Raw genomic sequence first — 53,705 nt, 5'->3', positions numbered from 1 at the left:
TGTCGGGCTGGGGGCTGCGCCCTGGCCGCCTCGGGCGCGGGTGGAAGTTGGAGCCGCTCCCCGGGCCTCGACCCCCTCAGCACTCCGCTGGTCCGGCCCATGCCCGCAGGGCCCCGCGGGCTGGAGGGTGCGGTGCCACTGGGAGGCGTTCGGTCGGCCGCCGCGGCCTCCCCTCGCCGGGCCTCCTGGGGTCGTCCGCCTCCCCGCGAGGCTTCCGGGGCTTCCCGGCTGGTCCCGGGCCTGGTGCTGTGCGCCGGCGCTGACGGCGCGCGCCGACTGGGTCTGCCCCAGGAACGGATGTGCGGACCTCGGAGAGGCCCCTCCATCGCCGGAGATCCTGGGTGCAGCCCTGGAAAGGGAGTGCGCTGGGCTCGGAGGCAGCTGGCTGCCCCTGGTGCCTTTGGTTCGTCTGTGGGGTGCAGGGGCCACGCCCCTTGAAAGAAAAAGAGGGGGGGACGTGGCCGAGCTGTGTCCCCTCAGCTCAGTTCCTGCCTGCCTAAGGTGTTCTTGCTGCCCTACCTCTCTGCCCTGAGCCTGGGTCTCCCTCTGTGTCCTGTGGGCGCAGCTTCTGTTCCCTTGGCCCTCGGGACCACCCCCAGGTCCCCTCCTGTTCTCCTGTTTGGGGTGTGCAGGGAGGACGGTGCCACGCCAGCTCTACCCAGCCCTGCTGGAGTGCCCAGCCGGTGCCCTAGGCAGAGGTGTGAGCTAGGCAGCGGGGAGGGGCCAAGGAGCAGAGGGTCAGCCGCAGGGACATCCTGGGTGGAGGCCTGGCTCTGTGAATCCAGCTAGCCAGTCCTTATGACAGCAGGGTGCACTCTGGGGAGGGAGCGGAGGTGGTCATGGACAAAGCACACAGCTGTTGGCTGGGCTGCTGGGGTCCCAGGTGGCTACCTGGGTGTTTGGACCCCCAGGAAAGTCCCTGTGCTCTGAGCAGCTGGCCAGGGAGAGGGCGGCTTAGAGAAGAGGAGAGTGAGACTCTAGGGCCCCCAGGTACCTGGTCCCAAAGGGCTGGTGGAGAACAGGGCCACTTGGGACCATCTCCTGTGACCTCCAACAGCCAAGGGAGAGCAGCAAGAGAAGCCTCTCCCGCGGGTGCTGATAGGAGCCACTGGGCAGAATGGCAGCATCTTCCCCATCCCCCATGCCTAACCTGCCTGAGTCCCAGGAGGACCCGGAGTGGGAGGCCATGGCCAGCGGGCTCTTTTCTTTGTAGAGGGCTCAGGCCTTTGTTTCTCAGGGTGAGTAGCCATGGTGGCGTCCAGGGCCGGGAGAGGAGCATGCACGCTCCAACAGCCAGACCGTCCTGTCTGTGCAGGAGCGAAGTTGCCCCTCCCCCTCGTGCCTGGCCCCACCTAAGAGTTTGGCCTTACTCCCACCCCTGGCTGCCCCTGTGGGGCACCTCCATACCAGCTTTGCCCTTCTGGTCTGGCTCCAATTCTCAGACCACTGCCCCAGCTGCAGCACCATGCACTGCCCCAGGTACCTCTGACAGGTTCCTACCAAACCCCAGCCCCCTACCCCCACCATCGAGCGCCCAGTGTGCCTGGTCCTTCCAGAACAGGTGGAAGCGCCCCACCAGCCCTGCCCCTGCCCATAGCAGCCAGTGCTTCTCCCTAGAGCCCTGGGTCTGTTGATGCACCCTTCTCCTGCCTGGCAGGCCCAGCACCCAGCCAGACCTTGGAGGAGTGTGTTATTCCTTGGTAGGCCATGGGTCTGGTGGAGGTGAGCCCAGCAGGTTGCCTGGCTGTCCCATGTCCCTGCCTTGCCAGGACTGGCCAGGTGACCTTGGCAGTGCCTGAGCTTGAGTCCTGTACTCTCAGGCAGAGGAAGTGGCCCAGGCATGTTCCCTGGCCTTTGTTCCATAGTGAGCACAGGGGAAAAGCCGTAGCTTGGGATCCCCCTCTCCAGGCCAGCAGCGTGTACCCTGGGCCGGTCCTTTCCTGGCAGCCGCTGCTGGGCAGGCGAGGGAGTGGGCCCAGGGCTGGGCTGGAGTTTGGATGGTGGCTTCTTCAGCCGGGTCCCTCCCGTTTAATATGAAAAGTAGGGCCCATAATTGCATTAAGACGTGTGTAATTATCCCGGAGGAGGGGAGCGCCCAGCCCCTGGTAATTGCAGGCCTGCTTTGAACTGATAAACGCTGAGTGATTCATGTTTTCTTTGGAGTTCACATGTACTCTGCTCGAAGCCAGGCCCGCTGCCTGTGCAGGGAACCTGTTCTCTGGCTCCCTGGTCTGCTGTGGGCTGCCCCCGAGGCAGGTGGCAGAGGGTGGGGACTCTGGTCCTGGCGCCCTGTGGGGGCCCCTGCTGGCCACTGTTTGGGGCGGTGTCTGCCCTGGAAAGGTGGCTGACAGCCTGTGGGGAGGAGCCCTGCAGGGTGGCACAGCCTTGCTTCCCTTGCTCTGGGGCCCTGTCTTAGTTTACTGCTTAGTTTACTTAGGCGCTGCACCGTGCATACTCCCAGGGCACACGCTGGACAGGGTGTGTGGAGAGGAAGGGCTGGGGGGGGACGGTGCTGCCCTGCCCAGGCCCGGTGGTCCCTTTCGTTCACTTGTTCAGAGTGATCCAGGCTTCAGAGGTAATCCAGGCTTCCTGGGTCCTGGGCTGGGCTCTGGGGCACCGAGCAAACCACACAGAGCTGCAGCCGGGGAGAGTGGGGACATAAGGGACAGAACTCACTCGGGAACTGTGTGCTGCAAGTTGAAACAGGTGACAAGGAGCAGGTCCGGGAGATGCCATCTCTGCTGACAGACACCCCAGTGGGTGTGGGTGGTGGCCCCTTGCCAGTGAGGGCAGGCGGCATGGGGCAGCCCCACTCTGGCCAGCTCCTCATCCAACTTGGCAGAGGCTTCTGTCTTCCAGCCTCAGCCTCCCCACCTGTGAGATGGGCTACCAGGCCCTGGGGAGAGTGCTGTCTGGCAGCCACACTTGGGGCACCTGGGCAGGCCCTGCAGGGCACTACTGGCACTGAGAGGGTGGCAGTTCCTCCAGCACTTTGGAGGCAGGCTGTGCCATCCCTCTTTCAGCCCTAAGAGAAGAGCTGTGGTCATTGCCCTGTGACAGGGAGACTGAGGCCTGGAAAGGGCCGTACAGCTGTAGAATGACACCGTTTGGATTTGTCTATGCCTGCTGGGGGAAGGTGAGCTTTTCCGGAGGCTGTGGGAGGCGCAGGTCAGAGGCATAGCCTGAGCGGCTGCATCCTAACATCTCACCCTGCTCAGGTGACGTGTGGAAGGTGCCAAGCACCACGTTGTCCAGGGGCGGGCAGGCAGTTGGGGGGCTGTGATGGGTGGAGCTGTGTGGAGGACAGTCCCACGGAGATGCCCAGGCCCGGTGTGGCTTGGGCAGTGCTGAGTGGTGAGGTCCTGGGCCACGCTGTACAGGGCTGGTCTCACATGGACATGGACACTTAGGGGGTGCTCAGGGGGCAAGAGGGGCCCATAGATCCTGCTGCCGCCCTCCTCTCTGCTGCTGCTCCTCTTGGCCTAGTGTTGGTGTGTGGCTGAGGGCCAGGGTCTAAGTCCATCCCGCAGGGGATGTGGTGTGGGTGGGAGGTGCACACGGTCTTGGCGGGTACAGTGAGCGTGCCCAGGGTGGGGCCCAGCCTGCTCCCAGCCATGCGCCGAGAACTGCCCACATGGCTGTGGGCCCGTGGGGTTCTCATGGGGCCCTTGCGAGTGTGTCGGGGAGCACTCTGTGTTAGAGTGCTCAGTGGGGATCGGCACAGGATGTCAGCCACAGCCCCTGCCGGGCACCGCAGGGACCTGGGGTGTAGCCGGGGTCGGGATTGCCAGGACCAGGGCCACCTCAGCCCTGTGTGTCCCGTGCGCACAGCTTGGGCCTGTCCTGCCCCTTGCCCAGGCCAGCCCCAGGTCGCAGCCCCAAGAGCCAGGGTGGGGTCACCACGGCTTAGTCCCACTGATGGTGTGGAGTGGTGTGGAGGTGGCACTGAGTGGCAGTGCCCATCTCTGTGTCCTCCATGGGTGACAGGAGTCTCGTGTCACCCAATAGCTTCAGCCGGCGTATCTCCTGGCCGAAGGCCTTGGGGGTCTTATTTTCTAGGCCACGGGTAGGCTCCCCATCATGGAGTGCTGTTCCCCAAATTAGAGTTCAGCTGGCTCCACGTCGAGACCCCAGACCCTTGTCTCCTGCTCTAGCACTCCGCTTGCATCTCAGCAGAGGCAGGGCGCAGGCGTGTCCCATTGCCAGCCAGGCGTCTGTGCTGCTTTTGGTGGCTTCAGCTTGGTCTCAGTGACTTCTGGCTCACTGCTCACCACCCGCAGGACAGTGGGCCAGGGTGGCGCCCTCTCTGTCTCCGTTTCCTCGTGGGGGCTCAGGGCCCCTCCCAGGCATAGCGCCGTGCCCACGCAGCGCGGGCATTTGCGGGCGATGGGGTGTGTGTCTGGGTGTGTGGGTTGTATGCACACACGCTCATGTCCTCTCTTGCCTGTTCTCCCCAGGGCTGAGTTTCCCGACCCCGTGATGCCCGGCCCCGCAGGACCTGAGCTCCAAGGCGCCAGGTCCCGGACCGCCATGCCGCTGCCACCTCTGAGCCTGCGCGTATTCGCCATGCTGCTGCTCCTGCTCCTGGGTGGTGCTCAGGCTGCCGTGGGCTCGCCCAGGGCAGGCCGGGGCCTTCAGCCCGCCTTCCGCACCTTTACAGCCAGCGACTGGGGCCTCACCCACTTGGTGGTCCATGAGCAGACTGGCGAGGTGTACGTGGGCGCCGTGAACCGCATCTACAAGCTGTCGGGGAACCTGACACTGCTGCGGGCCCACGTGACGGGCCCTGTGGAGGACAATGAAAAGTGCTACCCACCCCCCAGCGTGCAGTCGTGCCCACATGGCCTGGGCAGCACAGACAATGTCAACAAGCTACTACTCCTGGACTACGCTGCCAACCGCCTGCTGGCCTGCGGCAGCGCCTCCCAGGGCATCTGCCAGTTCCTGCGGCTTGACGACCTCTTCAAGCTGGGCGAGCCGCACCATCGCAAGGAGCACTACCTGTCGAGTGTGCGCGAAGCTGGCAGCATGGCGGGCGTGCTCATCGCTGGGCCGCCAGGCCAGGGCCAGGCCAAGCTCTTCGTGGGCACGCCCATCGATGGCAAATCTGAGTACTTCCCCACGCTCTCCAGCCGCCGGCTCATGGCCAACGAGGAGGATGCGGACATGTTTGGCTTTGTGTACCAGGACGAGTTCGTGTCCTCACAGCTGAAGATCCCGTCAGACACACTGTCCAAGTTTCCAGCCTTCGACATCTACTACGTATACAGCTTCCGCAGTGAGCAGTTTGTCTACTACCTCACCCTGCAGCTGGACACACAGCTGACCTCGCCCGATGCTGCGGGCGAGCACTTCTTCACCTCCAAGATTGTGCGGCTGTGCGTGGACGACCCCAAGTTCTACTCGTACGTGGAGTTCCCCATTGGCTGTGAGCAGGCTGGTGTGGAGTATCGCCTGGTGCAGGATGCCTACCTGAGCCGGCCCGGCCAAACCCTGGCCCGCCAGCTGGGCCTGGCGGAGGATGAGGATGTGTTGTTCACCGTGTTCGCCCAGGGCCAGAAGAACCGCGTGAAGCCGCCCAAGGAGTCGGCGCTGTGCTTGTTCACGCTCAGAGCCATCAAGGAGAAGATCAAGGAGCGCATCCAGTCCTGCTACCGCGGCGAGGGCAAGCTCTCGCTGCCCTGGCTGCTCAACAAGGAGCTGGGCTGTATCAACTCGGTGAGTAGTGTGGGTGGGATGGGTACTTACCACCTGGCAGGGTACGTCCCTCCCCGGCCACCTGCGCTATGGGTCCTCCTGTGTGCTGGGTCTGTTGCTGCCGCCACCCGAGCCCTGTGAGGCTGGAAAGTGGGTCTGCACCCAGAGTGCTAGCCCCAAAGCCTGCTTCTGGACTTGACCGCATCCTGGGCTCACAAGCCCCTGGGCTGTGACATGTGCCTCACACTGTACTCAGAGCCCTGACCATGTGCCAGATCGTGGCCTGCTCCATTTTGTCCCCATTTTGCAGATGAGGTGACTGGGGCTTAGAGAGGTGGGTTGACTTCCCTGAAGTCACACAGCCACCAAAAGGCAGAGCCAGGGACAGACCTACGCTGGGCAGGAAGTGTGTCTCTACCCCATGGTCCTGGCCACCTGTGTACCTGTCTCTTTAGCCTCTACTTCACCCCACAGGGGGAACTAAGGCCACCCCAAGCTGGGTGCTGTGCAGCCACTGGCCTGGCCTCTGATAGCCGCTTTCCCCGGAGCATTATTGGCCAGAGCCTCCCGGACTCAGAGGCTCCAGGACTGGTTAACGTCAGAAGCTGGGCCGTCACCCAGATCTGCCCTGCCCTCGGGCCCTCTGCTCCTGGGACTCCCTCGGCCCGGAGAAGCCTCCTGCCCTGGCTGCGGTTCTCTGAGTCCCAGCCAGGCCAGCCTGGGTGGACGGGAGTGTCCCTCCGCTCTTCTCAGGCTTCAGTGTGTAGGGGCAGCACGCGCTTCTGGGCTTCCGGAGGAGGCATGTAGCAAAGCTGAGGCTTGCAAGGCAGTGCGTCCCGAGACCCTGCTGTGTGCTCCGTATCCCGGGCCTGCGTCTTCCTCCATGGGGGCGCTGGCGGGCGCGCCCCCCGGCACCCCCCCCGCCTGGCCCAGCCTCCCCTGCTCTGTCCGGTTGGAGCCTCTCCCCAAAGCATCTCAGGCCCCCAGAGGGGACTGGCATCTCTTCCCTGTCCTCCTCTCTGGGTGCCCTGCCCTCTCCTCCTCGGCCTCCCAGCTGGGCAGCGCGCACATGTCCGGATCCCACTGCTGCTTGCTACCTGCAGCCCAGTGGGCCCCTCCAGTTACCCCGGATGTCCGCACGCTCCTTTGGTGGCCACTTCTCTGCAGCAAGGGACTGCGCCCTCCGGCATCCCTCTCTGGCGGACCACTCGTGGTGGACACCCGTTCCTCATGGTGGCCCTGGGGACCCTGGGTGCCATGGGGCCACACCTGGTGGACTGAGGGCACTGGTCCTGTTCCCAGGGTAGGGTGTAGGGCCAGGCTGGTGGGGTACAGAGGTGTGACCACTGGGTGTGCTTGCTTGGGCTGGAATCCTCATCAAGCCTGTTCCTCTGTGGGCTGGGATCATGGGAGCTGTGTGTGGGGCTGTGTCCTCTCGTGGCTGGGTGGGTGCTGGCCTCTCGGGACCCTCTGCAGGTCTGTGCCTCCACCCTGCCCCTGGTAGGGAGAAGACGCCCTCGACCCAGTTCTCATCCCACCCTTCCCTGCAGCCCCTGCAGATCGATGATGACTTCTGTGGACAGGACTTCAACCAGCCGCTGGGGGGCACGGTCACCATCGAGGGCACACCCCTATTTGTGGACAAGGACGACGGCCTGACTGCCGTGGCTGCCTACGACTACCGGGGCCGCACTGTGGTGTTCGCCGGCACGCGCAGTGGCCGCATCCGCAAGGTCAGGCCTAGGTGGGGTGGGGCTGGGGTGGATGGGAGGGCAGCTCTGTGGCAGGGCGGACCAAGTCAGGTGGGGGCAGGGTGGGCTGTCGGCCGCCTCCCTGCTGCCCTGCTTCGGGCCTGGGAGATCTGGTGTCTGCTGAGACAGCGCTCTGCCTGCTCCCACCGACCTGCCCTGTGCTGGGGCCAAGGGCGAGGCAAGGACACGCCCCTCAGCCTGCCAGAGCTAGTGTGGAGGGGCTGGGTGACTGGAGGGACCCCTGTGGTGAGGGTGGCACCATGCAGCAGCTCCTCTGGTTTCTGAGTCCCCCCCATCTCAAGTGCCAGACAGGACGGAACTGGGTGCCAATAGGGCAGGGGAGGCTCCTGGAGGCTGCATGGGGAGGGGCGCTGTGTGGGTGGGTGGGCGGGCAGTGGCAGAGTGGGTACAGGGGTTGGAGGAAAAACCCTGAGGCTGGAGGGGGCGGTTGCTCGCGCATCCCCAGGCCTGGTGAGCAGGGGTGTGAAATAACAGCCCCAGGTTCTGTGCTAACGCACGTCCCCACCTGCCCACCTGTCCTGTCCCCGTGGGTGGAGCTGGGCTTGTGGCCCGTGAGGTCCTGGAGCCTGCCCCTGCGCTCGCTGGCTCTGACTGGGGAGCCCCCAGTCTCAGCTGCTTCTCCACGAAGTGAGCCTGAAAGCCTGTGTGGTGGTGTTGGGACAGTGGGGGCTGGGCTGCCGACGCAGGGGCCCTGGGCTGGGCCGTCCTGTATTGTGCTCACTGCACTGGAGGGAGGGGCAGGTGCAGGCCTGCTCAGCCGTGCGCTCCCCTCAGTGTGGCCTCACCTTCCTGGACCTGCTGTGGGTGTATGAGGAGGCCGGTGGCTCCTGGTGAAGGCTGTGCAAGTGTGGCAGTGGCCACAGTGGGGTCTGCCCTCTGCCCCCCGCCCCTGCAGTGAGTGTTGGGCAGCTGCAGGACAGTCCAGTGGAGGAGGTGGCACCCAGAGCCCGTGGGCCTAGTGTTGGGAGTGTGCATGGGTGACCCTGGTGGGCCCTGCTGTCAGAGCCCAGGGTCCTCAGAGGCACAGGACCTACTCCTGGGCACCTGTTCTTCCCACCCCAGGGACGCCAGGCTGGGTGCAGGGGTGAGTGGCGTGGCGTGGCCTGCTGATGTGAGAGCCTTGGAGACAGGGAATTGGCTCCCTGATCTGTTGAGGCTCTGCGGCGGAGTTGGGTTCCCTCGGAGACACAGATATGGAACTTGATCCGTCGTCCACATGCATCGCAGTGATGGTCTTTTCTACCCCAGGTGTGCATGCAGCTGAGCTGTGTGACTTCCAGCCAGCTGCCCAGCCTTTCTGAGCCTGACTTCCCACTTCTGCCCCAGAGTGGACACACCCTCATGGGGGGCCTTGTAGCAGTCCCACCGTCTGTTTGACACATCAGGAAACTGAGGCATAGAGCAGTTGTAGCCTGCGCCCAGGGTTGGTTCTCCCCGTTTCTGTGGGTCCTTGGAGAAGGGAGCCTGGGTCTGCCCCTCTCTCCGCCTATTGCTGCCCTGGGCAGCTGGCCTTGGGGTCCTCCCACAGCCCAGGATGTGCTAGGGCCCTGCCAGCCCTGGGACTGGCCTGTGCTCTGTTTGGCTGCTGTGGTAGCATTGAGGACGGGGCAGCTCTGTGCCCTAGTTCCTGGATTGCCCTTGGGCCCCATGTCCACCATGGGCGTACATGTTGCTCAGTGTGGGTTGGGTCCCCCTCTGCCCGCCTGGCCCCTGTCACCTTCCGCAGGGCCCAGCACTGCACCTCTGACCTCTGCAAGAGATACCTGTCCCTGATGGCACAGGCCCTCCTGGGCCTAGCCTTGGGGCAGCAGCACTCCTGCCCCTCTCGTGAGTGGGGGAGGATATGGCTGTGAGCTGGGCGAGCAGTGCTGCCAGCCGCCGTGCTGGGCCTTGGGGAGGGCTAGCCCTTGGGTTCACAGTGAGGCTCCTCTTGCCCCCATGGCTGTCTGAGTACCATGGGTCCCCACCTGTCCTTTCCCTGTGCCGCAGGCTGGAGCTGGGCGCTGGGGACTCCAGCCCACCTTTCGACCCAGGGCAAGTCTGTGGTGGTGCTGGCCGCTCCCTGCTTTCCCAGGCCTGTTTCTTTCCTGGCTCTAAAAGCGTCTGGGGAGCTCTGGGGATTTGGTTGGCTGGCCCTGGGCCAGGCCCTGCCGAATGTGTTGTTGTGTAAAATTGTAGCCGATTAATTTAAGACCTGCCAACTTCAGCTGCTCAGGGCCGGCTGGGGGTGCTCTGCCTCCCCACCTTCCCGAGAGCCCTCCCACTTGGGGCTGTGCGCCCTCTGCTTTTGGTGCAGCCCTCCTAGCACTGGGGGGCTGTGGCCCTGTCTGTGATCCCCATGGCTTCCCAGGAGCCCAGACTCCAGCAGAGCCTCCAATCTGGGCAGCCCTGCTGGGATTCTAAGGGGCCAGCCTGTGCCCTGTTGGGGGCAGAGGCAAAGGCAGGGAAAGTGCTGCCTGAGGACAGGGTGGGGGCACCTCAGGAAGTACCCACACCGTCCCAGGCTGGTTTGCAGGGGCAAGGGCCTGGGCGCCACTCCAGGGCCAGCCTGGCCTTCTGGTGGTCACGTTAGGCGAATGTTGGCCTCTCTGCCCTGGCCTCGGTTTTCTAGGGGACTGTGTTCTGTTTGAGAGCTCCAGTTGTTCAGCGCAGGCATTGAGTCTGCTGTGAGAACGCGACAGGGCCGACTCTGACATGTCTTCGGCCACCAGCTTGTGGCCAGGGACCTGTGTCACAGCGCTGTGCCGCCCCGGAAAGGGTGGGCCCTGAGGGTAGCTCCCACCTGACATAGCCAAGTCCTACCCTCCTAGGCCTCAGTTTCCCACCTGGAGTTGGGGAGGCTTGGGGCAGGTTCCCTGGTGTGTGCCACCCAGCATGCCCTCTCCTTGTGTGGATCGAAGCCCAAGGCGATGGCCGTAGAGCTCCGCTCCTGGTGTGGCCTGGCTGGGCTGCAGCCTTGCACACACAGCCTCGGACACAGCTGGCTCCCCAGCCAAGCCAGGGTCTTGCTAGCATCCCTAAGGCACCAGGGAGCAGCTGGGTCTCTGGAGGGTGCAGCGGGCTCTGAGGGCTCCCTCTGCCCGGCGCTTGTGGCTCCCCGCTGAGTGCCTGTTGTGTGCTGCTCTGGGCCTGCGCTGCTCGCACCAGCTGTCCCACCTGCGGCTTGGAAGCCCTGGGTCTCTGGAAGCTTCCCTATGCCTTGGTGGCTCTGTGTACTCCCAGCCCTGCCGCAGTCTGCCTGTGACACAAGCATGCACTGCCAACCAGGGAGGGTGTCACTCAAGGACACCTATGGTCCCAGCGTCCCGCCCAGGCCCCGCCCATCTTGCTGACCTCCTCTTGGAACCTCTGGGCTGAGTCACGCGCAGCGTGTTTTCTTTGTCCTCCTTCACTCAGCCTTGCCGGAGGTTCCCCTTCCTGAGTGTGTCCCCCGTGGTCCACCCTGTCTGTGTGTTCTGGTTCTGTGCAGGTCTGCGAGCAGCACAGCTCTGTGTCCCTGGCATTTTGTGCTTGGGTTCTGGCCAGCATGGGGACGAACTCTGGCTGGCTTCTACCCAGGAGCTCAGTGTCCTGGTCCTCTTTTCCTCTGATCTCCAGGCTCATCTTTTTCTTGCTGTTGCGAGGACTAGGTGGGGGACTTGTACCTATTCATGCTCTGTCCTGCTGGTGGTCATCAGAGGGGTATAAAGAGGCCATGCTGCCTGCTTCCTGTGTGTGGCAGCTGCCCCTACCCGCCCAGCACAGTGGTCCCAGGACCTGTGGAGGAGTCTCTGTGCATGGTGCACACTCTGGTTCTCCTTGGTATGGTCCACCGCTAGGGGCTGATTCAGGACATGGAAGACCGTGCACTCACCCGTGAGTGCACCTGGTGCTGTCCTGGCTGCTCATCGCAAAGCCAGTGGCCTGTGCCACTGTGGGCCTTGCTTCTTCCCCGTTGCTGGCAGGGTCTCTACCACGCATGTGAGGAGGGCCCTGCAGCGGGCACTCAGTACCTTGGTGAGAAGACACACCCAGCCCAGGCCCACAGCAGCCTCCTGTCTGTCCTGACCGTGCCCAGTGGGGGCGGCCTTCTCAGCACCCCACCATGGGCGGCTCCCACCCATGGACAGACAGGGCCTCTGTGTGGTTTGCTGGGAGGGTGTTCTAGGGAAGGGACAGCAGGGCCAAAGCTTGGCGGTACCTGGTGTGTGCTGAGCACAGAGCTGAGTGGTGGGGAGGCCTCAGCTGCTGGGGTCGCTGTCCTGGCCTACCCAGCTGGTCCACAGGGAGCCCTGTGGTGTATACCGTGGTGGCGCAGGAAGTGTCTGCGGGATGTGGGGCAGCTGTGAGGGCCCTGAGAAAATGCTGGGGTCCATGGGCCCCGGCTGTGTGTGGAGCAGAGCACTCTTCAGGGTGTGAGCAGCGGAGTTGTGGAAGGTGGGCAGGGGGGAAGCCAGGGACAGTCGCTTGTGGGTCTGGGTCAGAGACCCTGGGCCAGGCAGACCCTGCCTCCTCTGCAGTGCACCTGTGGGATCTGGTACTGATCCTAGGTTGGGTGGTCAGTGGTGTGATTGAAGCCCTGCGGTGATTGGGGCTGTCCTGCGGTCTGACCGGCACCCGTAGCAGGTTTTGGATTTGGGGGCCGTCTCCAGGCGGGCTGTAGGATGCCCTGCCCCCTTGAACCTGTGAGCTCCTGCATTCTCATGCAGTCCGAAGAGAGATGGATGTCAGCAGATGAGGAGCCCAAGGGTCAGGGAGGCCCTGCTATAGAGAGGTCACAGCTGGGGTAGGCTGGAGCCAGCTGGACACAGCCCTGCTGTCCCCCACCTGCTGAGGCCCTGACCCCGGTTCCCCGCTGTCCCCCATGTGGTAGAGATTGGGGGTGGGAAGGACAAGATTCCTGGGGACCCCCCCCACCAGGTGTATCTGGCCCAATTACAACCATCAGCCCTCCTGCAAATCATGTTTTAATTACCCAATTACTGCCAGGAGGAAATCACTAATTGCTTTTCCAGTATCAAATTCCTCCTGGCCTTTGAGAATGGAGGGGACCCAGGAAGGGGGCTGGAGCGTGTTTCCAGCTGGGGGTGGGGAAATGCCTGGTGAAGGGTCAGGAGAGGTCATCCAAGGACAGGAGAGTAGGCTCTGCACCCGAGGGCTTCTGGAGGGCGAGGGTGGCAGGGACCCCAACCCTCACACAGCCCCTCTCAGGAGAACTCCGGCCAGGGACAGGCTTGGTGACCACGTCTGCAGAAGGCCGTGACACCCTCACTGACTTCTACCTGTCCCTGTCCCATTTTGTTCTTCCCAGTCCTGGGGGCCAGGAACAAGCTCAGCAGGTGCCCCCTTCGCAGGCAGGGAGGTGAGGGTGGAGTTGCTGACACACAGTGGGCAGAGCAGGGCAAGCCTTCCCTCCCCGGGTCAGAGCCGCGCAGGGCAGCCCCCTGCCTCCGGGCAGCTAGGGCGCGTGCCGGCCTTGGCACGCAGCCTGGATGGCTCAGACATCCTCCTCGGCCCCCGCCTGCCCTCAGCCCGGAGAATAGGCCCTTTGTTGGCTTGGGGTTGGATGGACAGCTGACCTGACCGGGCCATCAGCTGCCCGCCGCCTGCAGCAGTCGGGCACAGCTTTGGTGTGATGGGTCCGGGCAGCCGGCTGGGCAGCCCAGGGCTCAGCCCCCACCAAGCTGCCTCCCGGGACTGTGGTGGGGCCTCAGGGAAAGGATCAGGGGTGCCGGCAGGGACGCCCTGACAGGGCTGGCACCACCTGTTGCCACCAGGGAAAGGATCTGAGACTCCCTGGCAGGTCCTGTTGGAGCCTCTGTTTTCTTCCTGTTTGAAGTCCAGGTCGGGGAGGGCAGAGCCTCTCCTTCTTGGTCTTCAGAGGCTACTGGGACCTGACCTAGCCCCCTTGTCAGGAGAATCCAGGGACAGAGGGCCTTGAGTCTGTGGAGGCCCAAGCAGAGGCTGGTGAGGTGACCTGCGTTCCCTGAGCTGGGGTGGGTGGGTGCTAGGGCCTGGTGCAGCCTGGGGCCGTTCCAGGGGAGTCCAGTGACCCCTGAAGCCCTGTGGGGCAAATGTGGGAGAGGTAGCACACCGGAGGCCTCCTGGGATTTGTGGGTAGGTGGACGGGGGCTGGGGAAGGCCCTGGTGGTCTTTGGGCAGAGGTTTGCAGAGCAAGGAGACCACGGCAGGAGGTTGGGGTTCTGGGGATGCTCTGGCCCAGCTGCCTCCGGGTAGGTGGCCTGGGTGGACAGCTGTGGGCTGAGGCTGAGGACATAGGCATGTGGGCCCTGCTGTTGTGCCAGTTGCCCTGGCCCAGTGTCTGCCCCGCTGCCTATGCCCCTGCCCTCTTGGGGTGCTGTCTCGGCCAGGTGCCAGCTCCCTCCTGCTCTGGTATAGACTTTGTTTCCCCAGGCAAAGCTCGGGATCCAGGGCTCTGGACCCCCTGGCAGGTCCTATGCGAACCTCCGTCCGCCTTCTCTTTAAGGGGCAGGGAAGCTGGCGGGGCCACAGGACCTGCCAGCCTGAAAGCATGTCTCAGGAGTTGTCATTCCATGCCTCATGCCCATTACTTGTATGTGCCCAGGCTCTGTCATACCCAGGCCTGTGCCCCCGCTCTGGCTGGTGGCTGCTTTTCCCAGTCCCCATTTCTGGGACCTGCCTGTGCGTGAAGGGGTTGGGTGGCCTCTTGCTGGGCAGGTGGATGGACAGCTGGACTCGCGTGCCCCCAGCTGCAGCTGTCAGCACCACCTGTCCCAGGCGGCTGAGTCGGCATGCTGCTGCCGCGTGAGGGGGGCAGGGCCTCTACTGTGGAGCTGGCACAGCAGGCTGGGCAGGCCGGGCCAACTCCCCAGAATCACCTGGCTACCTGCCAGGGGTCCCAGTCAGATGCCATGAGAGCGCCCCCTGCAGGCCGGGTGGGGCTCAGTCAGGGTTGCACACAGGCAGCCCAACCTTCCAGGTGTCTGTGTTTGTCAGAGGGTGGGATGAGGGGTGACCTGAGCCGCCTTCCAGGGTCCTGTGTAGGCTGTGAGCACAGGTGAGGGCCAGGGCTTGGGACAGGTCTAGCGTTGCACTTGGGGGTCTTTGGATTGGAGGCTGTGGGTCTGGGGTTTGAGTCCCCCTGCCCAGACCTCGCCTGAGCTTTGTCCTCTTTCCTGGCCTCCCTGGCAGCTGTCTTGGGCTGGCCTTCCTGGGCCTCCAGTGTGTTTGTACCAGAAAGGGGATGGATATCTGTCCTTCAGGGAAAGTGAAGCAAGGAGCTTCAGCGCACACTGGGACGCGTCCCAGCTGGGTGTGGACCCAGGCTGTGCGGGTGCCTGCCGAGACTGGCTCTTGGCCTGTGTCTCACTAGGGCCTAACTGGTGTGAACTGATCCAGCTCCGCAAGCAGAACCTGTGCTTGGACGCCAGCCGGGCAGGCAGCCTCTGGCCTTTGTGGTCAGTGATTTCTGCCTGGGCTGCGCCCCTTCTCTGGCCGCACACTTGGCAGGCCTGGGCAGGCGTGGGTGGGCGAGCTGGGTGCAGGGAGGGCCACATCCGCCGTGCTCAGAGGGGTGCCGGGCTGCTGGGGCCCCACAGCGTCCCTCTGCCATCCCCTTGCCCTGCATGCGCCCTTTTTCCATAGGCCTGGGCCAAAGTTTGGGCAACTGTGAGCCCCGACCCTGAAAGTGTCCCAGCAGGGCCTGCCCGGGGCGCCTCCTCCCCTGCTCAGCTCTTCCGGGTCTGGTTCGACTTAAGCCCAAGCCGGCTTGGTGGGGAGGCAGCTGAGCGGATGTGGGGGGTGGCCAGCAGCGCTCAGGAATGCAGCCCTCCCCCTCTCCCATAGCCAGCAGCCGCTTTGGCCCGGGGACACAGCGCCCCACCCTGGTTGGCCGCCCTCAGCTGGCCCTGCCCTGTTACTGTGGAGGCACAAAGAGGGGGTCCTGTGCTGCCAGGCCTGGCCCCCTCAAGGTGGAGGTGGAGAGGCGAGAAGCCCTAGGGGTTGAGGCCAGAGGCCAGGGTGCCCAGACAAGCCGGTCGTGCCGTGGGCGGGTGCACCCCACGAGTCCCAGCTCCAGAAAACCCCCTGGGTCTCTCTGTTAATTAAATACATTTGTTTGGTAAAAGCAACTAAAAATACTTGCAGCGTCTCGGAGAAGAGCTGGCTAATTAACGCCCGGTTTGTTTGGGATCTGGAATACATTTCCATGCCGATGAGACACCTCCCCTCCACGGGTACCTTCTGGCTGGAGGTGTCTCTCACCCCTGGGACACCAGGCCCAACCTTGGCCTCTCTACCCCGGAGGCTCCTGGCTTCTCCTTGTTCCCTGCAGTTTGGGGAAGTAGAGGGCGGCCCCTGCCAAAGGTGAAGATGACCTTGTTGTTGCAGGGTCTTAGGGAGTGCAGGGAGGAGGGGACGGACTGGAACCCCCTGCCTGGGAGTGAGGTGGGGTAGAAAGGTGTGAGCGTAGCCCTGCTCAGGGCCGTTCTCTGCCGCAGATCCTGGTGGACCTTGCCAGCCCTGGTGGCCGCATGGCCCTGCCGTATGAAAGTGTGGTAGCCCAAGAGGGCAGCCCCATCCTGCGTGACCTGGTCCTCAGCCCCAACCGCCAGTACCTCTATGCCATGACGGAGAAGCAGGTGGGTGCTGGAGTGTGTGGTAGGCATGTGTGCTGGGGGGTGGAGTCTCCTGGCTGGGGCGGGATGCCGCCCTCCTGCGTGCTGCGAAACCGCAGAGGCAGCTACTGCCGAAGAGCAGTCCTGGAGCCCCTCTGTGTGTGGGGTGCATGGGCTGCATCCGGAGCCCCTGGGCCTGGAGCTGGGACTCTTGAGGCCATGGCCTGACCCAGCCCTGGCCTTCCTGGCCTGGGATGGGCCTGACCCTGTTCCTCCGTGGCGTGGAGCCTCATCTTGCCTTCTGCACAAGCTCACAACTCTGGCAGGTGGAGGGCAAAGCAGGACTGGGCTGTCCTTGCTCTCCTCCTCTGTACCCCCAAGCATGGTGGGCTCCGGTGCCCTTGGGCAGTCTGCAGAGCCTCGTGGGGCCTACCCACCCCTGTCCTTTACTCCTAAGCCCCTCGGTCCTCAGGAAGCCCAGGGCCAGGACAGAGTCTGCAGGGGGGGAGATGACACCTGTCCTAAACCATAGGTCTTCTGCTAGGTGTCACCTAGGTGGACACTGGCTCCCAGCTGCTGCTAGTCCACATGATCTCCAGGGCTGTGGCAGAGCCACTAGGACTGGCACCAGGGGAGGCCTGAGCCAGGGCTTCCCCTGTGTGGGAGTCCAGGGTAGGGCCGCAGGGGCTGACACTTTGGCCCCCCAGGTGACGCGGGTGCCGGTGGAGAGCTGCGTGCAGTATACGTCATGCGAGCTGTGCCTCGGGTCCCGGGACCCCCATTGTGGCTGGTGTGTCCTGCATAGCATGTGAGTCTGGCGGCAGTGAGTGGGTACCCTGGGTGGAGTCTTAGCACCTTTTGGGGCCTCAGACAGCCTGAGCTCCCCTGGGCTCTTCTGTGTCCCCTGGCCCTGCTAACTTGGGGTGGGAATGTCACCTCTGAGGGCTGGGAGTGCAGTAGGCCCCCTGCCCAGCCTGAGTGCCTCTGGACTGCAGCTGTTCGAGGCAGGATGCATGTGAGCGGGCGGACGAGCCCCAGCGCTTTGCCTCCGACCTGCTGCAGTGCGTACAGCTGACCGTACAGCCGCACAACGTGTCGGTCACCATGTCCCAAGTGCCGGTGAGTGTGGCCATCTGGAGGGTGCCGGTGGGTAGAGCGGGTGGCAGGGCAAGTTGGCCACAAGCGCCTGCTCACCTGCCTCTGCCTGCCGTCCCAGCTCGTGCTGCAGGCCTGGAACGTGCCTGACCTCTCTGCTGGCGTCAACTGCTCCTTTGAGGATTTCACGGAGTCTGAGGGCGTCCTGGAGGATGGCCGCATCCACTGCCGCTCGCCCTCCTCGTGGGAGGTGGCGCCCATCACGCGGGGCCAGGGTGAGTGCCCTCCTCTGCCCCTTGTGCCCGAGAGGCTGGCAGTGGGTGTCAGGGTCCTCAAGGTCCCTTCCGAGGGCTGGTTCATGACGACTGTGTCGCTTGCGTCAGGGTTCTCCCCAGCTGCTCCTCTTGGGGTAGAGGAAATGCAGGCGCAGGGCCAGACAGTCACAGGGGATGGCAGGCAGGGTCCATAGCCCAGAGGGTGGTAAGGGCAAAGGCCTTCGACTTCTCCGGGACCCACAGAGCTGGGGGGCAGCTGTGTGGTCAGAGGCTGGGGGTGGGTTGTGGGGAGGCATTCTGCCCCGCTGTGGCACCTGGAGGGGTGTGGCACCGGGCCCTCTACTGTGACCCATAGCAAGCCCTCTGCAGACTTCCCACCTGGGCCCGGCAGGCAGAGGCTGTGCCATTCCTGCTCCTTTGCTGCCCAGCCCAGTAAGAGGGTGGGCTGTCCCCTGTGTGTGGTCCTGGCGACTCTGCTGATGTACCTGTGCTGCTCTGCAGGGGACCAGCGGGTGGTGAAGTTGTACCTGAAGTCCAAGGAGACCGGGAAGAAGTTTGCATCTGTGGACTTTGTCTTCTACAATTGCAGCGTCCACCAGTCGTGAGTGTCCCTGCCTGCCGTGGGCCCCTGCGCTTTCCCGGCTCTGGGTCCTGGTCACCTCTGCCCTGACCTGCTGGTGTTGGGAGGGAGATGAGGCCATGTGAGGGCAGTCAGCCAGGTGGTGGGGCAGCAGGGCAGGGCTGTGAGGGGGAGGCTGAGGTGCATGGGTTCTTTGTGAGCTGGGGGCCATGGACCAAGATGGGAGCCCTCAGCTCTATCCCTGTGGTACAGCAGGGGCGTTGTGGTGGTGAGGAGGCCCCTAACGGGCAGCAGAGCTTGGCCTTAGAAAGCAGAGTTGCACGGTATTTCAGTTGTGCTTTTGTTTGTTGACTTACCTCAGATGGACCTGTAGCTCTTCATGGAGCCCTGCTGTGTGGCAGGCAGTGTTTCCGTTCTGGGGGGCACATTATCTTGTCCTGGGGTGGGGGAGTGTCTGGGACAGGGACTGTATGGTCAGGCCTTCGGGAACTCAGTGTCTCTGGAGAAGCAGGATGGCCGGCCGGAGGGAAGACAAGGGGAGACACGGGGAGGAGGCAGAGGCTGCCGGCCTGGTGTGTGGCTGCACCGGCAGCGCCTGTGATGGCCAGCTTGTCATGGGCCCAGACATGTAAGATTAAAGGGACAGCAGCTTGCCTGGGAGGGGCCTGGGCCTGGTCCCTGTGCCTGAGCCGATATGGACCCAGCCCTGCCAAGTGCAGTGGGAGCTGCCTGCGGCCTACATTTAGGTCTAGTTGGTGAAAGCGGGGTTCCGGTGGTCATGGCAGCTCTGGAGAGGAAGGCCGCGCAGGGTGGGGGATCCCACAGCAGGCAGAGGGGGCTGCGCCCTCAGGTCGGGGGACCTTTCAGCCCAGAGCAGCCTCGGCCCCAGGGGAGGAGCCAGGCCCTACTCGTCCCCAGCCTCATCAGCCCGCCTTGCCCACAGCTGCCTGTCCTGTGTCAACGGCTCCTTCCCCTGCCACTGGTGCAAGTACCGCCACGTGTGCACGCACAACGCTGCCGACTGCGCCTTTCTGGAGGGCCGTGTCAACGTGTCCGAGGTAAGGCCAGTGCCCTGCCCCACCTACATGTCACCAGGGCTCTGGCCAAGAGCACCTAGGGGTAGCTGGGCTGTGGGAGTTCGGCCACATGCCACGTGGGTGTGACCAGGCTCGGGCTGTGGGGCTTGGCTACAAGGTCTGTGAGGCTGGGGATGCCCTGAGGCCAGTCCGGTGAGTTTGGGTGATGGGGAGGACCCTGGGCTGCAGAGACATTTGCTGGCCTTGCCCTGGTGTCCCAGGAGCCTGGGGCGTGCAGGGCCAGGCAGAATGCAAGGCCTGGTGCCTCCCTCTTCTGAGTTCGCACCTCCCCGTGGCCTCCCTGTCACCCCACTGTCACCCTCTGCACTCAGCTTTTCTGTCCCTGGTGCGACAATGTCATCAGCAGACAGGATGGCAGTGGGGAGGGGCAGGCAGCTCCGGGGGTGCTGGGCAGCTGGGCCAAGGCATCCAGGACAGGCGGGAACCATGAGCCAGGTCCCAGGGCCCTTGTAGGCTGGCGAGAGGGTGCAGAGGTCCCTGCAGCTGTGGCTGCCTGGAGCAGCAGTGGTCATGGCTATGGTGGGTGGCCCTGGAGGCCGAGGCAGCTTAGTGCTCTGTGGTGTGTTCATCTCTGACCCCGCCCTCTGTCAAGCTGTCAGCTCCAGTGCAGCCTCATCCTGGGAGGGCTGTCGGCATGTTGGCCAGGGCAGGTAGCACAGGAAATGTAGACCTCTCCTGAGTTTGTCCACGCAGCGCTGGGGTCCAGTGAGGGTCGTCTGGGGAGGTGAATTCCTCCCACAGTGCAGCAATGTCGAGCTGTATCCCGGTGTGAACGGGGATGTTCCCTAGGAATACAGCGAACAAAACCTTTTGGAAGGACTGGCATGCATGATGACAATCACCAGGTTCCCCTTCGTCCTGTCTGGTTCCGGGGATCCCATGGACACCAGCCTCATGCAGGAGCTCCTTGATTTCCCAGCCCAGGACCCCTTTCTCCAGCCTGGAGTCTGGCTTACCTTCCACCCTGCTGTAATCCGAAAGAACCTCTGAGGACCCACCGTAATCCGAAGGAACCTCTGAGGACTCCCTTTCTGGCTGCTCCTTGAGGAAGGATGTTAAGGCTGAGGGTGTCCAGGAAGTGGTCCTGTGTGGTGGGGCAGGAGGGTCCCTCATGGGCCTACCAAAGCAGAGCTCTCACCCAGCCTAGTGCCCCTGAGAGGTTGAGGATTTTCTTTAGTGATGCTTTTTCCAGGCCTTTCTGTGCAAGTGGGCAGTGTGGCTGGAGTTTCTTGGGACAGGAGCTTGGTGAGGAGGTACTTTCCCCAGGTAGCCTTGTTGCCCTGCTGTGGCCTGTTCTCTTGAGCATGATCCTGTGGTTTCTGTAGACAGGAGGCTGGTGGTCTGCTGAATCCTGGCTCACTCTGTATAAGGAGGCCCAGCTGGGCCACAGGTCTCACCTGGGTCACGAAGGCCGTCAGCCTCTCAGTCTGTTCCCACATGGAATCCAGTGCAGGACCCAGCGCGCTGATCAGGAGGGACTCCAGGGCCCTTGAGGAGGGACTCGGGCCATCATGTGTGCTGCTGATCTTTCTCCCAGCCTTCCCCGGGACCTGTGGCCTTTTCCTGGGTGAACTGTGCTGGGAGACGGTCTCCATCAGGCCTGGCAAGCCGCCAGAGCTGACTCTGAGTTGACACCAGCAGACCCAAGCAGTCACCCTGACTGTCCGTGAGAGCAGGGCCTGTGGAGCAGGGGGCTGGAGAAGGGTTAGCACAGGCCTGAGTCCATGTGCCCAGTGGGTGTGCGGCCTCTCCCGCCTGTGGCTGCTCCTCAGTTCTGCAGTGTGTAATGGGGGGACGCAGCAGCTGGATGTTAAGGAGATGACGGGCAAGCAGGAGCTGGGTGGAGCGGCACTGGGGCCCAGGCCGGGCTGAGGCCCAGAGATCCCCCATGGCTCCTCACTTGGGGTGTTCACTGGTGGCGGGGGGAGTGGCCTAGTGTAACCTTAGCCTGCTCCAGGGGGCTCATACTTGGGACCTTCTAGGAATCTAAAAGCCAGGTATGGTGGCGCACGCCTGTAATGCTAGCACTCAGGCGGCTGAGGCAGGAGGCTCACTGTGAGTTGGAGGCCCGCCAGAACTATGTAGTGAGCTCAAGGCCAGCCTGAACGACATAGTGAGACCCTGTTTCAGAAAACTAAAAAGGAATCTCAGAGACTGAGTCTTGGGGTATAGAGGCATGAGTGCCCCTCTAATGGCCTGAGGAGTGCCGGGTAGATACGGCTTGCTGTGTGCCAGTGCCTCCCTGCATGGGCTTCAGCCTGACTCAGAGCCCGTGGCTGGTGGGCACAGGGTGTTCCTCAGGTCCTGTGGAGCGGGAACAGCTTGCCCAGCAGGGCCCTCCAGGTCTGCTCAGAGTTCAGCCCCTCCCGGGCCCTGGAAATCCCTGTAGGGCAGTGGGACCTGCGCCCACAGTGGGAGCTGTTGGGGCATAGGGACCGCAGTCTGTTTTCAGCATTCCTATTTAAAGCCAGCTCCTGGCCTCCCTCAGCTCGGCTCCTGGGGCGGCCGCCAGCCTAGCTGCAAGGGCACCGGGCCGTTGCATCAGTTATTGTTGCTGAAACACCAGCCTCTAGGGCCCTGGCTGTTTTTCTGCTGGGCTCCTGCTATTTTTGCCTGCTCCCCAGGCCCCAGCGGAGAGCTGGCAGCCCCAGGACCCCACTCCGGCTTCTCTGCCCCAAGGGCCTGCGCAGCTGTAGGCCAGATGGGGTCCTGCGGTGTGGGGGCTGCCTCGGTGCTCACCCCAAGCCTGTCCCCGACAGGACTGCCCCCAGATCCTGCCCTCCACCCAGATCTACGTGCCAGTGGGCGTGGTGAAGCCCATCGCCCTGGCTGCCCGGAACCTGCCGCAGCCGCAGTCGGGCCAGCGTGGGTACGAGTGCCTTTTCCACATCCCAGGCAGCCCTGCCCGCGTCACTGCCCTGCGCTTCAACAGCTCCAGCCTGCAGTGCCAGAACTCCTCGGTGAGCGGTGGGCGGGGACCAGTCGGACGGGCTGACCCCCCTGCCACCCATGCGTGTCCCTCAGGTGTGCCCGGGCCCTGCAGGTCAGTGGGCACCAGGGCCCCCAACTGTGCTCTTGCCCTGTGGTCAAATGTGGACACTGCTGGTGCCCATCTGCAGCCAAGAAGCCACTTCCAGCTTCCCTCTCACATGGTGACGCCCTGAAAGCACTCCCGAGTGTGGTGCTGGGGGTCTTGCCAGAAACTCCCTCTGGTGGGTTGCTGCGGGGTACATGTCAGAGGCCCAGGCTCAGGTCCCACCTTCTCCTCTGGCCCACTGATGCTGGCTGGCCTGTTTTCCCATCTGTTCAGGAGGGCTGCGGGGAGAGGAGCCCTGGATTGGAATGGGCTCAGACCCTGGGTGTGCATCAGGCATAGCTGATGGCAGGGCTCCGGTTGCCCGCAGCACGGGGTCCCAGAGAGGGGCCATGCTGGGGTCAGAGGCCCAGGAGGCCTCTGCTCAACGGCTCCCCTTCCCTCGCGCGCCTGCCCCCGACCTGTGCCCGCCATGACTGTTGCCCTGTCCTCACTCTTCACTCTGTCTCTGCCTCTCCGCATCCTGTCTCCCTTCCCCCTTTCCCAGCCCTGCATCCCTCTTGCCTCCACATTTCAGGGAAGAGGGAGTATCAGGAGTTTGATAGGAAACCAATGAAATTCCTGCAAAGTAACAGTGAATTGCCATTGCACCCCTTGGAGACACAGGCCTCCTGCTTCCACCCTGAGCACGGGACTGGGTTGAAGTCATTGGCAGCAGGAAGTGGGGCACAAGCTTGAGTACTAGACCCAGCCCCCGAGGAGGGGCAGTTACCCCGAGAGCAGCCTGGGGAGGGGCTGGGACAGAGCCAAGTGTGACAAGGCCCAGGGACACACAGGGCGGGTCTGGCTGAGTCGCAGAGGGAGATGGGGGTTCCGACTCCCAGCAGGGCTGAGGGCACCCCACGGTTGGAGTTGCTCTCCTGAGAGGCCAGGAGTGGGGCAGACTGTGGGAAGCAGGGCATCTACTCTGCCAGGACAGCACATGTGGCTGCCGGAGACAGGCTTCCTGGAGAGTGTGGGCCACAGAAGCAGTAGGGAGACCCTGTGTGCTGGGGTGGGCAGGGCTGCTGGGGTGCTTGTGGACGTGAACCCTGTCATCCAAACTCTGGGCAGGCTGGTGACAGCCGTGGGTATCAGACCCCAGGCTGGCCATGCCTATTCTGGGTTCCAGGCTCCACCAGGCCTGCCCCACAGCCAGTTGTGCAGGTCGAGAGAGGCATGCAGACCCTGACCTTCCATGGTGGCTGGAAGGGGGTGGCCAGCCACCCTCCCTAGGCCTGACCACGGTGCCTACCACTTACAGTACTCCTATGAGGGCAATGACATCAGTGACCTGCCTGTGAACCTGTCGGTCGTGTGGAACGGCAACTTTGTCATTGACAACCCCCAGAACATCCAGGGTAAGCGTCGGGGGCTGGCCTGGGTCCGGATTGGTGGTCACGGGGTCCCACTGACCAAGCGTCTTGCCACAGCCCACCTCTACAAGTGCCCTGCGCAGCGGGAGAGCTGTGGCCTCTGCCTCAAAGCCGACCCACGCTTTGAGTGTGGCTGGTGTGTAGCCGAGCGCCGCTGCTCCCTGCGCCACCATTGCCCGTACGATGCACCTGCCGCCTGGATGCATGCCCGCCATGGCAGCAGCCGCTGCACAGACCCCAAGATCCTCAAGGTAGGCCCAGCCTGCGTCTTCCCGCCACCCACCTGCCCACTGTGGGGCCTCCCCTAGGCCCGCTGCTGTCCACTGCTGGTGCCCCAGCTTCTGCCTTCCCGCAGCTGTCACCGGAGACGGGCCCCCGACAGGGAGGGACGCGGCTCACCATCACCGGCGAGAACCTGGGCCTGCGGTTCGAGGATGTGCGGCTGGGTGTGCGTGTGGGCAAGGTGCTCTGCAGCCCTGTCGAGAGCGAGTACATCAGCGCCGAGCAGTGAGTGTGGCCCAGGAGGGGTGGCCAGGCCAGGCCTTCTCCGGGTTGGGTTCCCTGCAGCAGCTGAGGCCTGACTGATGCCCACAGGATCGTCTGCGAGATCGGGGACGCCAGCTCTGTGCGGGCTCATGATGCCCTGGTGGAGGTGTGTGTGCGCGACTGCTCGCCCCACTACCGGGCCCTGTCGCCCAAGCGCTTCACCTTCGTGGTAAGTCCCTCCCCTGCGCCCTCTGCTCCTTGCCGGTGGGAAGTGACTGTGGGTGCTCTAAGGTCTTGCTGGGTGCAGCCCACTGGCTCACCCCTCCTTGTCCTGGTTGGCCACAGTTCACCCCCATTCCCCAGCCTGTGTGCTGTCCCCTCCCTCCCAGCCTGCCCACCTGGGCTGGGTCTGAGCCCCGGGCGTACAGAGTGGGGCGGACCTCTGGGTCCTGCAGAGTCCACTCCATCTAGGCAAAGCTGGCAGTGTGAGCAGTGTCCCTGCATGGCCCAAGAGGGATGTCCCTCAAACACCTCCCTCTTCCTGCAGACACCAACCTTCTACCGCGTGAGTCCCTCCCGTGGGCCTCTGTCCGGGGGCACCTGGATTGGCATCGAGGGGAGCCACCTGAACGCGGGCAGTGATGTGGCTGTGTCCATCGGTGGCCGGCCCTGCTCCTTCTCCTGGTACGGGGTGCAGGTGGGATTGGGGGTCAGAGCCTGCTTGGCCTCTCCTGCTGGTTGGGGGCCAGGACTGAACTCCTGGTTCACATGTCTGTGTGCCCCCTCCCGTTGCCTGGGAAACGGGGTATGAAGAGCCTGGCTGGGGTGATCACTATGGAAACCCAGAGGCGGAGAAGGTTACCATGGAGACTGGGGCTACCTCCACAGTGGGAAAGGGAGGAGAACAGCCGGCTGGGGGTGGGGCCTGGGCTGTCAGGGGCAGGCACAGCCCAGCTGCCTCCTCCTCGGTCCTGCCTGGAGGGGGACTCCTTGGGAACAAAATAAGAAGTACTCAAAAGAAATTTTTTTTTAAGAGAGAAAACAGACATCTTAACAAAAGCCTTGAGGCTTGAAGTGGATAATTTTAGATTAGGGATGATAATTGAACGGCCCTTTAAATATTTTCCTGTGGTAATTACCCGTTATCAGACTAATCATCGGTGTTTGCAGCCGAACGGGGCCTGGCGGCTGTGGGGCCTCCTGGCTGTGGCAAAGGAGCCAAGGGGACAGGGTGCAGGTGCATGTAGTGCCCGGCTCGTGCCCGGTGGAGGTCACCCTGCGACTGCCCAGCCCGGGTCACTTCCTTGTGGCCCAGGGTCGTGGGGATAAAGCCCCGTGTTCAAGGTCGGGACGGAGGAGGGCCCCCAGTCCCCAGGATAGGGCAGGAGGAAAAGGTTGGGGCTTGGGCTCACTGGCCTCCCGGGAGAGGACAGGGCTGTCTGCAGGGTCAGGTGGCTTCAAGGGGGCAGGTGGGCAGCCTGGAGCCGGGAGAAGGCCAAGATCCGGTGGCGGTGGAGCCGTGGTTGGGGTCACCTGAAGAGGGCCGCGGCAGGGCCACCTTGTACCTCTGTGGCAGAGGCCAAGGGAGCCAGCGTGAAGGCCATGTCCCACGTGCCAGGCAGGGTGGATGGGGACGGAGGGGCTGGCCTCAGGGCCAAGGGCAGCACCAGACACCCCGGCCCATGTGGTAGAAGTAGTGGCCACAGCACTACTGGGGCAGCTGGCCCCTTCCCCGTGGTCGTGCGGTTCACTCCTGGGGAGCTGGATGCTAGCTCACCATGGCGGTGCCCTGCTGGCCTCCGGATGCCACCTCACTGTGCCCTGGGCCCCCAGGAGGAACTCCCGGGAGATCCGGTGCCTGACGCCCCCTGGGCAGAGCCCGGGCAGTGCCCCTATCCTCATTAACATCAACCGCGCCCAGCTCGCCAACCCTGACGTGAAATACAACTACACGGAGGACCCCACCATCCTCAAGATCGAGCCAGAGTGGAGCATCAACAGGTGGGCAGCGCCGCCCCTTCCCTGTCCCTGTCCCCGCTGCTGGCCGGGAGCTCTTCGCCTGGGAGCCCCTCCACTGGGTGCCTGCTGGCGGCTCCCTACTGGCTTTGGCCCTGCTGGCAGCTCTGGGGAGGGACTCTGGGCTGTGTGCCTGTCACCTCCTGTGTGCTGGCTGGAGCATGGAACGATGACTCCTCATGCCTTCTAGCGGTGGGACCCTCCTCACCGTCACGGGCACCAATCTGGCCACTGTCCGCGAGCCCCGAATCCGAGCCAAGTATGGAGGTGTCGAGCGAGAAAATGTGAGTCTGCACCTGTGCCCATCTGGGGCGCACGTGGCACGTGGGCCTTCCTTGCTTGTGCCAGCCCGGGCTGTGCGTGGAGTCTGGGCCGTCCCTTCCTGAGCCCTCATGGGGACGCCTCGGGGACGCACCCTTGGTGCTGGCACTCCCAGGCTGCAGTTCTGTCGTGGGTGTGCTGCCTGCCCCTCTGAAGCACTGGCCCCGTGTCCCTGTGCTGTGTTCCCAGAGCTGCATGGTGTACAACGACACCACTATGGTGTGCCGGGCGCCGTCTGTGGACAATCCTACGCGCACGCCGCCAGAGCTGGGGGAGCGGCCGGACGAGCTGGGCTTCATCATGGACAACGTGCGTGCCCTGCTGGTGCTCAACTCCTCCTCCTTCGTCTACTACCCCGACCCCGTGCTGGAGCCGCTCAGCCCCACTGGCCTCCTGGAGCTCAAGCCCAGTTCCCCGCTCATCCTCAAGGTGGGCTCGGCCCCCGGGCGTCCTGCAGAGTGCGTGGCAGAGCTGAGCAGGGCGGACGGGCTGGTGCAGGGTGCAGTCCAGAGAAGGGACGCTCAGCGCGGCTGTCCCACTCACTGCCACCTCCGCAGGGCCGGAACCTCCTGCCACCTGCGCCCGGCAACTCTAGGCTCAACTACACGGTGCTCATCGGCTCCACGCCGTGCATCCTCACTGTATCGGAGACGCAGCTGCTGTGCGAGTCACCCAACCTCACGGGGCAGCACAAGGTCACGGTGCGTCCACCGTTCTGCCCGCCTGGACAGGGCAGGGCTTGGAAGTCGGCTCCAGCCCCAGTCCCCTGGGCCCTCCTGTCCCAACCGGGGCAACCCCAGTACTGACTGAGCCCCAGATGTGCCCATGGCCTCCTCCCACCCCCACTGCCCACCTGCTGAGTCCCTGCTCAGCTGCGTGCTCCCCTGGGTCTCAGTGTCCCCATGTTGCCAGCCACTCTGGGCCCCTGCTGGTGGGACATCACCCCTAAGCAGGTGCCATCTGGGGTTCAGGGACCTTGGCCTGTGGTCCTTGGGTTCTAAGATGGGCACGGGCAGCTTCTGAGCCCCCTCCACCACCTGCAGGTGCGTGCAGGTGGCTTTGAGTTCTCACCGGGCGTGCTGCAAGTGTACTCGGACAGCCTGCTGACGCTGCCCGCCATCGTGGGCATCGGTGGGGGCGGGGGCCTGCTGCTGCTGGTCATCGTGGCCGTGCTCATCGCCTACAAGCGCAAGTCCCGTGACGCTGACCGCACCCTCAAGCGGCTGCAGCTCCAGATGGACAACCTGGAGTCCCGTGTGGCCCTCGAGTGCAAGGAAGGTCAGTCGGAGTGGCACTCAGGGCCCACCGGGCAGCTGACATTTGTCTGTAGCCTGGCCTACCTGCTGGCTGGTGCCCTGCAGTGCTCAGCCTAGTGCCCAGGAGGTGAGTCGGGGCCTGGCAGAGCAGATTCCACCTCACAGCTACATTGGGTCATGCGACCTCCTGTGCCTTGGTCTCCTCATCTGCTGGGTGAGTGCAGTGGCAGCACCCATGTCTCTGGGATGAGGATGGACAGGGCGGGGTCTGTAGGATGCTGGAACTTACGTACCCATGCTGCCTGGGTTGCTCCTGTCTGCAGCCTGGGAAGGTCCCCCTCACCCCCAGGTCTCAGCCTACACTGCCTTTTGTCCTTGAGCTGGCTATGCCGTGCTCCTAAGATGGGCAGTGTGTCCATCCCAACCCTTGAGTATGAGTAGCAGACATTGGCTCCTGAGGGGGCAGCCTGGGGCTTCTATGCAGGGCATGTGTAAGGCGCAGTAGCCAGCCTCCTATGTGGCCCCTCCCTGGACATGTGCTTGGCTTGGGTAACAGCGTGGCAGAGAGCAAGAGCCCAGCAGCCTGAGGCCCACTCGCTGAGCTCCCCCTGATGGCTATCCCTGGCCTCACAGCTCCCCTTCCTTGGGCCTGGGCCCCCAAAGCTTTTACCAGAGAGTTAGACCCCAGCATCCAGTGGCGTATGGGCCAGGGTGGTGGATCCCAAGCCTGCATGGACCATAGCTGTGCTGGCTGAGGGCTAGGAAAGGGTGGAAGGAATGGCTAGGATGGGAACGCAGCTAGAACAGGACCCTGTGTAGGATGCAGCAGGGTCCCCCACCCAGGACCACCCATCTCTGCCCAGCGTGTCACAGGGAAGCCCGCATGCCCGTGGTTGAACACTCCCCCCAGCACAGCCTGGCCTTGTGACCTTCAGCTTGCAGACCGTGGGCTGTGGGTGTGACGACTGGGATGTGCAGGGCCCCTTGCTGAGCCCCCGGGTCCTGGTGTCTTCAGAGGCCCTGGGCTGTGGCAGCACCTGCTGGGTGGGGCTGGCTCTGCAGCAGGGAGCTGGGCTGCCCTCTGGGGTGTGGTGGTATATTGGCCTGGGTCCCCTAGGCACTGGGCCAGCCCCATGTACCCCTCCTTCCTGTCGGCCTCTTGACCACTGCACAGAAGTCATGGTTGTGAGGAAGAATGGAATGGTCTTGGTGACTGACGTTTGTAGGACATCCCCCAGTGCTGTGCAGGGCATGTGCAGGTGATCACTGGGAGATGCTTGCAGCTCTGGAGGCGACACTGGGCCGGCACTTGCAGCACTCCAGTGTGGGGTCTTTAGCAGCTTTGGCAGGTCCTGGATACTGCGACAGAATGTCCAGTCATTCTCAGAGGGGGAGTTGAGATAGGATCTCACTACATAGCCAGGGTTGCCCTTGAACTCACTGTATAGCCCTCTCTGGCCTTGAACTCACAGCAGTCCTTCTGCCTCAGCCTCCCAGGTGCTGGGATTATAGGCGAGTGTCGCATGCCCGGTGGGACTTGGCTAGTCTTAAAACTTGAGACCTACATCCTAGGAGCACCCCCCTGACCCAAGTGGCCCCCTGCTTAGGGAGGGGGCAGTTGTGGCGGGACAGGGTGCAGGTGTGTGGGGGCTGGGCGCAAGGCGGGCCCTGGGCTCCCTTGGATCTTGTTGTGGAAGACGAGTGTCCACAGAGGCTTCTTTGGAGCTGCCAGGTGGAGATCAGCAGACACCTGGCAGGCAGTAGTGCCAGGAGATGAAGGCCTGGCTTCTAATTAAAGCCCCACCATCCCTGGAGCTGCCTGCTCTTCTGGCTCTGGATCAGATAGCGCACCCCAACGGCTGTGCATAGCTCACAGCTCGGGAATGCTCTGCGGGCCTTGGGCCTGCCCGCCTTTGTTCCTGAGAGACAGAGCTGGCGGAGCACAGGGTGACTGTTGAGGGGCCTGGGGCCTAAGATGCTCAGGGGGCAGGTGTCAGTGTGGGCTGCTGGGAGCCTAGGGTCACCCTGAAGCCATTGGCCCCGGGACATCTGCTGCACACCACCCGGCCCTGGCCTCGCCCTTCCCTGGAGTGGTGAGGGCTGGAGCCCATGGCTGCCCTCTCCGGGTGTCGGGGAGCCAGGAGGTCTTGCGGCCGGCAGCCCTGGTGCTGCTCTGCTCTTGCTTGGTGAATCCCAGGACTGCCCAGCAAGGCAGAGGATTTTTATCGTGTTAGGACTGGAGAATTGTGGCACAGGGAGGCACTGTGGTGGACCCTGGCCCTGATGGTAGGAGGAAGGGGCAGGGCTGCTCTGACACCTTGCCTGGCCACAGCCTTTGCAGAGCTGCAGACGGACATCCACGAGCTGACCAATGATCTGGACGGTGCGGGCATCCCGTTCCTTGACTACCGCACCTATGCCATGCGGGTGCTCTTCCCCGGGATCGAGGACCACCCTGTGCTCAAGGAGATGGAGGTGTGTTCGCTGGCTGCACCCTAAGCTCAGAGGGTACAGTCCAGCTATGCAGGGGACAGTCCAGCTCCTTCGGGCTCGGGGCCCAGCCTAGCTGTTGGAAGGCAGGGGCTGAACGTTCAGGGGCACCCTGAGGCCTGAGGCTGAGGCAGGGCCCTGCGTGGTGTGGCTCCTCTCCCTCACAAGCCTTCTCCAACCTGGGCTTACTGCTCGCTGGCCTAGGCCCCTGAAGCTTCCAGACATGGCCTTGGTAGCGAGCTCACTGCCCTGTTACAGGCAGTGCCAGCCTGACCAGAGTCTGCTCTGTCCACTGGTGGGAGCAGATGCAGATTCAGCCCTCAGCTGGGCTGTGCTGTCAACGTCTGAGTGCCCAGGCTGCAGGCCCTGAGTACCACGAGGAAGTGGTCCCGAGCACTCAGGCCCCATTTGCAGGCCAGGAGCGCCCCCGCCTCTGTGCTCCACTTTCTTACCCATCCCATGCTGGGGGCCCGTGTCCTCTCTGGACTTCATTCCCCATCCAGGGGGTGGGGCGGGGTTCTGTGTGGAGCATTGCCTTGAGAGCAGGGAGGCTGAGGATGCTGTCCTGGCACCCAGCGGTGACCTGGGATAGGGGGCTGACCTGCCGTGGCTCTGTGGCAGCAGAGCATGAGCAGGCACGTGCTCACCCAGGTGCAGGCCAACGTGGAGAAGTCACTGACGCTGTTCGGGCAGCTGCTGACCAAGAAGCACTTCCTGCTCACCTTCATCCGCACACTGGAGGCCCAGCGCAGCTTCTCCATGCGGGACCGTGGCAACGTGGCCTCGCTCATCATGACGGCTCTGCAGGGTGAGATGGAGTACGCCACAGGTGTGCTCAAGCAGCTGCTGTCCGACCTCATTGAGAAGAACCTCGAGAGCAAGAACCACCCCAAGCTGCTGCTGCGCCGGTGAGCCTGCCTGCTGGGGTCCTGCCCCACAACCTCCAGAGCGGCCAGTGCCCGCTCCACCTCCGCCACTGTAGGACGGGGGTGGATGTGGCGGGTGGTGGATGTGGCGGGTGGTGGATGTGGCGGGTGGGGATGTGGACAGCGGGGACTGTGCCACCTGCTTGTGGCACACTGTTCTTCCTCCCCCAGCACTGAGTCAGTGGCCGAGAAGATGCTGACCAACTGGTTCACCTTCCTCCTGTACAAGTTCCTTAAGGTAGGCTGGGCTGGCAGAGGGGGCTCCTGAGGGTAGGGGTCAGTTGGCATGCAGGAAGGGAGGCTGGAGAGAGAGTGGAGCAGGGCACCCTAGGGAGGTGCTGAGGAAGTGGCTGCAGTTGGGGTGCAGCCCGGGCAGGAGCACCCCAAGACATACATCTGCCCCACCCTGCATGAATGTCCCTCCTGCCCATCTCTTGCCCAGCCCACAGAGGGTGCAAAGCCAGCGGCTGAGCTGGACTTCGAACACAGGCACCACGCCCAAGGGAGGCAGGGCCTGGGCAGGTGCCTCAAAGGCTCAGGGCTGATCTAGGGTTCCTCAGGGCGCTGTGCACTGCCCATTGTGGAGCGCGGTGCTGCACCGGGCTTCCCCAGACCCTGGTAGGTGGGCGCCAGCATTCTTTAGGAGAGGCTGTGGCTTGTGTACACACTCTGTGGGTTGGAGTTGTTGAATTGGCTGCACGTTAGATATTGGGACACAGAGACTCTGGCATCTGGCTTTCTTCAAAAAGCTGGAAGGCATGGCAAAGGGGCCCTGCATGGAGCATGCCTTGTGGCCCCGTTGATGCTCTGCAGTGTAGGTGACCGGCAGTGGAGCCAGCGGTCAGGAGCAGGTACTGGTGGCCACCTGAACTGAGGATCCCTGCCTCACAGAATCCTGGGACTTGGGACGTCCGTCCTGCCTCTGGGGGATGCTGCTGCAGCCTTAGCCAGCTGGCAGCCTCAGAGGTGACAGTGACCAGCTCACGGATGTGTGCAGGAGTGCAGTCCGTGCAGGGCATCTGCTCGCTGGGAGTAGATGATGGAGGTGCATGCACTGCGTGGGCTAGAGTGAGCAGGGGGCAGGTGGGGGGGTGTCATAGGTCCTGGAGAGGTGACACACGTGGGTGTGTGTTATGTAGTGGTCCGTGGCACACGGTGAGTGCCCAGGAAATGGTAGTGCTGTTACCGGGCAGAACTGCTCAGATAGCTCACAGGTGGGTGCTTCCTGTCAATGTAGGCCAGCTCGTAAAGAGATGTAATTCATCTCTGTGCTCACTGAGTTGGGTTCCATAAACCCAAAAGGCAGTGAGGATGCAGCTGAAAGCCACAGCCAGGGCGAGCCAGGCCAAACCACCTTCTGACCTCACCAGATCCCAGGTCCACACTCGAGGGACAGGGTGCAACACAGCACAGCTGGCCCGAGACCCCCATGGGGGCTGTATTCAGTCACCAGCCAGTGGTGGGCTAGGGCTATGACCTCAGGAAAGCTGGCTGATTCTCACCCGGAGGGGCCCTGAGCCTGGCCTGGCCCTGAGCCCATCCACACCTCTGGCTCCTGACCTTTGCCACAAACTTTTTTTAAAGATAGGCTATTATTTAGAGACCTTCTAGGCTCCTAGTGAAGTCGAGCCTGAAGTACAGAGATGGCTCCTGTGCGGGGATCGCCCGCGTACCAATAGTGGGCCAGCTTAGGAGTTTCGGATCTACGCTGGCGCAAACAGGAAGTGTGGTTGGTAGCAACTGTGTGCAGGAGTTTGAGTGTGGTCCTACCACGTGACGTGAAGATGGTTCTGTCCCGTGAGGCTGGGCAGGCAGTGAGTTGCAGTCCACAGCTGTGAGGTCAGACAGCACGATGCTGTCCCGTGACACTCAGCAGAAGGGGAGCGCGTGATCGTTTGCTTTCTTCGGTGTGTGTGGGGTACTGGGCATCGAACCAAGCGCCTTTGCACTGAGCTATATTCCGAGACGTTTTTACATTTTAAGACATTGTCTTTAGTAAGACAATGGTTGATCCTCCTGCTTCAGCCTCCCAGGTGTGCACTACCACCTTTGGCTTGTTCTAAGGAAGAGTATTTATGGTAAAATACACGAGAGACTCACCACCTTCCCACCGTTTTTAAATGCACAGTTCCACAGCGTCAAGTGCATCCGTAGTACCGTCCATCTGCAGAATCAGTTTCTAAAACTGAATCTGTTTGCATTGGACCCCAGCTCCTTGTCCCTGCCCTCTGCCCCGGCAGCCCCTTCTGCTTTCCACCTGCTTTGTGCTCTCACTATAGGGACCCGTGTAGGTGCAGCTGTCACATGTGTGTCTTCTGTGACAGGTGCGTGTCACTCGGCACAGAGTGAAAGCACCCACTGCCACGTCCATCAGCAAAGTGTGCACCACACAGCAGTTACCCACTGTCGCCTGCAGCCTGGGGGTGTTCAGTGGAAGCCTAGAAATAAACGATGCATGGGTTTTAAATTGTGTGCTGCTCTGAGCGGTGGGGTGGACTTGCATGCCATCCGTCCTGGAATGTGAGCCGTCCCTTTGTCCCGGGCACGTGCTGCCCACCACTGGTCACTTAGTTCCCGTCCTGGTGACCGGGTAGTTGGGTCACAGTATCACACGCTGGGGCGCAGGTGACCCTGTTTCACCTGATACAGGCGCAGGGCAGTGAGGCTGGCACTTCAGATGTGTCTGCGAGAGGCTGTAAAGTGCACCCATTAGGCGCAGGTTCCTGAGGTCACAAGGAAAGGAAGGAGACAAACGCTGAGGTTGCTGAGATATGTGTCAGGGCAGGTCTTCTGTCCACGCAATGGGAGGAAGGAGAAAGAAATTTATTCTGGATTTGCCATCGCACCTCAAACTAAAATTACAGCTATAGCGCGTGGTGGGTGCTTAGATGGAAAAGGCACTACGTTTGTGGGCACAGGACCTGAGCAGAAAGTGTCCCCCCGAACAGGTCCCCTGAACCACTTACTGCACCCACAGCAGGGTGCTTACACTGGGTCCAGAAAAGGCTTGGACTGTGTAGGGGGGAGTGTGGGGTCTCAGGTTTCGTACTGTCTGTGGGTTCAGGCAGGTGCTCTGGGGGTCTGGGCATGTGTTTTATTCCCATATAACATAAATGTATGTATTTCCTGCCTTAATGAAAAACAGCAAGAGGATCAAGAAATAGATGGATCAGGGAGGGAGGGAAAGGAAAGGGGATGGAGGAGGGATCGAGGGGTTATGTACACGCACCAGCTGTACAAGGAGTGTAGCCGTTATGTACCACACGCACGTACTGATTGGTAAACTAAAATTTAAAGCAACAGGAAGGAACTTCAGGCTGTGACACGAATGAACTGTGAGGTCACATACTGTTTTTAAAACCCCCCAAATGTTTGGTTCCTTGCTGTCCTTAGAAACAAAACTTTCCTAGAGAGGTGACCCATGGCTGCGGTGCATGTCCTTTCACTCTGGTTTCTGAACTAAAGCAACTATTGAGAGAGAGAGAGAGGGAGGGAGGGAGTAAATATTAAAGTAGGATCTCATGCATTGCCCACACTGGTCCCTGGCTAAAGGGATCCTCCTGCCCCAGCCTCCTAAGCAGCGGGGATGGCCTGCAGGCTGAGATAGGAGTGCGCTGATGCCTGTAGTTACAATGGTTTCATGAAGCCAAGACTGCAGATGAAACGCCACTGCCAGCCTGAGTGGCTTTTAACATAAGAAACCCTGGCGTCGGGCCCTTATCCTCCTGCGGGTCCAACACTGTTCGGACACTGTGTTCATCTCCTACCCACCCCTTGACCAGAGTGTCAGACCCACCTTTTGCAGGTGTTTGTCATTTGTGTAAGGTTCTGAGGTCTGGGTGGTGCATGGTTGACTTCCCTGTCACACAGTGATGGTGTCGGGAGAGTGGAACCTTGCCCACAGCAACCAGCGCCCCAGCTGGCTTCTGGCACGGTGGTCTTGGCTTGCTGAGTGCGGGGACAAGGGGTTTCCGGGAGAAGAGTGCGGACCCACACGTTCACTTCCTTTGTGACGTGTGAAAGCATGCCCCAGGTCAGGTCTCGGCTCCTGGCCTGGGCTGGTGCTGGCTGTGTCCGTCGCCTGCACCTTTGCCAGTTTGATAAGTGCGCGTCGGTAGTTGATTGCTTTAGTTGGAGTTTCTTTTAGCAAAGTGAGCATCTTCGCATATGCTTAATCAGCCCCTTTTTTCTTTGAAGCAAAGTTTGCACTTTTTTTAATCCTTTGCACATTTCTGTGGGGTTATTTCTTTAAAATAGCAGTTTTTCAAAAAGTCCCCCCTTTCATTTTTATGGCCCCTGTGATAGCTAAGAAATGATGTTTACCTACGTGTGGTCCGAGGTGTAGGGATCCATCTTGCTTTTCCCACCACATGGAGAAGCACTTACCCTACCAGCATTTATTGAAATGCCCTTACCTGGATTATCTTACTGCATGAAAAGTGCCATTTTAATATTTTGATTTATTTTTTGTGGTACTGGGGATTGAACCCAGGGCTTTTGCATTGAACTACATCCCCAACTCCCTGCTTTATTCATTTTACTTATTTTTATTTTTTGAGTTTTGAGGCATGGTCTCATTAAATTGCCCAGGTAGGACTTGAACTTGTCATCCTGCCTCAGCCTCCCAAAGTGCAGGGGGTTTAGGTGTACACCACCACTCACAGCAAAAGCAGTGCTTTTTCTTAGGCAGTTTCTGCTTGTTCTCAGCTCGGGCTTGGAGGAAGCTGAGTTCTGCCTCCTTCCCCTCATTGTACCAGAAACTGAGGCCCTGAGAGGGAAGGTGAGTCTTCGGAGGCCTAGGGTTCTGGGCCTCCCTCCTCCCTGGCCTCTGGGGAATCTCTGATGGCTCCAGAGGCTGTAGCCTGGTTCAGGAAGAAACAGTCTGGCTGGGCCTATGTCTTTCGTGAGAACCCCCAGCTTTTATAGGAGGGCTACTGGGGTCAGATGGACCTGGATTTGAATACCAACTTCATCCACCATGTGACCTTGGGGCAGTGACCTCCCTCCACCTACCTTAAGAAATCTAGCTGTACACCTTTCGCCTTCTGCAGAGTCCAGGCCTGGGAGTCCTTTTGTCCCTGGGTACTCTGTGTCAGATGCATTTCCAAGAAGCGCCCCTATGGATGGCCGCCCCTCCCCTCCTCCCTCTCCGCTGACTTAATGAAGCCAAGTTTGCAAATGAAACGTAATTTCAGAGACAGGCATGTTGTTGGAAGGTCTCGGGATGATCTGCGCTTGCGGCCGTTCCTTAGCAGCTGTCTCTTTAATTACTGCAGATGCTAACGAGGTGCCCGGAGCATCTGGTTACAGGGCCGGAGCTGCCTGTCTACCAGGCCCGGATGGGAGGCGGGCCCTCAACCTGCCAATGACACGGCAGGCGGAGGTGTCGGAGGTCAGGGGCAGCCTGTGAGGGCTGCAGGACCTGGCTGAGCGCTGCCTGCTGGCCCTTTGGACTTCGCTGTGCCGACGTGAACCTCCTCGTTCATTCTGTTCAGTTGGCGATGTCAACTGATCCCTGCCCTGCTCCCTGCTGGGCACTGGATCTCCATGTCTGTAGATGAGCCCAAAGGCCCTCAGGCAGCAATGTGAAGGACCCAGAAGGGCCATGGACTGGTCACTGGGATAGGAGGTGGCCTTGTTGGCAGTGGTGTGGGTTCCAGGGGCCTAGATCAGGGCAGAGCCAGGGCAGACCACACCAAGCGCCCAGGCTGCCCCATTGTCCTTGAGGCCTGGACTGTGGACTGCTGTGTCCTGGTGCTGGTGCTGCCTGCTGTGTCTTGGGCCCATGGCTCTGCCCTGTGAGGGTGCTGAGAGCATGCTCTTGAGTGACTCGAGGCTGTGGCCGGGGGTGGCCTCAGGGCGACATGGACCCTTCACTCCTGCCCAGCTGCATCCTCTCCACACGCCTGTGTCTCCAGGCCATGGCTTATTTGGGGTCTGACATTCACATTTGAGGGGCCCTGATTCTGCTTGCGTCTCTTCCTGGTCACTCTCCCTTGAGCCCTGGCACAGAGGCACGCTGGCCTCCTATGAGCTGGCATGAGTTGCTGTCCGTCCTTGCTGGGAGGGCCGTGGGCCATGGGAGCCTGGGCTTCTGGCCGTTCCTCACGCCCCTGGCCCCACAGGAGTGCGCGGGGGAGCCGCTCTTCATGCTGTACTGCGCCATCAAGCAGCAGATGGAGAAGGGCCCCATCGACGCCATCACAGGCGAGGCGCGCTACTCCCTGAGCGAGGACAAGCTCATCCGGCAGCAGATCGACTACAAGACGCTGGTGAGCACGGCAGGGCCTCGTGTCCCGGGCCTGTCCCCTGTCCCACCCCCAGCCAGCGAGGCTGAGCGGTGGGGGCTGATGCTGCCGCTCCCCACCCCCACAGACCCTGAACTGCGTGAACCCCGAGAATGAGAACGCGCCTGAGGTGCCGGTGAAGGGGCTGAACTGTGACACCGTGACACAGGTCAAGGAGAAGCTGCTGGATGCTGTGTACAAGGGGGTGCCCTACTCCCAGCGGCCCAAGGCTGGGGACATGGACCTCGGTGAGCAGAGCGGCTGTCGCTGGGCTGGGCTTCTGAGCAGGGCGCCGTGTGTGCCGAGGCATGCCGGGCGGGGCCCATCCGGGGTGCAGGGCTGAGTTAGGTGGGGAGCTAGGCAGGGCTCAGTGCCTGCTGGTCTGGTCTGTGGGAAGCCCCAGGGGAAGGGGCACTGGAGCTGGGCTCTCTGGCCAGGACAGAGGCTTTGGGATGGGAGCCACACGGGCCTGAGGGAGGGTGTGGCGAGGGGCTAGGGCTCTGGGGTCCTGCAGCGGTTGTGGCTTGACGGATTGGGATCAGGGCCAGCGTGACGGGCTCAGGCTCCTGGCTGAGGAGTGGGGCCTGGAGCTCATTAGTTGGGACTTGCCCTGGGGCCGAGCCAGGGGTTGGGGCCGCCTAGTGTCCCCGGTGTCCCCCACCTTTTGGGGGGCCACAGGCAGGTGACAGGAGGGAACGAGGCCCTGCGGCCCCGCTCTCCAGTGCCCTCCTCCCTACAGAGTGGCGCCAGGGCCGCATGGCGCGCATCATCCTGCAGGACGAGGACGTCACTACCAAGATTGATAACGACTGGAAGAGGCTGAACACGCTGGCCCACTACCAGGTAACCTGCCTCCCTCAGCACAGAGCGTCACCGGCGCTGGTGTCGGGACTGCTGGCGAGGAGACACTCCAGCCTGGGGCTGGCAGCAGATGGCAAGGAGGGGGCAGAGGTCCTGGTGTGCCGTCCTGGGCCCCCCTGGGCACTGTTCCAGCAGCCTGGCTCGGCGGTGAGGTGACCCACCTCCGGGCTTGGGGCAGCGGTGTCACTCAGGCCCTTAGGGTGGGCAGGGTGTCTCTGTAGCATCCTGTGGAGTCATTGTGTCCCCACGCTCTGCCTGCAGGTGACAGATGGGTCATCAGTGGCACTGGTGCCCAAGCAAACGTCTGCCTACAACATTTCCAACTCCTCCACCTTCACCAAGTCCCTCAGCAGATACGGTGAGGGGCTGGGCAGGGGCACGGGTGGCCCTGGGCCTGGGCAGAATCCAAGACTCAGGGGCACTGGCATTCTGGAGGCTTGCCGTGCCCCGTGCCATGTGTCTACCCTGTAATGCTGCCTTCTGGCCTCCTCAGCTGTCCCCAGCAGCCCGGGGAGGTGGGTGCAGGTCCCCGGGGTTCAGATGAAACAGGCCTGGATGCAGCCGTGCAGGTGCGGACACAGGCCACCCACTGACAGGTCCGGGTCCCACAGAGAGCATGCTGCGTACGGCCAGCAGCCCTGACAGCTTGCGCTCACGCACGCCCATGATCACACCCGACCTGGAGAGCGGCACCAAGCTGTGGCACTTGGTGAAGAACCATGACCACCTGGACCAGCGTGAGGGGGACCGAGGCAGCAAGATGGTCTCGGAGATCTACCTGACCCGGCTGCTGGCCACCAAGGTAGGCGGCAGGCACGTGGGGATGGCATGGCCCCATCTGAGTGTGCCACCCTGCTGGGAGCTGGGAACAGGCCTTCTCGGGTGCCCCAGCGGCTGCTGGTGGCTGGCGAAGCCCTGGAGCCTTGCACCCTTACCTGCCCTCAGGGCACACTGCAGAAGTTTGTGGATGACCTGTTTGAGACCATCTTCAGCACAGCACACCGAGGCTCAGCCCTGCCACTGGCCATCAAGTACATGTTTGACTTCCTGGATGAGCAGGCAGACAAGCACCAGATCCATGATGCTGATGTGCGCCACACCTGGAAGAGCAACTGGTAAGTGCTGGGCGTGGAGGGTGTCCCTCTCAGAGGAGCAGTACCTCTCAGTCAACCCCACCTGGGACAGTCCTGCCTACGGAGGGTTCCAGACCAAGCCATCCAGGGTGGTGGCCACCAGTTACATATGGCCTTTGAGCACTTAACATGCCTGGGTGACCAGGGACCTCAACTTTCAGCTTCATTTGGTGGCCTGTATTGGCCATCTCTGTGGTGATGGTGTGGGCCTAGGGCTAGGGACTCCATAGCACTGCGTCCTTGGGCCCAGAGCTGAGTATGGGTCCCTGCACAGCATGCGGGCCAGGAGCCAGGGCAGTGTGCGGCCCAGGTCTGTGCGTCCTGCCCGCTGTGACGCATGTGACAGCACACACCCTGAGCGCGGGAGTGATGTGTGTGAGAGGCAGCAGGCGGCAGGGCACTGTCCCCACCCTGGGGCCTGCTTCCATCAGATGGCGTCGCACTATTTTTGGAAGCCAGGATCAGGAGGCCGTGGGCTGGAAGCCTGACCCTCCAGTTCAGAGGGACAGTGAGGCCTGAGGGTGGCAGCTGAGCCCCGGCCTGCGTGTCCACAGCCTGCCCCTGCGCTTCTGGGTGAACGTGATCAAGAACCCGCAGTTCGTGTTCGACATCCACAAGAACAGCATCACAGATGCCTGCCTGTCCGTGGTGGCCCAGACGTTCATGGACTCCTGCTCCACATCGGAGCACAAGCTGGGCAAGGACTCGCCCTCCAACAAGCTGCTCTATGCCAAGGACATCCCCAACTACAAGAGCTGGGTGGAGAGGTACAGTGCAGGCACAGGGAGGGCCTGGGGGTACAGGCGGGGCGGGGCCCTCACTTCCGTCTGGCCACCTGCAGGTACTATGCCGACATCGCCAAGATGCCCGCGATCAGTGACCAGGACATGAGCGCCTACCTGGCCGAGCAGTCACGGCTGCATCTGAGCCAGTTCAACAGCATGAGCGCCCTGCATGAGATCTACTCCTATATCACCAAGTACAAGGATGAGGTGAGCCGCGTGCAGGCAAGAGGGGTGGCTGCCTCTCCCGTCTCCAGCATTACCTGTGACAGGCCTCGCAGGGCTGGAGGTGGGGGACGTCTCCAGGGTGGGTGCGTCCTTCCCTGCTTTCCGCTGACTTTGGGGGAGGGTGTGAAGCCTCCCGGTTTCTACACACAAGACAGCCGGCTCCTGGGCTGTGTTTGGGGTCCATGGGCTGTGGGCAGGGCAGCTGCAGTCTGTTCCAAGGCACTGAGGCCAGAGTAGCCTGGGTGGCCATCTGCAGGAGGCCCAGGGGATGGTTAGGCTGCCCTCGGAGGGAACCCTTTCTGGGTGTGCAGGCTTTGGGGCACTTGGCCTACTTCCCCAAGCCAGTCAGGGACCCAGACACTCAGAAGCAGAGGGCCAGGCTGCCTGCTGTGGTCAGAACTGGCGAGGCCAGGTGGCTTAAGGGTGGTACCGGTGAGAGGACAGATCACCAGCTGGAGATGAGGAGGCTGCAGGAGATGCTGGTCTGAGGTCCATATCTTCAGGTTCGAGGGCAGTAGAGCTCCAGCCACCCCATCTGATATGGAGATCACTGCTCAGCAGAGGGGTTTTCAGGCCAAGGCTAGCGGGCAGCAGCCGGGAGACAGGGGCAGAAGAGAGGACACAGTGTGGGGAGTGTCCCAGGTAGCAGCCAGGGTGGAGGAGAAAGACCAGCTGGGGTCCCGGTGAGCAGAGGAGCCCTGTGCTCCATGTACAGTGCAGAGAAGGCCAAGAGGGAGGGGACAGCAGTGTGGCCGCGTGTGGAAGGGCCCTATGTCACGCACCCCTGGTGACTCGGGGGGCTCTTGCTGGGCCCCCTCTGAGCCCTGCCCCCACCCCCTCTCCCGCACCTGTAGATCTTGGGGGCTCTGGAGAAGGACGAGCAGGCAAGGCGGCAGCGGCTGCGCAGCAAACTGGAGCAGGTAGTGGACACGATGGCCCTGAGCAGCTGAGCCCCAGCCAGTGACCGCCCAGCAGGAGGCAAAGCCAGAGGGCTGCAGAATGGGGACCCCTGGAAACAGCTGCGCCCACCGTGCGGAGAACTAGGAGGTGCTCGGGGCTGCACACGGCCATCATCCTCCCGGCCTCCCTTCCTGGGCCCTCACGGCATGGCCAGGCGTTTATCAGTGTGGGTATGATGGCACCTGCTTGGCCACCTCTGCCCAGGGACCTTTGCTGCCTGCGAGAGCTGCCGGGGGCCTTCACAGGAGTGGAAGGGGCCTCCACAGGGTGAGGCCAGGGCCAGAGCCCCCCCATGAGGGGCAGGAGCCTGCCTGTCTCTCGGAGGCAGGGCGCAGGGCTGGGGTCAGTGGTCCCGTCCTCCTCGGCGGCTGCCAGCGGACCAAGTCTGAGGATCGGGGCCCAGCTGGCAGCTGGTGGGAGGGGCACGCCTGGGGTCGGTGAGATGAGCCAAAGCCATCTTGCCTTCCATGTCCAGCACCCTACACTTGCTGCCCCCTCACCATCCTCAGATTCACCGCGTGCTCTGCGCGGCCAAGGCCGGAGCGCCACGTCTACCTGCCTGGGAGGCTCTGTCCCCTCCTATGGAGGGAACGCCCATGGCTCCGAGGGACTCGCGGACGGATGGACAGACAGACCCCTCTGTCCTCAGGGCTGTGCCTCTGGGAGCCGCCGGGCCTGGGGCTCCAGCCACAGAGCGCATGTTCCCGTTATTTATTCCCCTCTCCTCTTGCTCCTGCGCAGTGGCCTGAAGGTGGGCTGAGCCCCCCACCACGGAGCCCTTGCCTCTGCCCCTTCCCGCCATGGCTTCCACTTGGGCCCTTCCTGAGCAGCAGGACACTGGGGACTTTGTTTTTAAAGGGAAACAGGAAATCCCGCTGCTCTCTGCCTGGGTGGTGAGGGCAGAATGCTTGGGCCCTGCTGGCCTGGACAGCTTGGGCTGCGACGACGGGCAGGGACTGAGGGCCTGGTGTCAGCTGCCACCCCCTTGTCCCAGCGGGCAAGAGAACAAGTTTTTAACGGAACCTTGTACATATATATGTATGTGTGTGTATATATATATGTGGCTCTGGCCTCATCTCCAGCCCCAGTGGGGTACTGTACAGTTACAAAAGGAGAAGTCCGAAAAACAATGTAGAAGAAAGCTCAGGTGGTGGGAGAGCATTACCAGGTGGCAGGGAGAGAGTGGCTGGGTTTCTGGGGCCGGAGCCTCGCCCCAAAGCCTGGCCGCCTCCGCCCGGCACCCCACGCTTGCTGTGGACAAAGGATTCGAGAGCCCCAACCTGCTGCCAGCCCCTGAGAGCTTCTGGGGTGCGTAGGGCCTGTGGATTTGCATGATCGTGCTAGCGTTTAGTCTGAGTTGATCTTTTTCAAACTGCAAGTGTTGAATCTAGAGGTGGTTAGACCCTTTTTTACTGTTTTGTTTTTTTTTTTAAATTAATCAGTCACTTGTATAAGCATACAAGCAGCCCCCTTTTCGAATTCACTTTTTCGATGGTACTAAAGATTCTAACGGACTTTAAGGGACAGCTAACTGTGGCCAGCCCCAGCCCCAGTGCGGAGGGCAGCACGCCCTGCACCTGTGGGCTGCCAGCCCTGGGGTTCCCTCAACCCCAGCCGTGTGAGCCAGTTGGGGCTCCTGGGAGGTCAGGTCAGGAGCCGTTCCCTGGTGAGGGGGTCGGTGTGTAGTTGGTGAACTTCTGACTCAGGGAGCTCTTCCACCCCATGGGGCGCCGAGGGTTCTGGGCACCCCATCTCAGCCGCCTCCAGCCCTGCCAGCCCCCCAATGGCCAGAGCTGAGGCTGGCCGGGCTGGAGCTGTAGCCCTTACGTCCTCCAGGATTCCTTCCCTTATGTACCCTGTCCATTCTCATGCCGTCTGGCCGTGCCTCAGTTTCCCCTGAAGTCTTCCCTGGACACTGGCTTCAAGTGGAAGCCCACAGTTCTTCCAGTCCCGCCTGGGCCGTGTAGGCCCTTCAGCTCCCACACACCTCCAGTGCAGTCCCAGCCCTGCTCTTCCCCAGGCCTCCGGGCACTCGCGCCCCACTCAGTCCAGCTGGGCGGCCTCACCCACATGGGCAGCATCTGTGGGCAGCAGGAGGGTGCGGCCACCCAGCCCTGCCTGGCCTGACTTCTGTGGGGGGCCCTGGCCACGGCCAAGCTCGTGGCGTCTGCTCGCAAGCACTTTAGCAAATCTGTTTACACACACGACGATCCAGCTAATTCTAAGCATGCTGTGTCAGAGGATAGCGGGTCTCCCTCGAGTGTCTGCGGAGCCCATGCCGCCTGCCAGGTCCTGGGCTTAGGCCCTCATTTCCTCTTGTCAGTAGTCCCCACGGTCCCCAATGTGTAGCACCCTAGGGGCTGGACTAAACACCCCATGGTCACCTCCTGCTGGCCCCTGCTGGGTGCTGCCAACTCCAGGGTGGCCTAGGGGCCGGGTTGGAGCCCATCGTGTGCTGGGGGGTGAGATGTCAGGAGCACCTCTGCTCCGCAGGCTGGCTTGGGCTCTGCTGGAATTGCTACGCACCATGGCCCTGCTTCTCCCAGCCGCTCCACCCCTCCTAACACTAGGCTCCCTTCCCTGACCCAGCCTCTGGGTTCGAGGCCGCCAGTACCTCCAGCTGGCCCTGCACCACCCAGCCACCTGCCTGTTCTCCCTTGGCCAGGGGGCCACAGTGGGTGGTGTGGGAGAGGGGCCTGGGTGCCCCCGGATGCACAGCATGAAGCGCCAGGGGTGGCCAGGACCCAGCCCTTGCCCCTGCGGTCCCCTTGCCAAGGGCCCTGCCCCTGTGTGTCCCTCCCAGCCCGGATCTGATAGCTCACTCGTTGGTGCTATACAAGCTAGAATAGATATATTTAGAGAGAGAGAAAGATATTTTTAAGACAAAGCCCACAATTAGCTGTCCTTTAATGCCGCAGAGCCCCCACCCAAAAGAAGAACGGTCACTTGTACGGGCTGAGCCCCCAGCCCTCAGCGCTGTCTCTAGAAGCAGGGCCGCTGACTGGCGCTCCGCCCGCAGTTGTGTAAATATACGGCAATTTCCTATTTTACTGTTCTTCAGATTTAGTACTTGTAAATAAACACACACATTAAGGAGAGATTAAACATTTTTGCTAAAGCTCCTGGCTCTGGCTTTTCTTGCTGGGAGGTGTCTGGAGCCTAGGACTGACTCCTGTTAGCTGGTTGGGTAGCTACAGCAGTGTGACAGAGCCACACTCAGGACAGCTTGGGAGGGACGCTGCTGGGGCTCCTGCAGGAGCAGTGGGTTGGGTTACACCACAGGTGGTGGCCCTAGCACCTGAGAACTTACTCAGGTGTCAACACTCGGGAGCCTGAAGCAGGAGGATCACTGCGAGTTTGAGGCCAGTCTGGGCTACATACAATACTGTCTCAAAACAACAAAACAGCAAGCAGGGCCCTGGCCCTGTGGCCACAAGTGGTCCAGTGCCCCAAGGGCAGGGGGTGGGTCTCTGGGATGGGGTGCTCAGCCCTGCTGACGCAGCACAGTCCTCAACTGAGACTAAAAGACATCCACGCCCAGCCCCACGGGAGATACCCTGGGTGACTCATACCCTAGGCAGGTCGTGCGCCCCACCTCGGAGCCTGGTCCCCAGCTGGTCACGGTGGGGCAGGAATCCCGGGCCCTTGTTAAGTGCAGGTTCTGAGTCTTGGGCCCCTGCCATGGACGGGAACACTGTCTCATCCTGGGGGCACTGTGGAATAGGCCAGGCAGCTGAGGAACCTTCAAAGGAGAGGCGAGCCTTTCCAGCAAGCCCTGCCTGCTCCCGCAGAGGAGAATGTGCTGGGGCAGCCTCTGCGGGTGCAGAGCTCTGGTCTGCACCCGGTCTCCAGCTCGTTTCATCACTGCATCCCTGGGTGGCCACACCTATCCCAGGGGCTAGGGGTAGCGATCAGCTGTGAGGATTCTGGTGTCCAAAGATGGCCACAGCAGGTGGGGGTGCCTCCCAGGGATGCTCGTCTCCGCCCACATCTCCAGGCAGGGCTGGCACATGCCCGTGGTACACTTGAAGGTGTTGGACCACTGTCCAGTCCCTGCCAGCGAGGGAAATTGTCCAACCTCCCCCGGGCCCTGTGAGGCTGGGGTCTTCTTCAGCTAAAGACTAAGAAACTGTGGCGCACACAGGTTGCCCAAGATGCTCTCCATTCATTCCCGGGGTGCTGACAGTGGCTCATAAATCATCCCGTGCACCTCTTCCCAGCCGGCGCCTCCTGACAGCCAGCACTGTAGGCGCAAGCTCAGCCACTGGCTCAAGTGCTAAAGAGAAATCAGGGTAATCGCAAAATTGCATGGGAAACAGATTTAGCAAATGCGATCCTGTCCGGGAGTGACATACCCTGTACTCCTGGCTTGATCCCCTCCAGCTTTCCAGCACAATCAGCCCTACCTCAATTACCCTTCTGAGGCCTGTGAGGGAGGGCTCCAGCCCCACCACCCTAAAATCAGGCAGTGGCTGCCACAGAGCCACAATCAGCCCTCGACGCTCCAAGGTGATCAGGTAATTATGCAGAAGCAGTGCCTTCTGATTGCTGCTCTCCTCGCATCAGCTCGTCTGTGGTGGCACCGAGACCTTCAGGCTACAGGAGCTGGGGCCCGAGGCTGCTGGAGCCATGTCAGGGGCCTGTGAGTGGCAGAGGTGCCCACTCATGCATTGAGAGCTCTTGGTCTTCCTCCCGGGGCACCAGAGCAGCCATGGCTGGGGCAAAGGACAGAATGCTGAAGGCGGCCCAGATAAAAAAAGCTAGGGTAAATAAATAAGGTGACTGCAGGTGGACTCGGGTGCCATGAGGAAAATACAAGGGTGGCTGGGCGCTGCTGGGAGTGAGTGGGTGGCGAGGACAGTGGAACTAGATAGAGCTGCTAGACGAGAAGGAGCCAGCCACAGCGGTGTCATCGGGGACAACGTTCCCAGAGACAGGAAGGGCCTGGGTGGCCCAAGAACAGGGAGGGCTGCCTGCACTATCCCTTTCTGGATAGCCGTCGTCTGCCTGCTTCCTCTGTGCACCGGGCCATGTGGGGCATGTGACTTTTCTCCTCGTCCTCTCAGACTGAATCACTGGGGCTGGGGCCAAACGGGCTGAGTGAGCCTCCCTGGGCATGAGGGACAAGCACATAGCAGACCTCCATGCCTCGGGACTGGGCACAGGGAGTGGTGGTTTCTGCAGCATAGCCCGTCCTACACTGACGTACACCTCAGTGCTGTGCGTCAGAGGAGAGGCCTGCGAACAAAGAGGTGAGATCACTTGCTAAGCACAGTGGTCCCCAAAGTCACATCTGTGTGACCAGGCTCCTCAGAAAAGCCCAGGAGTTTGATGCCTGGAGTCTGACGCAGAGCCGAGGCGACCGGCTGCCTGGTGAGCGAAGCCCTGAGACATGGAGGTTCCTGTCGGGCTACTACAAGCCCCTCGGGAGACTCTCCACCTGGGCTGCTGGGGAAACTGGCATTCTAGGAGCCATTGCTGCGTCCCGCTGGAAGACCACAGCAGGAAATACCTGAGCGTGTCTGTTGTTAGCGCCCATCTCTGATATGGAGGAAACAAACTGGAGAGGAGAGGGAGAGGGACAGACGACAGACAGTCCGACTGGTTGGCTCATGCAACAGAAAAGCCCAAGGCTGTGTCTGGCCTCTGCCATGGCTGGATCCAGGTGCTGCTACGAGGTCACCAGAGGAGGAATCTGTCCTTCCCCTGTGTCATCTGTGTGGGCTTCATTCTCAGGCAAATTTTGCCTAATTTGGAGTCAAGCATGACCACCAGCTCTGGATTTATTAGTTTAGCATTCCCATGGCAGCCCATGCATCCAGATAGGGATTTCATTGTCCAACTTTAGGGCATATGTCTCTATTTGGACCAATCATTCTGACCTGAAGGGTGAGGCACTCTGATTGGCCAGATGCAGGTCACATGCCCAGGGGGTGTAGCCAATCCATTTGCACTTTGGGCCCTGTGATAGGGAACTGCACGGGAGTGGGAGCATCTGGAGTGGTGTGTAGGTTCTTCATGGCACCTGGGATGGATGGCAGGAGGAGGAGCTTTAGCAGCCCTACAGTTAATTACCCAGTCTCCTCCCAGTGACTCACAAGTGCCAGCTGTGCACTTTGAATGCACTTAAAATGCCTGAGTCCTGCCTGCCTCCTAGCTCTGCCTGTGAGCCCAGCTGGGCAACCTGGCTGCAGCTCTCCACAGTCCTCAGTGGGTCCGGCCAGGGGATGGCAGGCAGGGTGGAGGGATAACAGGGAGAGGGCACACCTATCTGCCTGTCAGGGGGTGGGGGGGATGGACCCAGCACACAGCATTTCTGCAAGAGGGCTGAGGTAGGGATCACCAAGTCTGGGGATGGGTGGGGGTGGCTCCGGTCTGGGTGATATCCTTTCTCCTGTGCTCCATCGGCCCCCACCTACCAACCCTCCACTGGGGTCCACCTGACACCCATCATCTCCCACCATGCCAGCCACCTGCGCACTTATACCAGTGACTCCACGCATGGGCTGTCCGTTCACTTACCCTACAATGCCCCTTTCCTCCTTTCTGTCCAGCTAGGCAGGTTAGGCTGAGATGAGGCTGCAAGGATCCTGCACACCGTGGCATCAATGTAGTTGGCTAAGGCAATGCGTAGGGAGTCCGTAGAGCCCACTTCTGTGTGTGTCTGGATGATCATGTGACCTTGGGGACTGTGTCTGGTCCCTGGCCCCTTCCTCTCTGGCTGTCTTTCCCTGCCACCACAAAATGAGCAGCTTTGCTCCCCTGTCCTCTCCTGTTGTGATATTTCTGCCTTGGAACTGCCCAATCATGGACCAAAACTTCTGAAACTGTAAGCCAAATAAACCTCTCTTCCTTGCAGTTGCTGTGGTCAGGTGTTTTGTTCCAGCAACAAGACAGATGAACAGTATATGTTACGATTTAGAGCTAAAATATTCCCTAAAGGCTCATGTGTTCAGAGGTGGTGCTTTTGGAAGGTGACTAGATTATGGGGGTTTAGAGCTGACTTGCTATCAGGAGGTAGGGTCTGGCAGGAGGAGGTGGGTCACTATGACACAGACAGAAGCAACTGCTATTCTCATTTTTCCCTGCACTGCTGGAGGGGGTGTGTGATTTGGGCACAGCTGTCTACCTCTCTCCCCTCCCCTTGCTCCCCCTCACCTCTCCCAGTGGATGGAGACAGTTTGCTTCCGTGTCCACCCCGGCTATCAAACCTCCACTCCAACATGAGTGCAGTGAGACAGACAGCGTGCTGCCCCCCTCGACCCCTCCCACAACTCCAGATGCTGCTGTTGGCTTTGTCAAGAAGGGAAGGGGCACCCTGGAGTGGCTGAGATTAGTAAGGGGGGCTCTGGGCCCCTTATTTGCATACCCAGCATTCACAGCAAGCTTTCAGGCCCACCCCTCATTGCCACAGGCCTACAGATGCTATATAAGCAGCATGCGCAGCCACTTCCGGGTTTAGTCTAGGAGGGCTCCCTCCTGTGTACTGAAGCCTTGGGCTGCAGCAGACTTGCTTTGCTGCTCCTTTAAACTTGCTTGCGATTTGTTTCTCAGGTAGTGTGGGCTGCAACGGTCCTGTGAATCTACTTGGGATTTTTATCCTGGATAGTGTGGGCAGAGTGGTCATTTCAAAAGAAAGCAACAAACACTCAGAACTGTTAGCACCAAAGAGCTCCGGAGACCGCAGCTGATGAAGACCAGCGGCAGAAACACAGTGCTCAGCGAGTTGACCTATGGTGCCCAGCACAAGGCACCAGAAGGTGACAGCCGGCAGTGACCAGCAGCTAGCTGGTTGTGTCAGCTGTGGGCATCTAGCTTTACCTGGTCTCATTTGGTGACATCAGGACTGCTAGCTGAGCTGCACTTTGCCATTTCATACTTTCCATCTGAATTGAGCAAGAGGACCCCAGGCGGATGGATCTCTCCTTCCTTAAGTTGTGGGTGTTGGGTGTTGTGTCCCAGCAATGAGGGAAATGCGAAAGACAGGATGTGTGGAAGGAGTCTGAGCAGACAAGCGCTGGTGAGGGTGTGGGCAAATCAGGCCCTTGTGCTATGCTGGTGGAAAAATCAAATGGCACCACGGGTGCAGAAAATGCGGCGTTTCCCTTAAAAGTCAAACGTGATGAGGAGAGGAGGGGTTGAAGCGAAGGGAGGGGAATGGGAAAAAAAGAAGAAGCAAGCTATATCACATACAGGTACAAATCTCTATGATGAATGTGCTCATTATGTATATCTAAATTGTACCCATAAAATTTTTTTTTAAAGTTAAACATGAAACTACCCTTTGACCCAGCAATGCCACTTCTGGGTACAGACATGAAAGGACTGAGCGCAGGGATTCACACAGCCTTTATCAGAGAGGAAGGAAACGTGGGCACCTGCACAGCATGGGAGGAGCCTGAGGATGCTGTGCTGCTGGAAGTGACCAGACATAAAAGCACAAGTCCTGTGCGATCCCACTCACACCCGCAGTCAGGTTCACAGAGAACAGAGTGAGGGTGCCAGAGCTGGGCAGGGAAACAGGGAGCTAAGCTTCCACAGGGACAGAACTTTGGGTTTTGCAAAATGAAAAAAGCTCTGGAGCTGGGTGGTGGCCGATCCTCAATGATGTGAACTGCTCAGCACCTGGGAAGCGTCCACTGGAGGTCATGTGTGTGTCACCCCCTGCATTTAAAATCCATGGGGGTGGGAAGAGTCTGGTCAGGGAAAACAGAGCTTCATTAGGAGGGGTAAGGTCCGGGGTTCTGGGGCCCGATGCGGTGCTGACAACAATGTGTCCTGTGTTCAGAGAGGATCTCGAATGTTCTCATCAAAGCAGTGACGAATGGCTGAGGGTGTACTATGCTAATTGCCCTGGTTTGAGCACAACACAATGTTTATACGTGGGTGGAAAACACAGCACCCTACCCCATAAATATGAACAATTGTTCCTTGCCAATAAAAAACACAATTTTCTTCTTTTGCAGTACTAGGGATTAAACCCATGGCCTCTGCTCCGAGTTACAACCCGAGCTCTTTTCATTTTACTTTTTAACTTGTAAGACAGGGTCCAAGTTGCCCAGGTTGGACTTGAACTTGCAGCCCTCCTGCCTCCGCTTCCAAGAGTACAGGAATTATAGGCATGCATCACCACGCCCCACAATAATAAAACTTTTTCCAAAAGTTTGGGGCTTCCCTGGGGATTTGTGTGCCCCAGGATTCGGTCTAATGGAGGGGACGGCCCTGTCGTTCACCCACCCTCTGCAACAGTGATGTTGGTGAAGGATTCCTCATCCCACCAGCCCCCGGGTGCAAGCTGGACTCTTGGACCCCTGGGTGCTGCTCCTGTGCCGAGAGCAGAGCCTCTCATTTCCCCGCATCTTGGCGATGCCGCTGCAGGACAGGACCCTCGCAGGAGTCCTGGTGCGGCCCTCTTTGGCCTATCTGGCTGCATGGCTTCGGTGACACATCTGTCTGCACAGACCCCTGGGCACTGGCTCTGTGAGCCCAGTGAGGCCCACAGAAGGGGCTGGGGACATCACTGGGGACATAGTCCCAGGCTGCACAAGGCCCCTGTCCATGCCCATCTGTCCTCTGTTTCTGCCAGAACCTCAGACCCGACTCCCACCCCACCTGCCCACCCAAGGGAACCTATGGCCAGCAGCGAAATGCCTCGCTTTCTGTGGGCTGGGACACAGCTTTGTTATTTTCCCGGGAAGAAGCGCCATGTTATCACACTAACAGGATGAACACCCAGGTATTGAGCTGCCCTCTGTCAGCTCCTCACTGTGTCCTCACAGTGAGTCCTTGGATAAGCCCCAGCCCCAGCCATCAGGCCTGCGTCCCCCCACCCCCATTGTGATGGACAGTGTCCCCCTCTGCCTTAGAACAGCTTACGTTGCAGAAACGAGGTCACGCATCCCGAGACACTGGCGTGGGGGCTGGGGTGGTGTGTGACACACCCCTTTGTCCCCACTCACTGCAAGTCCACAGCTTAACCTGCAAGCTGGGCCAGACGCAGCTTCTGTTCTCCACCAGGCAGGACCTAGGCTCCCCACTGCCCCTGCTTCGATGGGCCTCCTGGCCTCCTGCTCCCCGGGCCTGAGTCCTCTATCCACCCTGAATGAGAAATTCAGAAGGAAAACTTTATGGCCAAAGTGAATATTCAGGGTTTCTTGCCCCAAATAGGAGGTAAAAATGAATGCAACAAAGGTGAGAGGATCTGTTGATCCTAGCGGCAAGCTGCTGCCCAAAACAGGCTCTGATGAACCAGCAGGTGCCGACCAGGCCCAACGTACACACGCTCTTCCTGGTGGACCGTGGTCTCAGCCCACTCCAGCTGCTGCTCTCCCTGGGGACCACTGGGCGGCCATGATACGACCCCAGGTCTCCTGTTCCCTGCACTGGCCAGTGGTTGGCCCCACGCAGCCCTAGAGGGATTGTCAGGAAGTGGCGAGGACAGCCAGACAGACGGGGATGCTAGGGTTGGAGAAGCAGGGCCTAAACCTGGCTCTCTCCGGGGCGCAGCCCTAGGGGCTCTGCTCATGCGCAGTAGCAACCCCCACTGGCCCCGCCGCCAGCCTGATAGAACAACCAGGGCCATTTCATTCTTTCCTTCTCACTCTTGAACCAGAAGTGGCATCCGATTATTTCCATCACTTCTTGCTTATTAAGATAAATATTTAAGGCTATGCATTTTTCTCTGAGGAGCATTATCTCAGCCACAGCATTTTTATTACTTCTTAATATTGTAAGTTCAGTTGTTACTTTCTTCCTTGATCCAAAAGTTGCCTAAGAGAGAGCACTGGCATCTCTATGCAAAGGGCCTTCATCTTAGTTCTGTCTAGTTTTACTGTCCTGGGAGTAGAGAATTCTCTGTACTTACTTTTTGATATTTTTTTTTTCTTGAGACAGCTTCTGGCTCTGTAGTCCAGGCTGGCCTTGAACTCACTATGTAGCCCAGGCTGGCTCAAACTCACTGTTTTGGCTTGTGTCTAGACATCCCTCCAAAGCCTCAGGGGGTCATAGGGGGAAGCCTCGTCAGAGGTGGGTAGATCTAGAGTGCGTGCTGCTGGGATCAAGGGTGTGTGGTGAGTAAGTCAGTCCATCGATTGGCCTGGCATCCCTCTGGCTAGGATTAAGGGTGAGTGCTGCACCCACCCCAGGGCTGGGACCCTGTGTAAAATATAAGGGACAGAAAGAGGGCTAACGACTTCTTTCTGCCCACTTGTCCTGGACTGTTTCTCCTCTGTGATGCCTCTCTGCCGTGGAGCCCGCCGATATGAACTGAAACCTCTACAAACTGAGCCAAACAAACCTTTCCTCCTTTAACTCTGGATGGCAGATATTTTGTCTCAGGAAGAGCAAAGTAACTAAGACACTCGTTGAAACCCTCTTGCCTCAGCCTCCTGAGTGCTGGGATTACAGGTGTGTGCCACCATGCCTGGCTGTGTTTATTATTTTTTAATAAAATAAAACGCATGTAGCTTAAACATTCCAATTATAGCATTATCATGTATAAGAAAAAAACTGTTCTGGGTTAGGGATGGAGCTCAGTGGTGAGCGCTTGCCAGGGCGTGCATGACCCCTGGGTCGACCTCCAACACTGTGAAAATAAACAAGCAAACAAGCAACCCTTTGTCCCCCATCCTGCCTCGGCACCCCACATCTCCCCCTGAGCAGGTATTCACAGCCCTGCTTGGTGGCGTTTCTGTTAAGCACTGTACATCTCCACCACAGGCTACTGACTCTGGACATTTAACTACTAGGCAGCCTCCTCCGGCACCTCATCCTCCTCTGTGAAGTCCCCTGGGTGTCCTGTCGGGATTTGTGGTTGAATCCATTGCCTGCATTTCTATTGCTCTGCGTGAATATCATTCACAGCCAAGCCATAGAGAGTATACTATGAGTATGCTTTTTCCTTATGCAATTTCTGCTTTGTAATTGCCCTTTGAGGGGGGGGGTGTTGCTCAATTATTATTATTATTCAAATGTATAGGAAGGCCCTCAATTTAAACTGTTTCTTGACAGCCCCTCCTGGAGCCCCTGACGTCTGAACTGGCTACTGCGGTGGTCTTTGTTGTTTCTGTCCTCACTTCCCCCGGATGCACTCCCTGCCCTTGTGTTCTGGCCCGAGTCTGGGGTCCCTGTGCCCCCCTTCCTGGCTTGTGCCCTGATGTGCACCAAGCACATTTTCCAGCAGGCTGCTTAGTAAATGTACACCACACGGGCAACACTTTCGAGGACTTGTGTGTCTAAAACTATGTTATTTACATTTACCTTTTAAAATACTTCTTTTCCATGAGTTTAGTCCGCCCTCCATTTTCTTTTTTTTTTATTTTTTATTTTATTTTAAGGATAAAAGGAGGGAAACATTAACAGACATACAACATTTTACAACATATCACAAGCACAATACAGACAATACAGAGTTACAAAC

The 53,705-nt window shown here is 60.8% G+C and overlaps 1 protein-coding gene across 2 annotated transcripts; it reads left to right on the top strand.

Moving 5' to 3' along the window:
* Nucleotides 1–4,247: 4,247 nt before the first annotated feature.
* On the top strand, nucleotides 4,248–44,405 carry Plxna1 (plexin A1). Of its 2 annotated transcripts, none has more exons than XM_013515479.1 (31): nucleotides 4,248–5,718; nucleotides 7,248–7,430; nucleotides 15,929–16,069; nucleotides 16,753–16,853; nucleotides 17,041–17,164; nucleotides 17,262–17,415; nucleotides 17,917–18,016; nucleotides 18,939–19,053; nucleotides 21,852–22,052; nucleotides 23,430–23,526; nucleotides 23,599–23,792; nucleotides 23,897–24,048; nucleotides 24,136–24,256; nucleotides 24,575–24,711; nucleotides 25,861–26,028; nucleotides 26,234–26,327; nucleotides 26,554–26,793; nucleotides 26,922–27,065; nucleotides 27,408–27,642; nucleotides 29,953–30,095; nucleotides 30,762–31,018; nucleotides 31,208–31,274; nucleotides 37,162–37,308; nucleotides 37,412–37,571; nucleotides 38,063–38,166; nucleotides 38,446–38,542; nucleotides 38,781–38,986; nucleotides 39,130–39,299; nucleotides 39,872–40,084; nucleotides 40,159–40,309; nucleotides 41,182–44,405. In XM_013515479.1, the coding sequence occupies exons 1-31, from the start codon at nucleotides 4,387–4,389 to the stop codon at nucleotides 41,275–41,277; spliced, it is 5,844 nt and encodes a 1,947-aa protein (XP_013370933.1). In that variant the 5' UTR covers nucleotides 4,248–4,386; the 3' UTR covers nucleotides 41,278–44,405. The 2 variants fall into 2 exon arrangements, with proteins under 2 accessions (XP_013370933.1, XP_013370934.1); XM_013515480.1 differs by having other exon boundaries at nucleotides 4,253–5,718; nucleotides 38,796–38,986.
* The last annotated feature ends 9,300 nt before the right edge of the window (nucleotides 44,406–53,705 follow it).

Source organism: Chinchilla lanigera, unplaced genomic scaffold (assembly GCF_000276665.1).
Source record: "Chinchilla lanigera isolate Chin_1 unplaced genomic scaffold, ChiLan1.0 scaffold00028, whole genome shotgun sequence".
In the NCBI taxonomy this organism is placed as follows: domain Eukaryota; kingdom Metazoa; phylum Chordata; class Mammalia; order Rodentia; family Chinchillidae; genus Chinchilla; species Chinchilla lanigera.
Note: the sequence above shows the minus strand (reverse complement) of the source record. Positions and strands in the feature narration are given on the sequence as shown.

What these genes read in the sequence shown, in the direction of transcription:
- Plxna1 (XM_013515479.1), top strand. Translation starts at nt 4,387, where the DNA reads ATGGGGTGTGTGTCTGGGTGTGTGGGTTGTATGCACACACGCTCATGT. An exon ending in AATTGCAGCGTCCACCAGTC is followed by an intron (nt 18,017 to 18,938) that starts GTGAGTGTCCCT and finishes CCTTGCCCACAG; the next exon opens with CTGCCTGTCCTGTGTCAACG. An exon ending in CAACCCCCAGAACATCCAGG is followed by an intron (nt 23,527 to 23,598) that starts GTAAGCGTCGGG and finishes GTCTTGCCACAG; the next exon opens with CCCACCTCTACAAGTGCCCT.